This window comes from Gymnogyps californianus, chromosome 3 (assembly GCF_018139145.2).
Source record: "Gymnogyps californianus isolate 813 chromosome 3, ASM1813914v2, whole genome shotgun sequence".
Taxonomy (NCBI): domain Eukaryota; kingdom Metazoa; phylum Chordata; class Aves; order Accipitriformes; family Cathartidae; genus Gymnogyps; species Gymnogyps californianus.
Window position 1 is genome coordinate 1,391,315 of NC_059473.1, and position 69,461 is coordinate 1,460,775.

At 48.8% G+C, this 69,461-nt stretch overlaps 2 protein-coding genes across 4 annotated transcripts in view; one reads left to right on the forward strand and one right to left on the reverse strand.

Annotated features, from left to right (window-relative positions):
• The first annotated feature begins 2,301 nt into the window (after positions 1 to 2,301).
• ANAPC1 (anaphase promoting complex subunit 1) lies at positions 2,302 to 36,266 on the forward strand. 3 transcript variants are annotated; one of them, XM_050893573.1, is made up of 47 exons: positions 2,302 to 2,613; positions 2,776 to 2,937; positions 3,113 to 3,164; positions 3,361 to 3,470; positions 3,869 to 3,951; positions 5,101 to 5,174; positions 5,456 to 5,604; positions 6,103 to 6,323; positions 6,957 to 7,166; positions 7,794 to 7,889; positions 8,357 to 8,447; positions 8,566 to 8,631; positions 9,551 to 9,688; positions 10,018 to 10,158; positions 10,546 to 10,606; positions 11,143 to 11,330; positions 12,178 to 12,252; positions 13,246 to 13,511; positions 14,513 to 14,604; positions 15,546 to 15,694; positions 17,351 to 17,429; positions 17,537 to 17,573; positions 17,681 to 17,751; positions 17,883 to 18,061; positions 20,790 to 21,016; positions 22,260 to 22,378; positions 22,932 to 23,203; positions 23,523 to 23,757; positions 24,945 to 25,036; positions 25,210 to 25,344; positions 25,511 to 25,593; positions 25,746 to 25,824; positions 26,425 to 26,499; positions 27,267 to 27,343; positions 27,582 to 27,672; positions 27,764 to 27,817; positions 28,122 to 28,315; positions 28,703 to 28,789; positions 29,318 to 29,435; positions 30,301 to 30,378; positions 30,817 to 30,884; positions 32,537 to 32,675; positions 33,070 to 33,156; positions 33,742 to 33,837; positions 34,191 to 34,389; positions 34,894 to 35,028; positions 35,965 to 36,266. In XM_050893573.1, the coding sequence occupies exons 1-47, from the start codon at positions 2,401 to 2,403 to the stop codon at positions 36,078 to 36,080; spliced, it is 5,859 nt and encodes a 1,952-aa protein (XP_050749530.1). In that variant the 5' UTR covers positions 2,302 to 2,400; the 3' UTR covers positions 36,081 to 36,266. The 3 variants fall into 3 exon arrangements, with proteins under 3 accessions (XP_050749530.1, XP_050749531.1, XP_050749532.1); XM_050893574.1 differs by having other exon boundaries at positions 5,459 to 5,604; XM_050893575.1 differs by having other exon boundaries at positions 3,367 to 3,470; positions 5,459 to 5,604; positions 17,537 to 17,579; ... (1 more) ...; positions 17,883 to 18,065; positions 20,803 to 21,016.
• A 29,519-nt stretch (positions 36,267 to 65,785) lies between these two features.
• The window catches only part of BCL2L11 (BCL2 like 11), a 10,055-nt gene continuing 6,379 nt past the window's right edge, over positions 65,786 to 69,461 (reverse strand). Inside the window, exon 3 of the mRNA XM_050893779.1 lies at positions 65,786 to 66,463. Coding sequence (XP_050749736.1) covers positions 66,377 to 66,463 — 87 coding nt within the window. The 3' untranslated portion in view covers positions 65,786 to 66,376. The remainder of the gene's footprint in view (positions 66,464 to 69,461) is intronic.

Genomic DNA, 69,461 nt, shown 5'->3' on the forward strand with positions numbered 1-69,461 from the left:
ACCAGGCACATTCTGTCCCTTGGCTCAGCTGTTTCTTCCTAGGACAGTTTCTCCTGGTCTGCAATTTATTTCGCAAAAGCAGAAAGCCATCTCCAAAGGTTGGACACTCACTTGAACCTTCCTTGTTTTGAGCCCCGGGCGTTCTTACTTGCCCACAAAACTGCTGTTTGTATTTCACAGTCTTATTTGTGTAAATACCCCCATTTGTCTCCATATGGAAATTTGGTCCCTGGCTGGATCTGTAGATCCAGGCTACCATTTCTTCCGGTTGTCTTCCTGCCAGAAGCTGTGATATGATTTGAAAGCACTCTGCAGCCTGGTGAACTCTTGCTTCTCCTAAACCTGGCTTTCCGCAGCAGGCGGCTTCTCGTTTCTGGGAAAATGATAGTGCTTATTGTCATGACTTGAACCAAGGATTCCCCAAACAACACGCTGGAACCACGGTTTCAAATGTGTTTTCAATTCTTCCACAGCTTCTCCCTCCTCCTTTGATTTCTCATGAGAAACTAATCTCTTGAACATAAATCATCCTGGTCAGAATGCACTACCCTTTCAGTTCCCATCAGGGTACTTCATACAGGTTTTGTTCTGTTATTATTGCCTGTCAGACAAACACAGGCTCCTTTTGCGCTTCACACCACAGGTGCTAATTTAAAAAAAAAAAAAAAAAGGCATTTTCTGGTGTGCTACTTGGACACAAATGGAGAAAGGACGCTGTTGCAGAAACGGCGCTACGCTGAAAGCTAGTAACTGGCTGTGATCTGTAGCCAGCAACACCCTCTTGTTTAGGTGAGCAATTATAAAGGTGAGAGGTAAAGAGCTCATTTTCCAACGTACGAATGGTTGAAAAGACTGCAGGACAAGCTTGGTTACTGCCGACACGTCCGCGTGGAACAGATGCCTCTGTGTGCTACAGTGCCCGCAAGATGGGCAGATTAACAGCACGGTGCTGATCTCATCAGTGAAACCTGTTCTTAAAAGAATAATCTGATGGTCCCACCAGATTTTGGCAGCTGAGTACATCCCAGAGCACTATTTCTGCACGTTTTGCTGTGAGACCACAACCAAGGCAGAACAGCAGGTGCTGGAACCCAAACGGCCCAATTACTCACGGGTGACGTTTGATTATACAGAAACGCACATCAAGGCGGCATTCCTTTGGCAAAACCTGGCGGTTCTCATCAGAAGAGCCAGGCTAACTGCGTGACACCTAGCGCTGGTAGTCAGAGATGCAACTGCAGAGGTTTTGGCACCCTCAGCCTTAGCCTTTACAAGCATGGCAGGCCATCCCTGCACCCATTCAGGAGTGAAGGTGGATGATAGAACCTCTCTGCACTCAAGACAGGAGAACAGCCGCCTCGGGCACTGACCACCGGCGTGTCAGGAGCTGGGTTTTTAGCTGGTGTAAGTCAGTGGAGCCCAGACTTCCAACGAGTTATGCTAATCCGTATCACGCGAGCATCTGAAATTTTGTGAAGAGGGTTGTACAACACGCCTGTTGACGACTGCAGAGTGACAGGGGTCCGGGAGGCCCTGCCAGTCCTATGCAATGGTCTAACGTATATTGTATTTTCTGTTTCCTAAGCACCGTGCCTGCCTTTGGAAAGGAACTGCTCATACAAACTGCTCAAACTGTACAGGTAAATGAAATTCAATGCTGTGTGAACTTCTATGCCTTAAAGCAAAATTATGTTGAAGCATCAGTGTAGAAGCTGTTAACATATTTAACTGCAGAAATATAGGCCTGCCTGTAAGGAGGGATTTTGTCGCAAGCCTCAGAGATTGAGAGGACAGTCCTTCGGCCGTTTGCTGGCTCCAATCAGAAAAGAAGGTGCAGAGCGACAATTCAGTTCATGAGGGGTGAGACAGGTCCAAGTTTACAAGGAAAGGTGCCTTGGGAGGTGGGAAAAGGACAGGCGTACAGCAGGCTGAGGTGGCAGCGGTACGCAAAGTACTCTGCTGCCCGGGGGACGACGACGATGACGACGACACCGGGCTGCTGAGGGTCTGGACCACGCCAGCGATTCTGTTTTAAAGATCAATGTGACCGTACCGCCCCGATACGGCGCTTTGAGCGGGATTTCCCCTCAGGAGACACCGCCAAACACCCTCGGGCCCGGCGCCAGGCCCCTGCGGGGACGGAGCGGTTCCCGCCGCGCCGCCGCCTTCCGCCATTTCCCTCCCGGCGTCCCCCGCGCGGCGCCGCGGGGCAGGGCGGGAGCGACAAGATGGCCGCGCCCGTGTGAGGAGCTGCCGCTGCCGCCGCCGCTGCCGCCGGCGTCCGCGCTCGCCTCAGCCGCGCTGCCGCTTCCCGCCTGGCCCCCGGGCGGCGCGGGCAGCTGGAGCCCGGTCGCGGCGGGTGTGCGTCCGTCCCAGAAATAATGAGGATATCGGGCCCCCATGTCGGACCACTCTGACGAGAGGGCGACGATGATTGCGGCCGGCGACCTGCAGGAGTTCGCCCCCCGGGGCCGCGAGCATTGCCGGCGCCACCCCAGCGCCCTCACCCTTCAGCTCCGGCGGCTGCAGCCCGCCTCCGAGCTCTGCTCCTCCGACGGGGCGGCCGGCCTGGTGGGGTCCCTCCGCGAGGTGACGATCCACGAGCGGCAGCGGGTACGAGGGCGTGGGGGCCTGCCTGTGGCCTGGCTTTCTGGCTTCCTAAATAAGTTGGCCAAAGCATGACCGCTGAGCAGTGGCCGGCTGTTGTGATCACGCCGGTGGGTCTTGTGAATTTTCCTTAAAAAAAAATTAAAAAAAAAAATCTTGGGTTTTCAGGAAAGTTGGCAGTTGAGGAAAGGCGTCAGTGATGTCGGGGAGGAGGTGGACTACGATGAAGAGCTGTATGTGGCCAGCAATATGGTCATCTGGAGCAAAGGAAGTAAAAACCAAGCGTCTACCGTTTATAAGGCTTTCACCGTCGACAGCCCTGTTCTGCAGGTATGAAAACGTGGAGAGGTGGGGACTGAACGAATGCACGTGAGCTAAAAAATGCTCACTGGCTGTTTTCAAACAGTGTTGTGAGGTGGGGTTGTTTTGGGAAATATGGAAAGATGTGATTGTATAGTAGCATCAGCTCGTTCTTCAGAAATAATTATTCTGTATTTGGTTTTAGGCCTTATGGTGCGACTTCACTATACCCCAGGAAAAATCTGAAAAAGCTGATGGTAAGTTTCCTGCTTGTTGTAATGCTAGACAAATACGTTGAGTTCAGCTCTCTTGGCTTGAGAAGCTTATTCAGCAAGACTTGCTGTGTTAAAACTGCCATCCCCCCTCAAGTTTCCTTTTTGTGTATAGGGGATGTCTAAAGAAAGAGGGAAACTTCACTGTGTAATTTTTTTTTTCCTTTTCTTCCCCCCCCAGTTTCAGGCAGTGATGAAATAGTAGAGAAATGTATCTGCATATTGCAGAATTCCTGTATAAATGTGCATAGCATAGAGGGAAAGGATTACATTGCTGCTTTACCTTTTCAGGTAAGTGCTGTCCTGTTTTTTGTCCACAAATGGGCTTGTTATCTGTTTGCACCCTGTGTTGGGGTGGGGAGGTGTGCGTAAAGCACTGCTGGTGGTGGCTGCCTGCGTTCTTCACTCTGTGGGTGAAAGCAACAAAGCTGATGAAAGTGCGGCTGTGTGGTTCGGGCATTGAATGGGTCTGGAAGCAGTGGCAGCCGGTTGTATGATATGGGAAAATATGGGTATGACTGCTTCGTAGTCTGACAACCTGCTCCGATTTACATTACCCTTCTCTCAAGAAAAGGCCTAAACATCTTATTTTGCTATAACGAGATACTCAAACATGAAACATAATCATAGTAAGGACTTTTTTTGGGGTGGTTTTTTTGGTCATAAATCTGTTTGTATTTTTTTTATAGGTCGCAAACGTCTGGCCAACAAAATATGGTTTGTTATTTGAGCGCAGCAGTTCTTCACATGAAGTACCTCCAAGTCCACCCAGGTATGTAATGAGTGGCTTTGATTGTTTCGTTATAGACTGTTTGCTAATCTAATACAGGAGTGCAAGAGTTGAAGAGCAATAATGAAAGGATCTGTGTGTTCGTGACGGGGACAGGTGAAATCAGGTGAAATATCAGGAAATAGCAGGAAGGGGCTGAATACTGACAATTCATGATATTACTCTGATACTATCTTGTCTTAAGAACTAGTTGGGAGTGATGATCCTGGGAATAGGGTATGGGAGGCACGATATGGGTGTTACTAGCCTGATTTCATTAAGATTTGTCGTGGGAATTGGTTCCAGGCTGTGATGGACGACTGGGAGATTCACTGAGGGATTGTCATTGAGACATTTTCTCTCAGCTGCAGGCTGCTTTAAATGTATGGAGCATCCTGTTACCTATTTGGTGAGGATCATAGACCCTGTGCTCTGTGGCTGGGCGTACAGCTGAGAAGCAGAGTAAGGAGTTGGATGGTGTGCTGATGAGCAGCTTTAATACAGCCACTTGCTCTCTCTTGGGCTTTATGTGTCCATTGCAGGCACTTGTGATTCTCTAGTCCTCTGAAGAGCTGGGATTAGAAATAGAGGTCCTGAAAATGTTCAAGAGGGTACATTGCAAAAATCATGATTGACCCTACTGAAGCTGGCCTTCCATGAAAATTCTTCCTTTTCCTACTGCCACTACAGATGGGTGGCTTGATTGCTGCTCTGTAACAGATACAATTTACCTGAGGGCTGTCTGCTTGTCTGGGACCTGGGAGCTGTGGAACCTAAACTCTTAAACTGAGTCTGGGTTAAGGGCTTTCTCCTCTTCCTACTCCTCCTCCAAACTCAGCTGGTGTCAGCTCTGTTCACTCGGGCCAGCCAGAGTCTGTCGTGTGGCCACCAGATGGGGTCATTCTCAAGTGCTCCGAGATGTAAAACAAGACCTAATCATCCTGTTTGATACACCAGCCTTTGACTCTACTCAGTTAATCCCACAAACTTCTGTGAACGGAATATATGTCTCTGCAGTTGGATTTCAGGCTCTGATTTGTTAAGGTCTGAGGAGCTGTTTTGGGATCGCAGCACGTATACCAGCTACAAGAGAGAACAATTATGCTTGTTAGCATTTGGTTTTTGAACATGCTTTGTTTGGTTTCTTTCTAGAGAACCTTTGCCTACTATGTTCAGCATGCTACACCCATTAGATGAGATAACACCTCTTGTCTGTAAGTCTGGAGGTAAGTTTACATCTTTAGATCTATCACTTGGAGTCCATCAGTCTGGCATCGAACGCTTAATGTGTCGCTTGCGCATTTTCTGTATTACAAAATTTGCAAATAATCACTCTGTCAGGAATTCAGAAGTGGGGTGTATTAGCTGCTTCGTGAACAGGGAAACTGTTCAGGAAAGAAACCTAGATTGCAAAAGAAAGAGGGTATGAGAAATGCTGACCCTGTAACTGCTAACACTGCTGTAGAAATGATCCTTTCGCCTTAACTGAAGTTAACTGCTTCTTTAGCAGGTGTGTTTGGCTCTGCTAGAGTGCAGTACGTTGCTGATTATACCTTGAGGATTGTGTATCTCAATGCTGAACCTTCCATTGTGATGACCTATGATACTGTGCAGAGTTTACATACTGTTTGGGCTCTTCGGAGAGTAAAGCCAGAGGTACAAATTTATTGTTGACTAAATATCATTATAAAAAATTTTTGCGTGTGTTGACATGCCCTCATGCCTGTGTGTGTGTTAGAAATGCCTGGTATGTGTGATTTATTTTATTTATAAGAGAGTAAGATGGTTTTTTTTAAAATAAATAGTTTCTTTCATGTATTAGTCTGTACCACAGTCAGGGAGATCACATGATGGTTGTGTAGTATACTGTGCTTATTGTCATATTCCTTGCACTGTACCAGAAGGTTTGGACTCTGCTTAAACTGTGGGCTTCTGTGAGAAGTGACAAACAACTTACTGCCCTGAAAACCACAGGAGTAGTTTCTGTGACTGGGAGTGAGAGAGCACGGTTGGTAGGAATAACTTCTTAGGCTGGGCACCTACCTAGGCATAAATTTTTAACACCTAACTGATGAAACAAGCTATTTGAGCGTCTTCCTGGCTGTTATTGCCCCTGTGCTGTTTGTGCATAGACAGCTCTGTTTGCTTTCCCAGGAGCAGAACACGGTGCTGAAGTTCTCGGAGCAGATGGGCACACCGCAGCACATGGCCACTAGCAGCTCTTTGACCGCTCATCTCAGAAGCCTCTCAAAAGGAGACTCGCCTGTGGGCTCCCCTTTCCAGAACTACTCGTCTATCCACAGCCAGAGCAGATCAGTGTCATCACCCAGCATGCAGTCCCGCTCACCATCTATCTCCAACATGGCTGCTTTGAGGTGGGTACTGAACATAATGCGTAGGCAGACGATACCAAAGAACATGAGCTGTAGAATAGGGTGGACATCTGGTATTGCTGTCTGTCTTTCTCTACCGTTACGAGTCTGTCCATCTAAGGTGCAGGTGCCTCTTCTGTTTCTTCAGCATCTGAAAGCCCTCTTGGAATGCTCTGGTGACATTTGGTGTGCCGTTATCTCTATAGCACAGGAGGGTAATTGGGGTGCAAGAGCCAAAGAGGCTGTTGTGTCATCACACGGCCAGTCTGTAGTGGAGTCGAGAACTGTCTGCAGGTCTTTTGAGTCCCAGCAGTGTTTTCAGTTAGTTTTTCTAAAGAAAGCCATATTTAGAGGGAAGAGGTTGGGAGAGATTTTTGATAAAATGGACCACACAACTTAAAATGTTGGTTTTCTTACTTGTGAAATCTCATCTGACAGAGATGACTGGAAATTAATTAGAGAATGGCTTTCCTATGCTGGGGTGTATTGCTAAAGGAAACTAATACTGAACTAGCTACTGGTTTAGGGTGGTGTTGGTTTGTTTTTAAAGTCTCTACCAGTGTATGAGCTCCCTTGGATTCTGTACCTGATTTTGAAAATCCACTTTCCTGTCGTATCTTATGTCTTTGCTTGCAGCCGCTCGCATTCCCCTGCCCTGGGAGTGCATTCTTTCTCAGGAGTGCAGAGGTTCAACTTTTCCAGTAATGCTCAGTCACCGAAGAGGCACAGTATTACCCATTCTCCAAACAGCACTTCCAGTGATTCCTTCCTTATACCAGAAACTGAACCAATTGTTCCCGAGCTGTGCATAGATCATCTGTGGACAGAAACAGTCACAAACATGAGGTTAGGTGCTTGTGTTGGGATGTGAGAAGTTCTGGATTTCCATTGCTGGGGGGGGAAATAAAGTAAAATAACAGCTTGTTTTAGTGTGTGCTTTCTGCAAATGGTGCTGCCTTAAAATAGATGTGTGGACCTGCACTTCCTAATTTTTTGGAAAAATGATGCTCGCTAAGTGTGCAGCTCTGTTGAAAAGGGAATTGGGCACTTGGAACAGTTTTACCTGTTGGGTTATCCATGGCCCTCTGAGCTGGGGAATGGTTTAATGAGATCTCTAAAGCAAAGTAGGTTCTAACCTGGTCATTGCTTTGGGGTTTTTTTGATCTTCTAGGGGGAGTATCTCTTTCTGTGTTACGATTGAAAGGGGCAAAACACAGCATAAAACCTAAGATTGAAGAGGAGAACAAAGCCAAATGGCATGTGCTCTGCATGCTGAAGAGTGGGGAATGTGGAGATTGGAGTGCTAAAAAATCAATTTCAAGAGTAATAACTGAAACAGGCACATTCTGGCAACTTGATGCCCTGCTAATTGAAGTCCAGTGTGACCCTACAGCTTGTGGATGCTGTGTTTTCCTTCATTGAAATTTTTATAGCAGACCAAACAGTGTGCTGATCGTTGTGTCTCTTTTACAGAGAGAAGAATTCCCAAGCATCAAAAGTGTTTATTACCACTGACCTTTGTGGGCAGAAGTTCTTGTGCTTTTTAGTGGAATCCCAGCTCCAGCTGCGGTGAGCATCCCTATCTTGGGGACGGGTGAACAAAGAGGAGCACTCTAGAAATTACCAGCTAGATACGGGTTTAACATACTTATTCCTCTAGCTAGTGGAATCTGTTACGACAACATGTGGTACGTCACTGGCTCTCGTATGACATGTTTTTAACTGTGGTGGCATAGATGATTTGAGCTATTTAAATAAAACTGAAGTTGTGAGAGAACATTCGCTGTAATTTGCACAATACTCTTATTTACCCTCACCTTTACCCTTTAGAAGTACATTGAGGATTTTAATTAGACTAGCAGAGTAAAAATAAGTTGACTAGCAGGGCAAAACAAGCAAAGGAAGGAGGAAGGAACCAGGTATACCACAATAAAAGTAACTGCACCATGCAACCCAGTTTTATTTTTCTGTCTTCTTTCTGTAACAACAGATAGGACAGTCCTTTTATGTTTCCTGTTGTTTTCTCGAATCTCTAGGTGTGTAAAATTTCAAGAGAGCAATGATAAGTCACAGCTGATCTTTGGTTCTGTTACCAATATTCAAGCAAAGGATGCAGCTCCAGTGCAGGTACGTACCTCTGTATGGACTGTTAATCGTGGAGTATCCTGCCTTGTCACTTGTGTTGTCCAACTGTTGTCTTTTTAGTTAAATACAAGAAGCTGGATATTCTGCTTGATTCTTACAGGGCATTGATACGCTGCTGGTTCTGGAAGGCAGTGGAAATCTAGTGCTTTATTCTGGAGTGGTTCGGGTAAGTAACAGTTTTCCTATCCCAAAATAAATGTTTGAATCTTTGGTTACAAGCTGGGCTGTACAGAGGGATCCTGTGTGCATCGTATCTTACAAGGTACCGTTTTAAGGTATGGTAGACTGCCACTTGCTTGGGACTTGCTTGGGAAGGTGGCTGTGCTCACGTACCAAGTGTAGTTTATGTGCAGTGCTGGAAAGGTAATTCTGAAGGATCAGTGGCACCTTGTGGTACAATTAAATAATCTCTTGAGCTTATTTTCAGTGATAGTAAAATACTAAAGTAATAAAATGCTTTCAAAGAAAGAAAACTTCAAGAATATGGAAAATAAGAATTGTTCCTGAAGAAAAAACTTTCGAACTTCTCTGTAGCATGCCAGATAGTTTTAGATGTCAAATTATTTTGCTTTACAAAGAGCTGTTATTAGGATGGACATGATTAATCCAAAATGATTTAAAACTTTTTCTTAAATTCTATAGAGATGCACTATGCTCTCTCTGCGTATGCAGAAACCTGGGACACTGCAATTTGTACGTGTGTGCGCATACACGCTTTCATGTGCGTGTGTATGTATACACACGTATATATGTATGTATAAGAAAAAGAAGTATATTCTCTGAAAGTAGAGCTTTCTCAGTGAAGCCGTACTAGAACTTTTAGTGGGAGTAGACCTGTAGCAATGATGTACAATTCTGACCATATATGGTAGTTTTTTCAGTGTGTCGTCATCTGAAGAAAGTAATTACATGAATTAATCTTTAATCTTCTCTTCAGAGACTTTAGTTTAAGTACGTAGCCACTTTTCTTAAAACTTTTCATTTAAGACGTTAAAATCTGATGATGTCTGTATATGTAAGCAAGCTTGTGGAAGCACAGGCATGAAAACCAACTATTTGTTTTCCTGTATATTGTTCACAAAAAGGTGGGGAAGGTTTTTATTCCTGGGCTGCCGGCTCCATCCCTGACAATGTCCAACCAAATGCCTCGGCCAAGTACTCCCTTGGATAGTGTCAGCACTCCATCCAAGCCTTTGAATAAACATCTTGGGCCCCTAGAAGAGGTAAGAAGAAAGGAAGTCCTGCCTTGGAAAGGGTTTAGTTGTAACAGCTTCAAATGATTGGTTGATTTTTAACTTTCAAGATATCTTTTGGAGCTAAATCTTTTATTTTTCTTCTGTAAATCCCCTGAATAAACAGTGTTTAAAGAAGATCTATTTAGTGCAGCCCTATTTATTTATGATTTCTGTAAAACTTCTGAGGCAGAGATTGGAAAGATTTATAGTTGTTCTCGAAATACTTACTAGTACATTAAAAATGGCAATTTTAGCTGTCTTTTGCTCAGATCCTCTTACTTCAACAATTCTAAGCAATTGTTTTTACCACTTTTCAGGGTGTGCTTTTGTCACCAGTTCCAGAGCTAAGGGATTCTTCCAAACTTCATGACTCAACTTACGTTGAAGACTGTACTTTTCAGCAGCTTGGGACTTTCATTCATGCTCTGAGAGATCCTGTCCACAACAGAGTAACTTTAGTAGGTATTATCCTGTAATTTGAGTCAACCCTTCGTTAGCAAAGCAAAGTGAGGGTAACATTTACTTCTGCTGCATAGTGAGTCATTGCTAGCAGCTCCTGATCAAGAGGAAAATATCACACCTGCATTGGTGGCTCCACATTTTTCTCTCTGTAGAATACTCTAGAAGTCACAGAATTTAATTGATTCCCTCAAGTGATTCAGCTCAAGATCTATTTCAAGTGTTTCATGGAGCTAGCATCTGAGGTTGCAAATCTTTAGTGTAGCAAATAGCCAGGAATTAGGAATATGCTTAATACATAAATGAGTTCTGGGTTGATAGAGAAGTACTCTGGCTTTACTTTATGCGTTTCATAATTTGACTGTTACCTTTTTTATTTTTTTCAGGAGCTCAGCAATAATACAATGGTTCGGATTACAATTCCTGAAATTGCCACTTCAGAACTCGGTATGATTCAGAATCCATCACATGAAATACATTCCATAATTTTTGAGGGTTCATTTTTTAAGTAGTTCATGCATAGCTTAGACTGTAACGAGTCGGTACCACGTATTCCAAGCTCTATTAACTTACCGTCTAGAGCTGCTGCCATTTATTTAGGTGTGCTCTCTTGCTTTTAGTGCTTTACCCACTGCACTCTTAAAACTTCCTTTGTTCTTTACATTGCTTTGCTCTCTACTGTTGTGTAGGTTCTTGCTTGAGGAAGGGCTGAGATGCCAGTTCAGACACAAGCCAGTTTCAGTAATGAGCAGAAAGGAACTTTTTTTCCCCTTTGTGTGGTGAATTATAGGGGCTGTGCTTAACCTGAATTAAAGGAACAGCTGTTGGAGGTTGTGTGGTGTGGCTTTTATTGAAAGAGTTGCTGGAGAGTTAAACGGAGGTCCAAGAACTGTAGAGATTTATAGCACTGATTGGAAGAAGTACCGGGAGGTAAGATGGAAAACACACCAAAATTTTGGTGTTTTTTTTTTCTTTTCCGACAGTGAAAAGATGTCTGCAAGGCGTCAAAGCTATCCTGCCCAAGGAGATAGCGGTACAGATGCTTGTCAAGTGGTACAATGCTTATAATGCTCCAGGAGGACCAAGCTATCACTCAGAATGGAATTTATTTGTAACGTGTCTCATGAATATGATGGGTTACAACACAGAGAGACTATCCTGGACACGTAACGTAAGCAAGCTTATATGTTTGTTTTCCTAGCTTATGTTAACACTACTGAGAATTCTTCAAGGTTCAAAATGGTTAGAGAGACACTGAATTGTGTCAGAAATAGATTGTGTCTTGTCTTAAATAACAAGGTGCCATTGAATCAATTCTGTTTTGCTAAATTTTAGGTATACGTTTTAGTCTGTGTTTATCATGAAATATATTTATAAGGTACTTGCCACCAACTGTCTTGGTCAAATAAAAGTAAATTATGAAGATTTTACTCCATTTCCTGACTTACACTGGTGCATTAAAGATTTGATTCACCTAATGCGTATTAAGCCTATTTTTGCTAGAAACACAAATCACAACTCAGAATCTTGTTTCCTAAAGAGGATTTTCCATGTTGTTTTTTAATTACACATTTAAAGTTCTATTTTTTTTTTCAACTGTTTTGCTGGATGTATTTGGAGTTTTCTGAAAGTGAGTTTCCCGGTAGCAAGTACGTTTGCAGTACTCTCAGGAAAAAAAAAAGACCAGCAAGGATATCGTGGAGCTGAAGTGACAGCAATTACAGTATATTTACATCACTAGCATTAGCTCATCCACAGTATTGCCTCTGTCCTAGTAAATACCAGATGTTAGTCAGTCAAACTGTGAAATTCATGCACCATACGCTGCATTAACTAGCTGTCTATAGAAAAAAATCAAATTGCAGTATATGTTTTATATGAAAGCAAAGTAGATAGAAGTACCCAAAGCAATGTCATGTAATGCTTAGTTTGAATTCAGATGTTATGATAGGTGATTCACTTGTGCAACCTAGGGAATTTCAATACTGAGCTACTTTTGATGTTTTTATTTCTTGCAGCTTGATTTTGAAGGATCGCTTTCACCAGTTATTGCTCCAAAGAAGGCTAGACCGTCAGAAACAGGGTCAGATGAAGTAAGAAATGGTTCCCTTACAAATAAAAGCCTTGGGGGGGGCGTTGGTTGTTTTGCCTTTTTTTTTTAAAGGCAAACCAGAGGAAACACCCTCAGAGTATTGCATTTCATCTGAGCTCATCTGAGATTACAAGCCTTTGGGGGAAGAAAAGTTATTTTGCCCTGTGCAGTGGCTGCATCATGTGACCTTGTTTGTCAGGATTCTCCCTTCCAGAGAAGTATATTAGACTCAGGAATGAATTTAATATGGATCACAAAGTAATCCCAGATAGTCCCCTGACAATGTCAAATTTCTCCTAGGTGCTTCATCGCTTTAAAATAAAGTTCTCACTTCCCTGGCTACTCAGAGCACCTTTAGCCAGTTAGGAGCATCAAATTACATACTTCACTGAGTAAAACTGGAGTGTTTAAGATCAATTCACTGAGTTCTGCCTAGACAGGAGTAGGAAGTTTTTACATAATCAAACAGTAAAGTGGATGAGGCTTACTGTCATCCCATCGTAAGAGGCTTATAAGCTATGCTGGTCCAATTGTGCTGTTAGCTTTTTGTGGGTTGACAGCTCAGTGAGGCCATGGGGTTACGGACTACAGTCTACATGGAACACAGATCAGGATCTAATGCCTGGTGTGCTGTGGCAGGGGAGGTACAAAGAAGGCTGGGAGCACTAGGTGAATTGCATAAATACTCAGTGAGGTCTCATGCACAGAATACTGGTGCAGAGGTGGCACTCTCGGCTTTCTTTTGTCTTGTTCTCTTAAATACAAGGCTTTGATTCTTTTATGCACAATGGGGCAGGGGAGGGAAGGATGAAACTTAACAATTGAATCTCTGTGGCTTGCAGGGTTTGTGCAGCACACTTACCATACAACAATCACATTTGTATTGGTTTATGGGGAAAAAAACCTCTTCTGTAGCAGCGCTTTGGAGTTCTCTTGCTGGAAGGTTATGTTCACTGTGGAACCTTTGCCTCTCTCTCCTGTTTGTTTGGTCTAGGACTGGGAGTATCTGTTGAGCTCTGATTACCATAGGAATTTTGAGTCTCATCCTGTAGCCAAAGCTTTGCGACTGGACCCTCTGGAAGTTTTGGCTCCGAAGGATGACTTTTCACAGAGCCTTAGTTTGGATTCCTCAACCCTCCTTTTCACCCACATTCCTGCTATTTTCTTTGTTCTTCATCTGATCTATGAGGAGCTCAAGCTGAATAGTCTGATGGGAGAAGGAATTCGTTCGCTTGTTGTTCTGCTGGTTCAGCTGGCCAGGTATGCCCAACTGACAAATCACAGATACTGTATATCATGCCGTGTCTCTTGATAATGGGTGTGTATTATTTTTATGGGGAGTTTGGGGATTGTCCAACATGGAGCAGACTTTTCATGTATTCGAAGAAAATGAATGAATGTTTAAAACCTTATTGTGCTTAAAGATATTTGCTGTAGCAAATCTCTTATATGCTTCTGGCCACTTCCCGACATCAGTGCGATTCACAAATCTTAGATGCTGCAGCTCATGTTTTTTTGACTGTGTTGTCACAGCTCAGCTCATGAGATCAGTCAGATATTCTTGTTTGTTGTGGCATCTTCACTGCAGCCAGTGACGGCATCTTCATGTCTTCCACAACCACCTTCAAGTTGCCTTGCATGCATATAGATAGATAGATGCAGATACGTGTTTAAGTAAAAGGCCCAGTAATGTCCCCCTGAGTTGTATTTGCTGTTTCTACCAATTTTTTTCGATGGCTATAGATTCTTCCCCAGTAGCATCTGCTATAGGTGGCTGGCTAAATGGTTCCCAGAAGTGGCATCCAGTCCCTAGTGCTGAAAAGGTTGGCCTGTCCTCTATTCTATCGTGCCAACGAGAAGCGAGTCTGAAATGAAAGACTGTGTGTCTTTTGAGGCTGGCAGCTGTTAGATGCATTCGAGTCTTGCAGATAAGCCAGCAGGTTATCTAGCTTTAACAATTGGAATTTGGAGGAAACTGTAGTGACAGCGGTCACACCTTAGGCGGTGGTGGAGGTGTGGGACAAAGCAGAACGACAGCTGAAGAGAAGTGCACTGGGGGAAAATTAAACATACAGATTCACTGCTTAGGGAACGGGCAGTGCCCATGAGCGGTCTTAGTTAAGGAAGTCAGAACTTCCGTCCTGATATCTAGCACGTACACAAACATTAAAAAAAAAACTCAACAGAACATGTCACAGCACTGCAGGAAGGTGGACTTGTTTTTATCCCCTCTAATATGATTCACCCCTCTCTCATTCTAGGGACTTAAAACTTGAAGCTTATATAGATTATTACTACAGAGACTATCCAGCCCTTGTAAAAACCTCCAGACAGGCTTGCATAATTGATCAAGGTGAGTTTAAGGCTTTGCGAAGCTGGATATTCGGTGATAATGATGTGCAAATTATCTCTAACACTGAGCATGTTGGTAACTGTTCCCTTTAAAGCCGGTCAGGACTTAATCCCAATGTGCAAAACTGTGCTCGCAGTGCTGAGGTTGCCTTGTTCGTTTGTTTTTAATAGCCTCCGAAGAAGACTGGAGTGAAATTAGCATAGTATAGTCATGAGCTGGTGCCTCCAGTCCAGTGCCTCATGGGACACTCTGCAGAACAAGGACTTGGGAGGGAATGATGGTTTCATCTTGGCAAACTCCCAGCTCAGGCTGGCTGAGAAATCTTAGCAGACAACTGTGGAAAAGCCAGGTAGTGAGATGTGCTTCTGTTGTGGAAAGTAGCGCTAGGCTGGCAGGCTCTTGGTTTATAGTTCATAACAACTAAATCGAAGCTAAAAGCACAAACCTTAAAATAAGGTCGTATATGGTTTGTGCACCTGTTTAGTGTCCTACCAGCTGAAATTTGCTAGTCATGCAAGATAAACTACTGTTTCTCCTGACCAAAAAAAAATCTCATAGCATTACTCAGGCTTAGCTACTCATGTTTGTGGACAGGAAAGGCAAAGAGGTTATAGTTAGGTTGTCCTCTCACTTAAGCAATTTAATGTTGTTGAATTACAAGACTGTTCCAGTGAGGTTTTTGAGAATTACTCTATACTTATTCCTTTTCACTGTGGGCTGAGGTAATTTTTGTTCTTGAAAGACAGGTAGGTGTCTCAAGTTTTCATTGCTGTCTAGCTATAAACTCCCGTCTAACAGGAGGGAGATGTGATCTGTAAGGTTTTGAGGAAATACTGTAGCTTTGTTGTTAAAAGAAGTACTGTAGGGCTTGCTTTGGGAATAGTGGAGAATTATTGTGCATTTGCCATGAACTCAGTGTCATTGCTGTTCATATGATTAAGTCCAAACAGGTTTCATGCACCATCCCTCATTTTTTTCTGCTGAGCCTCCAAGTATCTTTCAGTGGCTGAGTTCCTGTCTGAAGGGAGAAGGAGTGCAGCCTTATCCTTACTTACCAGGAATCTGTGAAAGGAGCAAACTGGTAGTACTGGTACGTACTTTGGTAAAAAGGATATGTTTTATTCTGTCAGCATGGCAGCACTGTGGCCAGGGTTTGCCCTAGCTGCTTAATTTCCTGCGAGTCAAGCGTCCCCAGTGGGAAGTCAAACAACAGAGGGTTTAATCGTACTGTGTGGAGCAAAGGGAGCATACTGGAGGGGTATTGAGCCTGTGATAAATAACTCTGCTGTATCGGTACTGTTTGGAGACTTAAGCATCTCCAAGTGTTGCTGCTCTGTACTAAGTAGACCTCATCGACCTGCATGAAATTCTCTTGAGCATCCCTGCGATATAGTAAACTGTGCAGTGTCAGCCTCTCCACAGGGAGAATAATATGTAGTTAGCAGAGGGAAATCCCTGTGAGTCCCCTCTTCTCTTTTATTACTTTAATATTACTGAAGGGTGTGGATGGGTTTTAGCAGGTGGGAGGAGGTATTTGAGGTTGGGAAGGAGAGCTCGTGAGTGCAGAGTGAGTAGCCTATGCTTCACTGCTTATGTTTTTTTTTGTGGTTTGCAGTAGTGGCATGTGCAAAGTAATAATGTAACTCAAAGTTAACTGTATTTTGTGAGTGAGAATTTCCCGGCTTTCTTCTTGGGCATGTATCAACATAAATATTTAGTCGCATGAGTAGTTATGAGTGCTGATGTTATCTTCTGCTCAGCCTTGCTTGCTTATTCACAAAGCGTTTATGGAGAAAATCTGCCAATACAGGGTTTGAAGCAGAGGTGATGAGCTTGAGGTGGCTGAAGAGCAAAACAGGGAGGAGAGACTCTGCTCTGACCCAGGTGTCCAAGAGTAGTTGCAGAGTCTCTGATAAGAGCTGCCAGGAGTCAGCCTGTCCTCTGCTTCAGAGTGTGGAGGGTTGAAGCAGCAGCACTGAGACTGTTTAAAGTGCTGATGCTTTCCCTTAAAGTTTGCCTCTGTGTTCAAGCTCTGAAGAACTAGCCTTTCCCTTGGGCTATCGCCTGTGTCTGTCCATCCAGCTCTGTCTTTCCTCCTACCTCTGTGTGACTTGCCTATGCGGAGGTCAGAGCTGGCATGTCGGCAGTGTATCTTATTGCAAGATTTTAATGAAAAACACAAAAGATTTTTACCTGTGACTTTTGCCTTTGGCATGCCAGCTTGTCCAGCAGTATCAAAAAGTAATTAGGGTGACAGATGACTTCGATTTTGCTGGCTAGATAGCTGAAGTGGACCCTGCTTTGAATAGGGAACAACTTTTCACTTGGGGCCTTCACAAAGTAGCCAGTATTCAAGATGTGGAGGAAACTGAGTGAAAAATGACGTCTGTAGATGATGTGTCTGTTTTGCAAGAGAAATTAAATGTGAGAAACATGGGAAAGATGAGTAGGAGCATGTTTTTCTGTTCAGAAGATCTTTTTCTTTTTACCTTTGAAACAATTATTAGGGAAAATTCAGTTAATTGGTTCAGGATGTATTTTTTCCAAACTTCAAGATAGAAATCTAAAGCATAGAAGTTTGTTACTTGCTTCAGTTGTTTCAGTCTCCTTTTACTAACAGTGTTTTCACAATGAACCAGTCCCACCGTTTAAGTTGTTATAGTTATCTTCTGCCTGTTTTGATAGGCAATATAGCAATAGCTGCAGGCTAAGTGACTTTGTGTTATGGTGTCTCTTTCCTATCCAGAGTGTGGCTCTGTACATACTTGGTGATGAGAGCGCTGTATCTAATGAAGCCTCCCATTACTTGTACAAGATTACATCAGGTAATGACGCTTTGATGCCGTCGTAGCTTCTCCTAGTGTCTTGTGCTTGTTATGTGCTGTCCTTTTGCGTGGAGAATGTGGAAGTAATGTGGCCTTGTCTTTCCTAGGACAACGAAAACAGCAAATAGAACAGGATGACAATCGGTATGGGTTTTTTTTTAGTATTATTTTAAACTCTTGAGGTTTTGACTTTCTGCTGACTTTTGGACTAGCTTTTATTGGCTTCTACTTTATTCCCCTTTATTTTACAGATGCAGTTTCAGACACAGCACATCTGTTTCTAGCCTGGCTGAAAAGTTAGTTATTTGGATGACTAATGTTGGTAAGAGCAGCTTTTTATCATTGTGCAAAAGGGTAACAATCATAAGTAATAGTCTTGTGCTTGCATGATATGAAATACACTTTACCTAGTTTTGATAAAACGGTTTATTTTTTCCCCTCATCAATTTTAAGGTTTCACCTTAAGAGATCTGGAGTCTCTCCCCTTTGGTGTAGCTCTTCCTATCAGAGATGCAATATATTATTGCCGAGAGCAGCCTGCCTCAGACTGGCCAGAAGCAGTTTGTCTCTTGATTGGGCGCCAGGATCTGTCCAAACAGGCGTGTGAAGGGAACCTGCAGAAGGGTAAATCTGTGAGTATGGGCATAAATGGATTTCATGGTACTGGATATTGGGCAGAGCACTCTGTTCAGAAACTTCCCCACCATCTGCTGATGCTCAGGGCACCAGAAGGTGCAGCATTCAAGATTGAGGGCAGCGCAGGGTTTACATGCATATGAGGGTTTCAGTATAAAAACCAGCATCCGGCACAGGAAGAGTACATGCATAGCTGTGGGAACTGTCAATATAAAACAGATTTTAAACTTAATTTAGGCATGGTGCTCAAAAGTTTTGCCTACAGAGCTATTTGATTGCCTCTGTGAGTCCTGCTCCTCTCCAAAATGGCTGCACCTTTGAGAGGTGTTAAGAGAGGTTTTGGTACTCCATCCAGAGACTCTGCCATCAAAACAGCAATGGCACAGGGAGAAGGAAGTGGGTATTTGTCAGTCTGGCTCCTTCTCGGGTTGGCATGGCTGGCATCTCCCTCTCCTCTGGAAGAACTGGATTGCTTTCTGAAACACACTTTTCATATTTCTCTTTTTTTTTTTTTTTTTTTTTTTTTCCCCTCAAAAAGGGTTTAGTTATTTGTATCCCGAAGCAAAAAGAAAAAAAGCGCGTGGTGTTGCTCTCTTAAACAATTTCTTCTGATGGTGGGAATCACTAGCATCTCATAGAGTGGTAGCTCACTTAAGTGTCTTTTTGTTGAGGACACTCCGGAAGCCAAAACTCTTCTTGAAAGCTGGCTAGCGGCATGCATAAAAACACTTAATAGTAGCAGATTGTCTGTAACCTTTTCAGAAGTCAGGAAGAGGGATTTGTAGTCTCAAGTACATCTTGGTCAAGATCCTTTTTGCTGTCTTAGCTTTGGAAGTGATAGTAAAATTATTCCAATTTTTGTAACAGAGGCTTCATGACTAACTACATATCAAAAAAGTTAATTCATTTAGCAGAAGAGTAAACGAACTACTTGTTCAAATCCCATGTCCCACCACTCGTTAAAAATCCATTCTATTTTCTGCTGGTGAAGTTTTGCCCAACTGTAACAGTACTGAATCTTAAAATGATGATAAATTTGATTTTATCACTTACTTTATAACAATGCCTCGAATATATGTTACCTTAAAAGGATAAAGTGATCTTCAAACACCAAATTGTTTGTCATTTCTCAGGAGGGCAGGGTGGAGTTTCCTGTTTCAAAACGGACGCTGGCTATATGGGTGGTGCAGTTATGTATTGAGATTTAGCGCGTATTTATCAGAAGAAATTGGTTTTCATTCATCAGCTGTTAAATTACTTGCACTCCTGGTGTCATGTGTTACCAGTGAGCCTTAGGAAGACCCTGTGTTCGATCTAGCCTGTGTGATTCTGTATCTTTCAGCTTGCTGAAATTCTGAGGTATAGAACAGGAAAAATGACCAGTTTAGAGAGAGGTGTGGGGGTTTTTTGTTCCTAGATTTGTCGTATCAATATTTGTCATCACTTGCCGTGTTATTTTTTAAATTAATCTCTCATCCATGAAAGGTGGAAAAGAAAGAGGAATAATATGCTGGCCCACCTTAGGGTCAACGTCCAAATTATTTTGTCAGACCAGAAGGAAACTGTATATTCTGCAGGAAAACTTATTTCTGCAGAACTCTTTAAAAATAAAATGAGCCATGCTTCATGCAGAGTGACAGCCTTGTCTGAAGCAAGTGTAGAGCAAGCAGATTGTGGGCACACTCTGTTGCATCCTGACCTATGCTATCCTTGCCATTCTTGTCGGTGATCCTGTGCATCGCTTGTGTGACATGAATAAACAGCGGAGGACAGGGTCTTAAACAAGGATTTCATAAATCTTGCATAGAAAGAGGGCTTTTCTACAGTGCTTCTAAGCAGTGAAATGCTTCAGTATTTTTCTGGTCACGTAGCTCTGGTGCGGAAGTTCAAAAAACGTTCTGGTACTGTGGTGAAACCCAGGTTGGCTGACAGCAACAAACATCTGGAATTTACTGCCATGCAGGCTGTTTATTTTAATAGGTAGCTTGTTTTTTCCGAGGTTGTTGCGGGGGGTAATCCAAGTTAAAGCTCTGATTCATGAAAACATCAATGATTAGAAAAATAACGCAGGGTTCTGAACAGAATATGCAGAATAGCAGCCCTGATTGGGTTGAGGGTCAGTAGGTACCGACACTTCTAAAAGCAGGTTGCACACACACAGTCCCCTGGTGACCTTCCAAAGTTTAACCTCTGTTTTAGTATACATCGAAATGCTCGTCTAGGTTTCTGTTTTTCACTGCTGAACTTGAAGAGAAAAACACATATGTTTTCATAGCCGTCATAGGTAATTGTGTAGGCAGGGAGGGGAAAGCCCTTTCCTACTACTGCTCTGAAACAAGAAATCGTTTTGAAAGAAAGATAACTATTTCATTTGTCACCTCCTCAAGCTCCCACTTGTCAGTCCTTGCTCAACAGCCTTTGCTATATCTTTGAAGTATTTGAGGTGTCATCTCCTCCTGTCTTGATAGTTATTTATCCCATTTAGATGCGCAAAAATAGCTGACTACAATGTTCAGATATCCTCATGGCTTTCTAAACGAACGTAAGGGGTGCGTGAACAGTGTCGTTCACGATTGTACGAATGTCAGTCCGTTCTATTTACAGACCCATCTCGGTGCTGAGTGCATGCAGGTTGTGGTGCTGCTGTTTGCTGGCTTTCTGAGAGTTAGCAATATCCATGTGCGCTCCTGGAAATGACTTCTCTCCTTCCTCTTTCCCTTGCAGTCTGTGGGCCCAGTGCTGTCCTCCGATATTCCCTCCGGAACCGAATCGGAAGAGGATGAGGATGGCATGAATGACATGAACGAGGAAGTGATGTCGCTAATATGGAGCGAGGATTTGAGGGTGCAGGAAGTACGCAGGCTCCTTCAGAGTGCCCGTCCTGTTCGTGTCAATGTCGTGCAGATGCCAGAAGCTAGTGACCATGAATACATAGAAGAGAAAGAAAACCGGTAAAGAGCTCTCTCCATTTCTAGCTGTTTCTCATTAGTATTTCACTCGGGTGAAAAATTGTGTGAGTATTTTTGGTGGCTTAAAGTTTAAGCATGTCTCATCAAACAGTGCAATATATTTTAGTCTGAACTGAACATTAGAGTAGGCAGGCCTGAGTGAATTACATATAGAAGAGGGTTGGATTTCATAATCCAAGTCTTTGAAGCTCAGTGTACATCAAAACTCTGCTATATTTGAGTTGGAGGGCTCTTGGGATTCGAGCAGCATATGGGAAAGACTGTTAGTTTGAACTCCAAACAGCATGTTGAGATCAGTTAGGGTTTGAAAGCAGATTGTAGCATTTTTTTTCCACCTAAAAAGTATGAAATATAAGGAGGACCTACTCTGTAGAGAAAATGCCTCTGTAGAGAACAAAGCGTCATCCATTGCCTGCCTGAAACTGGAGAGCCCTTTGTTCAGGGCTGATCTTAGATCTAAGCAAGGCTTGGGTCAGGGGACCTAATTAATTCTACAGAAAGCAAATTCACTGTCCCATCCCTCTCTCTTTTGAAACCTCCTGTTGGAGCCATTTTATGCGTAGTGGCCTCACAATTGTCCCCATCCTGCTTCTTTGTTCACTTATTTTGGGGGTGTTAAAAGTATCTTCTTTAAAAAACAAAAGAAAAAAGCAAACTTCAGAACATCATTAACGTGCAAAACACTCTACAGAAGTAGGAAGCTAAAGGAATGCATCAAATTGTTGTCTGACCTAACAAGCTGAGTAATCTAACAAGTCTAGAAAGTGTTTCCAGAGTAAATCATAGAGAATTGTGGTCAGCATTCTTGGAAGCACATTATTAATTCTGTACACAGGTTATTACTAGATGTGATCACTAGTCATAGCAAGATCCCATGCGGCAGTCAGCTTTGTTTTGCTTTCTCCTCTCACCTTGTTCCTGATATGGCTGCTAAATTGTCTGTAGTACAGATTTATTTAACTAGCACCTAGCTTTAAGGGAAAAATAGTGGCAAGTTTCAACATGATGTCAGCTACAGTATATCTGTGAGATTAATCTTGTAAGGACCGAAGATTTGGTTCAAAAGTTTGGCCTACTAAAAAAGGAAAGACAACATGCTATCTCAGTTGGGGAAAAAAATGGTCTGCCCAGTGCCTGGTGACTGTAGGTTCATTTTATATCATGTATTTGGAAAACTTTTCTGTATTAAGCAATTGGCTTGGTTTTGTCTTCATCTCCCCAACAGGTTGTTACAGCTATGCCAGCGAACCATGGCACTACCCGTTGGAAGAGGAATGTTCACTTTGTTCTCATATCATCCTGTTCCAACGGAGCAGTTGCCCATCCCTAAGCTGAATCTAACTGGTACGTTGGTCAGTGTTTTCTTCCAAAGAAATTCAGTATTTAACAGAACATGATGGAGTTTCTTTCAGTTGTGAGCCCATTCCTTTCTGAACCTCTTGTAATTGTTGTAGTATGTTCTGTGTCTTTCTGCAAAGAGTTTCGTAGATTAAGTGTGCTTTTTGTGAAGTAGCAGCTCTTTTTGGTTTCGAATCTGCCACCTACTAGTTTCTTCTGGAATGGTTCAAGGCCAGTGTTGTTATCAAACACTGAGACCTTATATCAGGTACACTCTGAGAAGCAGAGAGATGTGAAATAAATAGCCTAAGGGCACGCAGCTGGTCAGTGGTGGGGTCATACAGGGGACAGGTACTGCAAAGTCTGCGTTGCTGGTTTATCTACTGTGCTATGCTTCTGCCTTCTGACATGCCTGAAGATACCCGAGGCTGTCTCACATCAGCAGAATGCCAAGTGAATAAACACTGACAGCACCCTAGGTAACACTTCTGAAGTTGAGAGCTGTTTCTGAAGCGGTTTGGATTTACCTAATTGTTCTTAATGATTCTGTCATTGGCAGGCCGTGCTCCTCCTAGGAACACTACTGTTGATCTGAACAGTGGGAACATCGATGTGCCTCCTAACATGGCTTGCTGGGCCAGCTTTCACAACGGGGTAGCTGCTGGCCTGAAGATAGCACCAGCTTCACAGATAGACTCTGCTTGGATTGTCTATAACAAGCCCAAAATTGCTGAACTAGCAAATGAATACGCAGGCTTCCTTATGGCTCTGGGTCTCAACGGGCATCTCACAAAACTTGCCACACTCAATATACATGACTACTTAACGAAGGTGAGGTCTTCTTTCAGAAGCAACAGAGAGAAATATCTATAGGACTCGAATTCTTTAAACAAGAAAGAAAAGTCAACAGATTTTTTTGAAACATTGGAATGGAAGTTTCCTGGTGTGGGAGAATATCAGAGTTGCTTCATTAATGTTAGTAGTGCAGGACTTTATTTCTGTTTAAAAGATTTTCAGCAGTTTTACCGCTAAATCTTTCCATATTGTGCACAGTTCACTGGGATAGGTGGATGGAACACTGGGACAAGTGTTTTTCCTTTCCTGAACACGTCTGCTTTCTTTGGTCGCTGATATTTGTTTCCTTTCTCAGGGCCATGAGATGACAAGTATTGGACTGTTGCTTGGCGTTTCTGCTGCCAAGCTGGGCACAATGGATATGGCCATTACGCGCCTCCTGAGCATCCACATACCTGCCCTCCTGCCACCAACTTCAACAGAGCTGGATGTCCCCCACAATGTGCAGGTGGCTGCCGTGATAGGAATAGGCCTTGTCTATCAGGGCACTGCTCACAGGCACACAGCTGAGGTTCTGCTGGCTGAAATAGGTAGGTGCTAACACTGAAAAAATGGGATGTGGACTGGGAGAGTCACCACGTGTGAATGATTTGCACAATGCGTCAGGGAGCTGAGAATTTTAGCATTTCTTTTAACTGTACGTCTCCCACCGCAATATTCACCTTTCATTTTCCAAACCTCATCCTCTGTTTTCAGAGGAACAGAAGTCACTGTGGACTGTGTGTTTGTGTAGCACAAAACAAGCGTTGAATTTAGCAGAAGAAATGTAGCAGCATCATTGCTGGACCTAGATACTTTTTCCATCTGGAAACTTTGTCTGATGAGAGCTGGTCTGGGGTTTCTGGGGTTGCCAGCTACTTGGTGAAAGGACTGCTGTAACTAGGCGTTCCTCCTGATGCAGATGCCATATCTGCAGAGATCCTGACCCTCTACAGCTTTTGAGCAGATCTGTTGCACACTGTATACCCAACGCATCTGATGCTTCCCAGACATTTGTTGTTTCTTATGTCTGTCCATGAGGTAGCTGCCACTGTAGAAACCAGAGACGGAGGCACTGGGTGGGGAAAAAATGCTTTCCTCTTGCAAGGACAGTCTTTTTGGCTCATTACGTTGGTGGAAGTACAGCCATCATGTCCTAAATTCTCCTGTTCCAAATTTGGTTTAAGGCTTTAAGAGCTGATTCTGAACAGTAAATTTCTGATCTGAATTGTGTCCTCATTCTGTGCATAGTTCTTCTGATTTTATTTGTAACAGTTAGGTTCTTATTCGTGTTTATATGTAACTTCAGTTAAAAGAGACTGCATGGTTTATTAAATAGAGAATGGGGTAAATTTTAAGGGTGAAATTATATCTGTTATGTTTCTGCTAATTTGATATGTGCAATCTTTTCTAGCAACAGCTTTTGAACTCTGCTGAAAACATTTGGATAGGTTCAGGGGTCTCAAAGCATATGCAGCGGTAACATGGCATTTTCACTGTGTCTCTGAACTCCAAATGTATCATTTAACAATATATACTGCTTCTGGAGGGTTTGCTATTTGGTGATGAATGGGTTAAGTGACAATTGTTTGTAGTTCCACTGAGAACTTTCCTGACTTTCTTGAGAAGGGACGGATTCCGCCCCGCCCCCCTTTCATTAGGAATGTAGTGCTTGATTAAACGATGTTTACTTAGCTGGAATTTTAAAAGATGAATTTCACTGTTTTGTTTTCTCCAGGCCGTCCCCCTGGCCCAGAAATGGAGTACTGCACAGACAGAGAGTCCTATTCACTTGCATCTGGGCTAGCCTTAGGCATGGTTTGCCTAGGGGTAAGTGCCTCTCTTCGTTTCAACTGCAATTAGTAGAAGAATCATTATATATTGGGGTGGGGTAATAAGAGCTGTTTCATCCTTGACTCCCAACTGCCTTTGGCCGAAAGCATTTTTTTTCCTCATACAGGAAGGCACTTCCATATTTATTTCTTCTCTTCTTCATTCCTTAGCACGGCAGTAATTTGATAGGCATGTCAGACCTCAATGTTCCCGAGCAGCTTTACCAGTACATGGTTGGGGGTCACAGGCGATTCCAAGCAGGAATGCACAGAGAGAAGCACAAGTCTCCCAGTTATCAAATCAAGGTACGTGTTGATGATTTTTGCTCACTTAAGCTGAAAATAGCAATAGTTAGAAGTCTGAGAGGTGTGTGTCTCGATGCACCAAGTGACTTTGAACGCGTATACACGTCACTACAGGCTGTTGCCTTCCTAGTCAACTGGTCTGAAAGTATGCGTTGTGTTTTCACAGGAGGGAGACACCATAAACGTGGACGTTACTTGTCCGGGTGCCACACTTGCACTTGCTATGATCTACCTAAAGACTAATAACAGGTATTAACCTTGGAATTGCTCAGACATTTTGCAGTAACTTGTGCTAGCAGTTTAAACTGCCCTAATGTTGGCTCTGCTTTGTGTGGCTTACTCAGTTTTGTGCATTGTTGAAATAAGATCTGGAAACCCTGTTGCTTTACTGTGCTCTGCAGATCCATTGCTGACTGGCTTCAAGCACCAGATACCATGTATTTGCTGGACTTTGTAAAACCAGAGTTCCTTTTATTGAGGGTAAGATTTTCTTATGTTTCATTTCTCAGTCTATTTAATGCTACAAAAATTTTTTTTTTTTAATTTTTCATCCAACCCACATGCCTATCATGCAGAATCCTTTAGACAGCTGGTGACCCCGTTGCTTGCCAGCCAAACTCATGCCTTCAAACAATTTCTGCTTGTAGTAAGGCAGCTTGCTTGTCATGCAGCATTTATTGAGAAATATTTGAATGATACATTTTATGTGGAATGTTAAATTAAATGTTTAGGTAAATTTTTATAGCTTTTCCCAAATTAGTTTCACAGATAAAAAATAAGTTACGCCTCAGCATCTGTTATAAGTACATAGTGAGTTTTCATCTCAGTTTGCCACCTAAAGATACAGACCTTGCAAGGATTTATTCTGTGGTTCTTTTTTCTGCAAGCAGAATTTGCATCTCTTAAAATAAAAGCTATTTTGTCATTTCTGATATGAAAGCTGAGAAACAGTGAAGAAGCTGCTTGTGGGTAGCTGGTTTGTCTGTGTTTATGGATGCAGTTAGTACATTAAAAAATACCATTGATGTTTGTGTAGGGTTTTTTTTCTTGCTTATGTTTTGGCTTTCTCACTTTTTTTAGACCTTGGCTCGATGCCTGATTTTGTGGGATGACATCTTGCCCAATTCCAAGTGGGTTAATAGCAACGTGCCTCAAGTAGGTATTTACATTTAATGTGTTTACTTCCCAATTTTGCATCTCACTGGATTGTTCTGCATGTGAACATTTCCGTAGTCACATGAGCTGCACAAGAAAAACGTACGTTAATCGTGTTCACGTGACAGAGATGACTGTTACATTGGATTCCTGGACTGGTATGGGAGCACTGGGGACTCCCATACCATCGTGCTAGAAAGGAGAGGATTGAGGAGGGATGCAACTGTTCAAGACAGAAAATGGTGCCAGAGGGAGAAAGGGATTAAACTTTTCTCCGCATTGACCAAGCAAGAAGCCAGGTGCAAAATTGCTGCAAGGAGGTTTTCAGTTGAGCATTAGGAATAATTTTTCAACAGTGTGATCAGTGATATTCCAAATATGTTGTATGGAATTTTTAAGACCAAATTAGAGAAATATCTGTCAGAAATACCGGATGGTGATAGTCTATATGGCCTCTTGAGGTCTCATCCTGTTCTGTTTTCGCTCATATTTGAGTACATACAGTAACATTGTGCTTCTGACACCATCTTGCCATTGTTTTAGAAATCTTTAAGGGACCAGATCCAGGAGCATTGAAAGCTGTCCCTTTTGGATCGGAAGTACAATGGAGCAATAGCATGTGGGAAAAAAAAAAAAAACCACCCAGCTTTTGTATGCCTCTGAAACAGACCTGTTTTGTATCACTTATGAACCCTTGATGCCCAGAGTTTCAGTTAATTAATCAGTTTCCCCTGGATTAATTTTTCTATCTCTTATGCTTTTTATAGATCATAAGAGAGAACAGTATATCTCTTCATGCAACAGAGCTGCCTTCGTCTGAAGACCTGAGTTTAGAAACACTGGCGTAAGTAACATGTGAAAAATTCTTCTTCTGAAGAATGCAGCTGAACTCTTTACAGAGATATCAGTATGGGAAAAAATCTCTTCCTTGATATTCAGGGAATTTTATTTTCCATTTTCTGTGAAGGATAAGTCTTTCTTTTCAATTTTCCCTTTTTTCTAATTATAAAGGAGTTTGTGATGCGTATTCAGATGAGGAAAAGAGAAACGTTTAGTAATTTCCTGTTTATGTTGCTTATTAGGCAAGCTCATGTCTACATCATTGCTGGAGCGTGTTTGTCACTGGGATTTCGATTTGCTGGTTCGGAAAATCTGGCAGCATTTAAATGCTTGGTAAGAGGTTTTTATTTTTTCCCTTCAATTTCCAGAGAGCTGTAACTTATCTTTTGTATCTGTATTTAGTATGCATTTCTTTTCTTTCCAGTACAAATATGCAACAGATTTCCTGAAGTGTTTGTCAGCACCAACAGCTTCAATAGTAAGTTCTGTCTAGTTTTTTCTCAATGAAAAGGAGGCTTCGTTGTGTAACGTACTTTGACTACCCTCACCAAAACCTTAATGGAAACAAAAACATCCTTTTTACTTTTCTATATTACAGACTGTTTATAGAATGTGGCAGGGCTGTGAATCATTTTTGTTACGGACTTTGCTGGTTCTCCGCTCTCCCTCTTTCTGTGGAATGTGGTTTTCAAACTCGGGGGTAGAAAGCAGCGCATTAGACCGACCAGAAGCGTGCGTTTGACCACAGAAGTGTAATAATGCCTTCCCTATTCTACTTGAAGACAGGTCACTATAATCTTGAAACATGCTTGAGCGTCTTGCTGCTGTCTCTCGCAATGGTGATGGCTGGCTCTGGAAACCTGAAAGTCCTTCAGCTTTGCCGTTTCATGCACAAGAAGACGGGCGGAGAGATGAACTACGGGTTCCACCTGGCTCACCACATGGCTTTGGGGCTCCTCTTTCTGGGAGGAGGAAGGTAGCTTGTCATTTCCAAAGACAGGTTTTTTCTTCTTTCACCCTCCTGCAAAAGCTGGAGCAGTGTGCAATTTACTTGATTTTTTTTAATTATTATTATTTTTTAATAACATACGGATGCATAAAGGTGTTTTCTGTTGCAAATGAAAGTCCTGTTGTTTTCTAGATACTGCATTACTTGAATGCCATAGGAATGTTTCTGGCTTGTGTTTATTTCCTGCTGCTACGTGTTTATTTTGACTGTTGTAGGAGAATATTTGTAAATTCCTTACTTGTATGCACTTTGCCACTGTCCTTCCCTTCCCTGGGACACCAAAATATTTTGAGCAGCTTTGCTAGTGGCCAGCCTTTGCTAGCACTGAAACTGATAGATAATGTTTTTCTACAGATACTCACTGAGCACTTCAAATTCTTCAATTGCTGCTCTCCTCTGTGCTCTGTACCCTCACTTCCCTGTTCACAGCACGGACAATCGGTAAGGGTTTGCTAGGGTTCAAATTTCCTTAAGCTAAATTGTCTTCTTACAGAAGAGGTTATCTAGAGGCAAATGATCTAGAATTTTTACCTGGGCACTCTGTAAATAAATTTTTTTGAGGTTTTTAAAAAAAAAAAAAAAAAAAAAAGGTGAAAAATCGAAGAAATAAGTGAAGATACAAGATGATGGTAGTGATCTTTGATCAGTGAGGAAATGCAAGCGGGTTTCCTGAGGCTCTACGCTGTGCTCCTGTGACTTAACTGTTCCAGTTTGCTCAGCTGAAAAGATTTTCACGCAAGATCTGTCCATTTATGACTCTAAATCGGTTTTGGTTACGATTCATTAAGTCCTGTTCTGTTAGCTAACCCATACATGTTAAAAAAAATGTAAAACCTACTACGTTACTACAAATTTCTCTTCAGTTTAATCAACAGCTGTATTTGGTTATTGAGCTGTGTGTAGTTTGGTATTTGGGGATTGTTCCCTGCCTGTACTGCACGGTGCTGAATTCCTTATTCCCCCACACAGGTACCACCTTCAGGCTTTGCGTCACTTGTACGTGCTGGCAGCAGAACCAAGGCTCTTGACACCCGTTGATGTGGATTCAAACACTCCTTGTTATGCGCTGATAGAGGTTACGTACAAGGTAATGTGTCTGGGAGGCAAGAAGGAGCAAAGGCCTTTGAGAAGGTGTGGGAGACAACTGAAGACTCTGATATACCAAAGGCACGCTGTTTTCATTGTTGTGGCCAGCAGCCTTGGGTTTGTTTTCAAGTTGTGGTGGAGACGAGCCAAATTCTACGCAAATAATTGAAGGGTTGTGCTCAGCCCACTCACACCTTACGTGTGCTTTGGTGTCACCTTGAGAGCAGAATACAGGACAAGTAAAAGGCACCACAAAGTCTTCAGTCAAGTGGGTAATAACTGACCCAGGGTCATAGTTCTCCTCTTTCTAAAGAGGAAGGACTTTCAAAGGCACTGAGGTGGTTGGTAGCATCTGTGGTTTTAAAAGCTTTCTCCTCATTCTGCTGAAACGGGTGACTTAACGCAAGCACCAAGGAGAAACACTATGTGTCTTTTAGGGAAGAGTCCTTTCTGCGGGATTTATTTTGTACAGGCTTACGTGAGACAGGCGATGCTCGTGAAAGGACTGAAGAAAGGGTTCTTGGGATTTCAGGGGAGAAGAGGTGCAGCGTGGATCCCTTGTGGTTCTGGCAAAGAGTTCTGCATGTTCATAATATAGCTTACTTCTCAAACCTTCAGATTTCAGTTGTAGTGTGTCTGACTTGCACACTCTTCTGTGTTGATCCATCCGTGGAAAATATACCTTTAATTTAGGCTTATGTTTCCTGACATTAAAGGCAATGCTAGGTCATGTATTTACTCAGAACTCAGGAACAGAAACTGACTGACTTCTGCCAATGGAGTTGTTCTAAATGAGATGCACGTTTTCTTTCTTTTCACATGAAAATGAACTTTACTAATATGTGAATACTGGTGGCATTTTGAAGGGCACGCAGTGGTATGCAGAAGCCACCGAGGAACTGATGGCACCCACGCTTCTTCCAGAGCTTCACTTACTGAAGCAGGTAAAGGAAGTTTCCATTTTAATGAGGAATTTAATCACCCAGTTTGTGTCACAAACAGTGCAAGAACAGAGACTCAGTGACTTTTCTTTCGTTCCCTGTCCAACCTTAGCCAGACTCTGGACAACGCTGTCCCGTAGTAATGGCTCCGAAGACCATTCTGTCACTATGGAGCACGTGTTAAATTACGCCACGCGCTTCTCTTCGGTCTTGATCATAACGCTTTCAAGATCTGATGTAGCAGGGAGTTCCCTGTGCCAGAAAGCTTCACTGTAGGAGAGACAAAGCTAGGTGCTCTTCCTTCTGAGTTTTCTGGGTGGGTAGCACTATAAAAGGGTACGTGCTCTTGTAAGGGCCCAGAAAGAACTGTAGGCTTGTGTAGAAAACTCTTAATTTTATGATTCTGGTTGTATCTAGTAACAAAAATGCTTACATTGACAGATCAGAGTGAAGGGACCACGGTACTGGGAATTATTAATAGATTTAAGCAAGGGAACGAATCATCTAAAGTAAGTATTCTTTATAATGCTTAACTGAATGATGACCTCGTAATAATATTTTTTTTTTTTTATTTTTTTTTTTAAAACCTCCTGTACTTGTAACACCTACGGTTTGGAAAGAAGTCTGGTTTTGATCGGTTCACTGTTGTGCATTTGACAGCACTTTAGGGTGAAGAAAGAAACTGCGTAGTTGGTTTCACCTATTGATGTGAATAATTCATGCAAAAACAGGGCAGGGGAAAACCTGATAGTAAAAACCGCAGATATTGGCAGTGGGATTGAGCAGTACCAGAAACCATCTTAAACTCATGGTTTTAGTTTAGTTTTGAGTTGATATGATGTCATGTTTCCCAGACTGTTGATACGGTAGTTAGCTAACTGTTACTGCTTTGTGAAATACTATTTTTCTCATGTTACGTGAAGTATACAAAGGACTGCTTACTGCATTTTAACTCTCCGTCGGGCAACTGTGAAAAACAGAGGTCTTACCGGAATACAGTATCTGTGGGTAAAATCGTTCTCATCTTTGCGCTTAACAGCCTACAGTGTAACTTGTCGCTGTGAGTAGCGTAGAAGCAGCCAGCTGCATCTTTCATCAGTAACATGGTGTTTCTAGTTAATTCAAATGCCGCCGTCGAGATTAAATTAGGCACTACAACGCAGCACCTATCGGTCCATGTCTTTTGAAGATAACAGACCGGACTGAGGCGGAGTGCAGGTTCCTCCAGATCAGGAGGCACATACTGATTCATCTGCTGCACCAGCGCTGGCAGAAGCCAGCTTTGTCCTTCTGGGTTGAGCCTTTACCACATTTGAGCACTTGTTTGTCCAAAAAGGCCTTCCTGTGCTGCCGCAGCAGAAACCAGCGTGGCTGACTGAGGAACTTGCTGCCTTTGGGACTTACCTGTTCTCTGGGTCTCCAGATGCTTTGAATCTGTCAGCTCTCGTGTCACAACATCTTGCCCTCAGCCCTTTAAAATGGTAGGGACCTGCCTGGCAGCGTTCTGGAGATAAATGCACGCGCGAGAAATAATTTTCCCTATCTTACTACATGTAAATTGCCGCTATATTGTTATGCTAAGCAGTTAGTTTCAATACAGATAACTTAGTTATTTTAAGGATGCCCAGTGCCTACAGTTAATGGCGCAACTGATACTCTAAATCGGGTGAACATGCAGCTGCTTTGCAATAGTGTAACTTTGAACTGCTGCACACTTCTATTTGTAGGCTTGGTCAGGAATAGCGGGGTTTTGTTGTTTTGTTTGGTTTTGGTTTTTCTACGTGGAGAAAGGACCATCACAGCTTGCCTTTTAAAGCTGTGGATACCAACTTGCATGGTTTTCCTTGGTGCTGGGAGCTCATCCTAGAAGAGTCTAACATGAACCTGCAATGGCTTCAGGAAGTTATATTCCTTATATCACTAGGGCTCGACCCTTTTTTGTCACCGTTGCTTGCCATCACGTCACCATTTGATAGCAGCCTGCCCTGAAGATACCAAGATTTCTGTGTATACGCAAGTGGGGCAGGGTTTAAATAATTGTGACGAAGCCTAAATGGGGATATTATCGCATATGAGCTGTTGGAGTTCACATTTCCTTTACAGGTCTGCCTCATTGTGTACACGTATCAATTTAAAGTCAGCACCGTTGTTGTTATTTCAGATCAATTCTTTCAAAGGGTGGCATCTTGTACGTGAAGCTGAGAGCTGGGCAGCTCTCCTACAAGGAGGACCCGATGGGCTGGCGCAGTCTCTTAGCACAGACTGTTACTCACCGAAACTCTGAAGCTCGGGCATTCAAGGTATCGCTCCCAAACTGGTTTCTTGCCAGGAATGCTGCCTCTAGAAAGGCTGAGGGAAGCACCAGCAGGTCGTGCTGTGTTATTTATTTCCAGCACCTAGCTCTGCCGCATGGTTGTGAGCACTGAAGTTACTTTCTTTGCTTGAGGGAAAGGAAGTCTGGTGGCTTTCACAGGGCATGCGATGAGCTTAAGCTAAGAGCAGCCATGTGAATGTACGTTTGTCGTGGGCAGACAGAGAAGCGTTGGACACGTTTTGCCCGTGATGTGCTTTATGTAGGTTACAAACTTCTCGCTTGTGTGCTGGGGAAGGAAGGGTGGGTATGAATTGCTATTACATTTGTGCAGTAAAACCAAAAAGTTCATTTTAAGAGTGTGTTTTAATCTGTTTTTTTAGCCAGAAGCAATTTCAGCTTTCACTTCTGATCCTGCTCTGTTTTCATTCGCTGATTATTTTTGCAAACCAACTGTGAACATGGGCCAGGTATGATGCCTAGATGTGCACTAGCATGGTTTCTTGCTTGCGTGAATAAAAGGTGGGAAAAACCTCCGTTAAACTGAGGAACAGAATTCAGTCCTTCAAGTAGTGGCGACAGGGAATATTCTAAGGGATGTTTGGTAATACAAAGGTGTAAACCAGGGCCGACCCTATAGTTTTTGTTGGGTTTTTTGGTTTGTTGTTTTTTTTTTTTCCCTGTGGGTTACATCACAGTTGCTGCTAGTTGTATACACTGGTTGTGTTCGTTGCAGAATGCGTTTAACAAATACCGAGAGCCCTGTTCAATGGCCTGAAGCATTTAGGTGAAGTCACTGCAGAAGGGTTAGGGTGTTCTGCACTGGTTTTCTTTGCCCGAAATGACTTAAGAGAGGGAGTAAAATATAGCTGCATTACGCCTAGTTTTAATAAGCCCAAGAATGAAAGCAAACTGTGTAGCATTGTTAGCTATCGCTAATTTATGCAATGTCAGTGCATGGGTTAACTTTAATGGAAGGAAATGTGAGCAATGCAAGAACCTGAAATAAATTGTATCTAGCATGTGTGCCTTGTTAAACATGTGTCTTTTATCAGAAACAGGAAATCCTGGATCTTTTCTCCTCAATTCTTTATGAGTGTGTTACCCAAGAAAATCCAGAGATGCTGCCCACGTACATAGCAATAGATCAGGTGGAGTAAACACTTCTTTCTTTTTTTTTTTTTTAAAGCTATGCTTTGGCATAAGAGTATTGTTCATTGCGTGTGATTTTTGGAGGAGACAGAAAGGAAGAAGGGGAGACATATTAGCGAGCCTACAGGGAGATAGCAGAGATTTTAAAAGCAAATTGGAAAATCATCTAAGTTAATGAAGACTGAAATTACACCAGCAACGTTAGCCGGCAGTTTTTCTGAGGAGGTGCTCAGAAGGGCAGCCCTTGGCAAGGAGGGGTTTAGGATTCATTTACTTAAGGTTTATGACAGCAACATTTCTTTCCTCCTCCAGTTCACGTTCTCACAGTCACTTTGTATTTCCCCTCTGCTAGGCTGTGAGGAGATTAGAAAGAAGAGAAATGTCGGAGACATTTGAGCTGTGGCAGATAAAGCTGGTGTTAGAATTTTTCAGTTCCAGAAGTCACCAGGAGAGGATGAGCAGGAATCCAAACCGAGGGCTCTTCATGAACTCTGAATTTCTGCCTGTGATGAAGTGCACTATCGATAACACTTTGGATCAGTGGCTTCAAGGTATAGAGAAGATAACTTCAGTCCTGCAGCCGTGATCGCAATTCAGCGTTCTCGTCTTCTTGCTGATCCGGGTTGACTTTTGCCTCAAAAGCAGTGAAAAATGATAACTGAAGGGAAGGCACTTGCATGTTAGCACAAAACAACTTGCTTTCCGTTTAGGGCGTTTGGTGTGAAACGTTCACTGAAGAATTAATGTTTGACTATATTGGTGGGAGGTTTAGTTAACGTGGAAGGTTATGTTTCCCAGGGAAAATGCTTTCCTAATATCACACTGGGAGAATTTTCCAGGAGGAAAAGCGAGGAGTGACCACAGCAGAGAACAGGGTGCAGGGTGGCGGTGGCAGAAGGAAGGAGGTTTGGAAACAAACCCCTAGCCCACCTTCTGTGGGGAGGTGGAGACTCTTTTCAGCGGGCTCTTTCTGTGGAAATACCGTTGCCTTGCCTTTCTGTCTTGCCTCCCACAAATTCTCCCTAAATTTCCTTGGTGTGTCTTGTCTGTTACAGCCGGAGGGGATGTCTCTCTGCATTCCTACCTAAGTGGACAGCCCACGGAGGAATCTCAACTGAGCATGCTGGCTTGCTTCCTTATTTACCACTCTGTCCCGACGCCAGGTCAGCTAGCAGCTGGAGGCTTGGAAGGTAAGGCTGGAGCGCAGGGCAGCACTCTGGACTTGCATGGACACACGCTCCTGGGTTTGGCCTTGCATACTAAAAGGAGTATAGCCTGTAAATGATGTGTCTCCTCTGAAAGCAGTTCTGTTGATTTTTGTTCTTTGTTAATTGTCTCGAGTCTGGACATAGAAGGTCGATACTTTATGCAGGACTAAAGAAGCCAGAATTACCCTATATAAAAAAAAAAAAACCACGCAGAATTAGCCTCTATAAAAAAAGTCTTGGCTTTGTCCTGACCTGCAGGTAACATGTTCTGGTGGGTAGCAGGACCAGATAAGACGAGCTGTGACAGCGTTCTTTTTGTTGGGCTAGCCATATCCCGAATGTCCTTAAATCTCTTTCCTATAAGCACCTAGTCAAAGTGATCACCTGCTCTTCTAGGTTTCCAGCCGTAATCTGATTTGGGATCCAAGGAAATTCTGGAGAAATGCAGCTAGACTTTGATTTGGGGAACTCTGTGGCTTGCTTAGGGGTGTGACATGAGTGTTACCACCTCAGTGGTGAGAGGAATCTGTTGCTGAAGGCTTCCCGGAGCCCGCAGCCCCCGGCCCGGGAGTCCTGTGCAGGCGATGGCACCCTGAGCGTACAGGCTCATGTGTCTCGTCTTGGATGTTTTCCGATCAGGTGCCTGGGTGTCTGTTCAGGTCAAAAGACCTTTATGGAAATCCTGGTTTTCTGTGTCTTCTCTACCTGTTACATGCCTCTATTCTGGGAGTCTCTTAAAATTCTAATGTAAAAACGTACTTTTTAACCTGCGTTGCAACAAAATGAATATCAGTGAGCACATCTCCAGAGGTACACCCCGAACGCTGGCTGGCTCTCCTTCCGCTGTTGACGGTTCTTTTATTGGGCAAGCCTTACACCAATACGTGCTCATTTTCTTTCTTCCTTTAATCTCTTTAGGAAGCACGAACTTCTCTGAGCTGCTTTTGAAGTTCAAGCAGTTGAATATGCCAGTTCGTGCGTTACTAAGGCTCGCTCCCCTGTTGCTTAGAAATCCACAGTCCATGGTGCTGTAGGTCCGCGGCGTTCGTTCTGCGTGCGGCTGCTGAACGACAGAGCCAGCTGTGTGTTGTTTCATGCTTTTCAAAAACACGCAGGTAAAATGTACTTGATTTTGTAACTTCTCAAACAACATAAACTTCAAACTTGTCCCCAGATGTGGTGACTATGACCAGGAGTTATTTATAAATTCTTACAATGAATTAAAAAAAAAAAAAAAAAAAATTGTAGAAGTGAACTAACAATAAATTTACTTTTGTAACTAAGGATTGTTTACAAACACGTCTTTTTGTGGTGAATTCTGAAAAGACCGTGGCTGGGAACCGTACAATTTCCTTGTTTTTATAACTTCTTTGCTTGTGATGTATCATAATCCGCTTCCACGAGGTACTGTAGATTGTAGGAGACGGGCAGCCCAGAAGACGCCAGGCTTGCTTTTGCTCTTGGGTCTCGGGCTGGAAGGGAAGGCGAGCCACCTGCCATGCTGCTCGCATCGTGCCAAGTATGCTTTTCAAGAGCTGGCATGATCTTTCAGTCTCGTTCGTGCAATATTTATTTTTGTTTGTCTCATAAAGGCTACTGTAGATCTCCTCCGTAAGGGTACGTACTCTGTAAGTATAAATTGCTCTGCTCCGACTCATCTGCGACATACTCACTACTGCACTGTTTACATCTTTTTTTTTTTTCTTTTCTTTTCTAATCTTTGTTCTGCAATTAGTCAGTGGCTGCTGAGAAAACACCTGCCTCCACTATGTTACGTTACGTCTGGGCAAGAACTGAAACTACTTACAGATAATTTAAATAATTGGGCATTCGTTTGTGTTTCCTTCATCTCTGCTATGCTGCCTTATGTATTTCCCCAGAGCGCTGAACTTGGAGCGTGGCTGGTTCCATATTTGTTCTGGGCAGGCCAGGCACTCAATTTTTCATAAAACAGGTGGAGTTACTCCAATAAAAGCAGCCAGAGGTTGAATGATTACTACTGGAAAAGCAGCCAGAGCCAAGCTGTTGGACTCCGCTTATTCTGAGGTTTCAAATTTGATCTTATTCTGTGGGACTTGCGCTGATCTTGGTCCCCTTTTTTTCCGAACCCTCAAGTAGGGGAGCCAAAGGATTTTAGGGAGGGAGCAAACAGACAGAGGAAGAGAAGAGTGATTATGAAGAAAGCAGAAGTAGAAAGATTTTACAGACCTTCTAAATGTTACTAAAAAGAGCATGTTTGACGTGTATTAACCAAGGTTTTCGGTGGCTTAAGATGTACTGAAGGAAGGACCTGAGCTCCAACTGTGTGGGGCCGATGACAAACCCCAGCCCCCTCCCCTTTTATTGAAGCTGTTCAGAAGCTGATCTGATTTCCTTGGGCACCCCCCTAGGAAAGTCAGTGGGTTTTTTTTTTCAGGGGAGGTTAAGTCTTTAAGCAATGTGATGGACAAAGACCTCGAAGGCACTTGCTTTGGAGCCGTAGCCCCCCGAGCTATCCTGTTTGTGGGAGCGGATGGGTTTTCTCCGCAGGCGAGAGCTCCGTCGAGTGACCTGGGGGTGACGGTCTCCCACATCCTCCTGCTGGCTCCGGGTTGGGGCAGGGGTTGCAAAAAAGGATGAGCCTGACACACAACAGCAGTGGAGCAGCGAGGGCAAGAGGAAAGCCGATGTGTCCCGAGGGAAGTTCCTGCGCAGGAGATGTCTCTGTCCTGGGGGCAAGTGTTTTGCCTTTGAGATTTTGGAAAGGAGAGGGAGCACCTTGCAGTCCCTCTCTGACACTTGGAGCCCGGAGACGTTGGGGTTTAGATTTTTTTGGTTTTTTTTTTTAAAACAAAACAAACAACACCTACTCCAAAGGTACCTTCTTTGTTGTGTGAATTAAATAAAGCCATTAACAAGGATGGAAAACCCCAGTTCTGCCCGTGGGAGCCGTGAGGTCTAGCCGTGTGGTCCTGGCCCTTCCTTCCCCTGGGCCAGGGGTTCGTGCTGGGCTCGGGGGTGTGCATACCTCCTCCCTTGGTGCCGCTTGGGGAAGGTGTTTCCTTCCTTCTAAATTGGGGAAATGTGAAGTGTTAGCGTGGAACTGTGCTAATGGCCTGCTGCTGAATAAACGGGGTTTTGTCCCCTGTTCAGAGGAGTTTTGGACATGGGGTCCATGCTGCTGCTGCCGTGAGCCTGCTGCTGCCTGGGGGCTCGGCAGGCTGGAAGATGAAGATGCATTTGACCGCAAACAAAAAGAAAAAGCAAAGCAGGCTTTAGGCGAGCCCCTGCAAGGAGGTGCAAAGCGCAGCTTCCCTGGGGCTGGAGGAAGCATCTCCCCCTGCAGCCGGGGTTCGGATGCCCGCAGGTCCAGCCTGGTGCCAGGAGCACAACGTGCCCAGGGCATGGCTCTGCCACCTCGGCAGCACCCTGCCTGCCATTGCTTCAGCCTCGGGGGTAGGAAGGCGAGCGTGTGGGTGTTGCATGCGCGCGTATGTGTGTGTGTGTGCGAGCCTCTTGAGCTGCATGAAGTCAAGAGCCGAGAGGCTTCCTGTTTCCTTTTTAAGGTTTAACAGAATTTGAAAGCAGCCGCCGCCACGACCTGGACCAATGATCTGGGCAGAGCGGCGGGGGAGTTTCAGCTCGGGGTGCCTGGCGCCCGTTACGAATGCCAGCTTCGCTCTCCCGGCCCCACGTAGAGCCCCCCACGCTCCCTCCGGCCCCGGGGGGGGCTGCCTCGGCCCCGGGCTCCCCCGGCCTGCCAGGGTAAGGTGCTATTTGTTGCTGCGGGCGAGGCTTTGCAAGCAGTTTAAAACGCTGGTCACTCGAGCTGCTGGCCGTGAATTGCAAAAAAAAAAATATACGTGCAATAGATTTCGCAATGCCTTGCGCTCCTCGTGCTGCTGTGTGTTGGTCGGGCCAGGCTCTCACAGGGTGAATATTTGGAATTTTGCGCGTTTTAAACTGCGAGCGCTGGCTGCTGGTTGGGTTTCGGGCTTTGCCTCGTCCCGCTGCGGGTCCCTGAGCACCCGTAGAGCATGTGCTGGCCCCGGGCAGGATGGGGCTCTGCTTGGGGAGCCCTGGCTGCGGTGGGGTGGTGGGAGGACTTTGCGGAGGGGGGTGCCCTGGGAGGTGTGGGGTGCAAGGCAGGGGCAGTCTCAGCACATGGGGTCCCCCCTCTGCCTCCCCCCTCTGCCTCTCCTGGCAGCATCCCAGCGCCTCAAAGCCTCCCCCCAGCTCCCTTGCAGGTTCTTGCTTGCCCCCGCCACGGGTGGGCGAGCACCCTGCTGGCAAGGGGACCCATCCAGCCCCCCTGCCCTGGGCAAGCCCCAGGCTGGGGGGGTCCTTGGGGCAGCCTTGGGACCTGCTCCGGTCTCTGCCTGTGGGCAGTCGTGAGTGGGAGCTGGGCTGCTCGGCCCCTTGGCGGGGCTTTGCAGAGGGTGGCAGCTCTGCTCGGGCACGGCACGGAGTCGGGGGGAGACGGGACGTGGAGAGTCTCTGCCACCCATCAGCAGCACCCCCCGGGGCTCTTCCTCCCACGCCGGGGTCCGGCGCCTGGATAACTGTGGGCGGTAGCTCCCGGCGGGAGCCTGGCGCAGCCGGGGACGGAGGCCGGGCTCCTCTGGCGTCATGCCTCGGTACCCAGAGTGCTTAGTCACCTTTCTGGGGTTTTATTTTTATGCTGCGCTCGCAAGCTGTTTGCATTGCTCTCCCTTGGGCTTTGGGCGAGGAAAGGCAGCAGCGAGGTGTCCTCCTGCTGCTCCCGGGGTCCCCCCCACGCAGGACCTGCCATTTTTTGCCATGGGAAGCAAACCCATCCAACGAATGCATCCCAAACCACGCTTGCTTGGGGTCTGCTCGTGTTTCCCTATGGCTGTCCTGGAACCGAGTGGCTCTGCGAAGGGTTTAGCAGCCCAAGGGATGCCTGCGGGAGCCTGGGGTCCCCCATCTTGCCCCTTCCCTCGCTCAGCTTTCGACCCCGGGGCCTCCCGTGGCAGCGCATTCCCCCTCCAGCCCCACGCAGAGACCGTTTCCTTTCCTCAGCATTTGTTTTTTGGGTTGGTTTTTTTTTTTTTTTGCTTTTAATCTCAGTTGGCCGGCGCCCTCGGAGGTCCCCGCCGTGGCCGTGGGGGGAGAGCGGGGCTTCTCCACCCCATCCCACGGACCACGATGCCGGCTCGCCTGCCCCGTCCATCGCCCCAGGGCTTTACCACCGGCACCGGGAACGGAGGTCCCCGGTGCGGTGGCCTCATGGTTGCTGGAGCGCGGCCGCCTGTTCAAAACCGGGCCTGCCCCATCACCGTCTTCCCCGCCAAGTTCCCTTTTTCGGCTGGGGCGCGCAGTTTTTCGGCAACAGTGACCTCTGTCGGCACCGCCGCCGGGGCCCGGTGCCACCGGCTTGGCCCCCGCTATCACCCAGCTGCATCCCACGCATCCCCCCGGCCCTGGCGCCTGCCGCCTCTCTCCCTCTTCCCATCTTCGGCACAAACGGGGGAATTATTTGGTTAGCGGAGGGCAAATCCTGCCTTCCAAGCATTGCCTCCAGCCCCGGCTGCCGCGTAATCGCACAGCAAAGCCCTTGCAGCTACGGCCGGTGTTTCGGTAAGCACGCGTGCTGCGAGGCAGCTGCCAGCTCTGCTCAGAACCGGAGAAAAATTACCGAAAGGTCTCCCGAGGACAGCTCAAAAACTGAAAACCCGGCAGGGCTTTAATTTAAGAGCCGCGCGGCCAACCTCCGTGACTCATGTAAATAGAGATGTTACAACCGGTGACTAATCCCGGTAGCACTTTCTGTGAATGTTTCATCTCCATTCACGTTTCAAACGAGTATTTTTCACAATTTAAAATAATAACAATAAAAAATACGGGCGATTTTACAGGAAAGAGGGGAAGGAAGTGTTTTGGCTGCGAAGCGGTGCCGGCGAGCGAGGGCTGCCGGGTCGGTTCTGGCTCGGCGGAGGACGCTGAGCTGCTGTCACCGGTCACCGCTGCTCTGCCCTCTGCTCCTCCGTCCGTGAGACGGCGATTGCTGCCTGTGCCCCTGCCCGCTCGGGCAGAGGGGCTTTGCCTCCTGGAAGATGCTGCCAGCACCCGTATGGCAGCCTGATGCGTGCCGCGCCGCACCGTGCCATGCCGCACCGTGTCGGGCCGAGCGCGGCTCAGCCGTTCGGGGCCGGCTGCAGGTGGCGGCGAGTTTTGGAGGGCTGTGGGGCCGCGGCGGCGGCCGGGGGAGTGACTCAGAGGCGCTTTGGGGCTCTGTGGTTTTGCTTTCATGGTTTTGCTGTGACTTAGCAACTTGTTTTTTTGCTCCGTGGGAAGGCAGGTGCCAGCATGCCCAGCAAATCGGCCGTCCCGCGGGATCCCGGTCATCCCACGGGATCCCGGCCGGCTGCTGGGAGGTTTTGGGGTCGTTGCTTTTGCCCGTGCTGATTTCTGCAGCTGAACCTCATGGGCCACGCAGGCGGTGGCATCTCGCGGCGCGTGGTCCCTTGGGACCCGCGTCTCCCCGGGGCCATTGCCGCGTGCTGGGTCCCACCGGGAAAATCCGACTCGAAAGGATTGCTCTGCCGGGCTTTGTGCTCCAAAAACACACACCACCAGCGCCCAAAATAAAAGATAAACCCGAACCTCTTGCTGCACCTTCCTCAAAGGCACCTTGTGTCCCGTGCTCCCCTGGCATCCTGCTCCCTGGCAACGGGCTTTGGCAGAAAAATGAAGCCAGGGCGGCGTTTCCAGGTTTGTTTTCTTTGGGTTTTTTTTGCAAATTTTCTTCTCTAGCTATTTTTTTTGTTTTCCCCTGCCCTGACCCACGGCGCTGCGAGGGCTGAAGCTCTGTGAATCCAGTGGTTTCCCTGAGCGGCTGGCGCCGGCTGACGTTCCCCCCCTTCCCCACGCTGCCCGGGGCCCAGCTGGAACGGTTTCCACCCCTTTGGTGTTTCTTATTTTCTTTTTAGAAGGAAAATTGGATTTTTGACCATGACAAAAATTGACCAAAAAAAACCCCACAACCCCCTTTCTGCAGAAAACTCTGGCTTTCCATAAAGCTCGCAGCCGCACGCTGGAGAGGGCCGGGGCTTTCTGGCGAGCTGGATTTTGAAGCTGGGCCAGCAAACCGGCTTTTTCCAAGGAGATGCTAATGACTGCCAGCACATTTTCCGTTTTCGTTGCAATATTGGGGGGGGGAAGGAGGTGGGAGGGGAGCGGGACGAGTGTTTTGTGACCACACGCGCATGTGCCAGCCCTCCTCCTCCACCTCCTCCTCCTCCTCTCCCTCCTCCTCCTCCTCCTCCTGCCCGTGGGATGCTCGTGGGGTGATTTCTTCCACCATCCCTCCAGGTAGGACGTTTCCCACCGGCTCGTGCTCTGCCGGGGCGAGCTCCAGGGATGTCCCCAGGGAGCGCTGGATAAAGAGGACCACCCGTCCCCTTGCTTTTTGGGGCAATATCCAAGCGTTGGGGGCCACGGCTCAGCGAGCGGCTGACGCTGCTGCCAGGTAGCTGGCGTCGGGCTCCGATGCCTTCAGACCTCCGCAGCTCCTGGGTTCATGTGGGGGCTTGCGATCCCTCGAATCCCAGCCAAGCTGGCCACGAAACAACGGCACCGCTTCCAGCGCCGGGCTCCCGTGGCCGCATGCTGAAATAATTAGGGAGGAGGGATCGTGCGCCGGTCCCTCGCCCCGCTTCCCTCTCTGCTTGCGCAGCGCCTGCCGGCTGCCCCAGCCCTTCGGGGCAGGGGAAAGCCAAAAGTCCCCGGTGAGAGCAGGAGCCGGCAGCATCGGTGCTTTGGCGCGGATAAATTCGCCTATGAACAGTGCGAGGCTGGGTGACGGGATGTGATACAGCCCAAGGGGTCTGCAGGGATGGAGCGGTTCGAAACACCGTGGGGCAACGCGTAGAAATATATAATTAACCCTCGAGTCCCCTCTACGTATTGCAATGAGCATCATCACCGCAGCCAGCCTCTTTTACGGGCTGTTGCTGCAAGGCAGCGGCTGCCAGCATCTCTGTGCGGGTGACTTTTGCTTCTTGTATGAGAAACTGGTGAAAGCCACAGAGGAGACCACACAGGGGCTGGTGTTTTGGTGTTTTTCCCTGGCCCGCGGCCACTCGCACTCATCAGATAAGCCGGAGCGTTGGCCGGCGGCCATCCCCGCAGCGGCTCCCTCGGGCACGGCCGGCGGCGAGCGAGCGGTGGGTTCGCCCCGGCGCTGCGGCTGCATGGGTTGCCGCCGAAGCGCCTGTGGCAAAGCTGAGGTTAGGAGCTGGTGGCAACCACGCTGGAAGGGTTAAAGCCACCACCGAGCGGTGGGGATGCACTGGCTGGAGGCGTCGAGGGACCCGACGTCGGCGTGGATGCTCCCTGGGATGCTCGGCCAGAGCCCCGGCTAGGCTGCCGCGCCAACGGGAGGCACGGCCACGGGGCGCCCGGCGTTGCCAAACCCCGCCGGATCCGAGCCGCTGCTGCAGCCGCTCCGGCGTCGTAAACCCGTTTTTTAAATAGCGTGAATTTGCGAAAGGCTGATTAAAGCAGCCCCCGCGTTACCCCCTCCTGGGGCGGTTCGCTGCTGCCTGACTCATCTCTGAACTCCAGCTGAATCAGGGAGCACAAACCTGCCGGTAAGCCATTTTCGGGTCAGTTCATTTTCTCGAAACACATAAGAACCGTACTCCTGACCACGCTGAAGTCATGCAAACCAGAAATTGAGTGTGAAAAACCAGGGGGTGGGACGCAAGCAGGGCGACAGCCACCGCCCCGCCGCGGGAGAGAGGGAAAGGGTCCCTTAGCCAGGGAAGGAAAGGGCTTGGAGCGGGTGAGCATCTGGGATGGGTGCTTGCCGGAGCTGTTCCCTGGGGAACGGGGACGGTTTCCATCACCCACGTGGCAGCCAGCAGCCTTTCCCACGAGGTTTGCAGGGAGGTCAGGGCTTTTTTTAGCCCATCGGATGGGGTTGGGGGGGGAAAAACCAGAGCGCTTCCCAGCAGACAAGCTGGAAAAGCATCCAGGTGCCCAGGACCTTGGGGATCCATCGCCCGGCTGAAAGACCGGAGGGTCGGGGGCCACTCGGCAGAGCCTCCCACCACCCCCCCGGGACAGTGGATTTTGGTGCCTGTATCTCATCCCCTCCCCAGCCCCCTGTTCCCGCCGCGGTCCCCGTGGGTTTGGCTGCAAGCCCTGGGAAACGAGACCTTTCCCAGCAAAGGCCCTTTCCGATGAGAAAAAAAAACCCCGAGCCTTTCCCGATGGGTGTAGCCGGCAGCTTCGGGGGAATCAGGAGCGCCCGTCAGCCGTGGGAAAATCTCCCTTCCCCGCGTCTCGGCAGGGGGCCGACGGGGGCCGTATAAACCCGCCGGCACATCCCCGGCCAGGAGCTGCAGCGAGGAGAGGCCAGGTAGGATGTCGGATGGATTTGTTACGGTCCGAGAGGTGCAGGGGGATCGGCGCGCGGCTTTCGATGGAAACTGGTGCGCGCGGGGTTTGGTACGGGAGGGTACGCCTGCGCCCGGGAAGCGGGGGGGCTCTGCGCCGAGAGGGGATGCCGGTATCCCCGGCTGGCAGGGTAAACTGGAGGCTCTGCGCTTGAAGGGGCTACCATTTGCCCCTGGCTGATGGACTTTTTATCTGCCCTAAGGACACGTGCTGTCCTTTACCCAGTACGGACCGCTCTGGCAGCCCAGGGAAGGATGCTAAAGCCTAGCTTTCCTCCGTTTCCCCAACGCTCCCCCCATTATTTCCATTAATGCTTAATATTTAAGCATTTAATGGCATTCAAGCAGAAACTGTGCAGGTTTGGGCTGTGGCCTTTCCCCAGAGAAGTTCGTCTTAAACCCTTGTCATTAAATGCCCGTAAAAGGGGAAGCGCGGGAAGCACAGGGATGAATCCCCGGGGCAAAGCCCCCCGTGGTTGAGCATCCTGCTCCGGGCACATCCCGCCGGCATCCGAGGCGGCACGAAGCCCCGGCCGATTTCCACCCTGCGGCACAAAACCGCGCCGGCGTAAACCTGGAGGCAAGGGAGCGAAACACCCACACGCAGGGCCCTGCGTCCGGCATTCCCGTTACCGCTAACGAAGATCTCGTTCCTCCGTAGGTGATTCCCTGGCCCTTCGCTGAAACGCAAGAAGGGGAAGAGGTTTTTCAAGCAGCATAAATGAAAAAAAAAAAAAAAGCCTGTTTTCCCCCAGGGCAGCGGACGGGCTGGCCGGTGGCACCGGAGGAAGCAGCGGCGGGTGAGTCAGCAGGAGCACGGCTGTCCCGCTGGGAGCAGGGACTGAGGCGGGGTTTGGGTTCTTTTTTCCCCTCCTAATTATTTTGGTCACGCTTAATGGTGGGAAATAAGTGACATTTCTGCCCGTGCAGCCAGCACTTTCGTCGTTTGTTTGTTTGGGTTTTTTTTAACCCGTTCCCATGAAAACATACCCGGCTCTGATGTTTTCTCTCCCCACATCGCAGGCGCTGGCTCCGGAGGGTGCGGGGAAGGAGCCGCCACGGTTCGGGTGAGTGTCTCCATGGGATGGGCGGCACGGCTTCGGGACGGGTGGTTTGGGGTGCCCGGCGCACCCCGCAAGGCACCGAGCCAGGGTGGGGGGGGACACCGCCCGATGGGGAACCCACCTGCGCAGGATCTCCTTACCTTTGAAGCCCCGGGTGCTTAGTTTGAGCCCCGATGCCGGGGAGGGGGCTGCGGGTGCTGCCGGGATCCCGTAGCCCCGGGGCCCTCTGAGAGCATCGGCGGCTCGGCTCGTCTGCTGGAAACTTATGTTTTTTCGAGGCTGTGCAGTTCCAGTAAATGAAAGCGGGGCTGCCGTATCGCGGGCCACGTGACGAGAGGGTTTTTGGTAACTTGGCGCCCGTTCGACGAAGAAGAAGAAAGGAAAAACCCCACGGAGCGGCAGGGCGGCGGGAGGTGCTGCGCCTCGCGTGGGCTCGCCGGCCAAAAATGAGTCAGCAGCAAGCGCGGCTGCTGCAAGAGAGGGGAGAGCGGCGCCCGGGGATGCTCTTCCCCTTCTGCCGCCGTCCCTCCTCCTGCTGCTGCTGCTGGTGCTGCTGGTGCTGCTGGTGCTGGTGTGCGGGGCCGTGCAGGGATGCGGCATCTCGCCCGGGCATCAGCTTTCGCCTCTGGCCTGCTCTCCTCGTCCTCCTACGGAGGAGCAGCCCGCTGCGGGTGCTGCCAAGCTCGGGGCGGCCACATGGGTGCCAGTGGGGTGCCCATCCCCGTGGCCTTTGGGTAGCCCCAGTTTTCTCTCGCCGGGAAGCGCCCGGGTGTCCCCGTGCCTGCGTGGCAGAGGAAGAAAAATGATTTTTGAACCGAGGCGCGTGTTAATCACGGCATCCTTAAACCAACCACAAAACCCACTTTTAAGCCTGAGCGCGCGGTTGCGTTGTGCTGACAAAAGGGGTTAATGGCATCTGTGGGACAGAAGCGACGCCGGACGGCTTTTGGCTTCCCCATCCCTCGGCTCCGGGGTGCCAGGGGGTGGCAGTGGGGGTACGGTTCCGGCCGGGGTCCCCATCGCCCGCGTCACGCCACGGCCCAGAGGCTGGGCGCGGGTTGGTGACGCCAGGTTTCCAAACCTAACGTTTCCCGGGAACGTCAGCTCACAGGGAATTAAAAAAACCCCAAAACGTAAAAAAAGAGCTCTGAATTAGAGCAAAGCTGAGCATTTTTTAAATCCCGGGGTTTCCCGTGGGGCTGTAGCGGAGGCAACCCGGGGGAGCTGCGGGAACGAGGGCTGCGCCCGGGGCTGGGCAGAAAAAAGCGTGGTCATGGCTGAGGCAGAGAAACAGGAACTGTTCCTTCGTGAGAACTTACAGGGGAATTGGTTTAAAGAACTGAGACGAGCCGAAGGATTAAACCCAGGCAGGGCATCGAGTCTTGAGATGAAGACATGGGCAGCCCCGGCCGGGGCTGCCTCCCTGCCCGCTCCAAGCAGAGCCGGGGGCTCAGGGCCGTATCCAGCCCCGGTTTGGATACCTCCAAGGATGCCGAGTCCATATTTTGTATGGCTGGGTTTACATTGCCATTCCCGGCGCCAGGCGACGGCTCGCCCTGCTCCCCTCTCGTCTGGGGTTGTAACCGCCAGTAAAGGCATCGGCGTGGTTTTGGCTCGCCGTGCCGGAGAGCGTCGCCGAGAGCCGTGCGGGGATGCAGGGAGCCGACTCCGGCTGGAAACCGCCTGCCCGCGCTGCCGTGCATCCCCGGCATGTGCCACCGTGCATCCCTGGCCCGGTGGGCTCGGCGCCGTCCCCCTCCCCTGCCGCCCCGTGGCACGGCGCCGGAGGAAAGAGCTCGTACCGCGCCGTTTGTCACGCCTCGAAACCGAAACTAATGCTCGCCGTAGGTGGGGATTTCTCTCCGAGCGTCAAAGCGGCGCTCCAGCCTGGCCCCCGCCAACGTGCTGCCTGCGCCCCTGCCCGCAAACCAGCCGGCAGGCAGGAGGTGGCCCGGCGGGAAGGAGGGTGGCTGCGGCCCCACCGCCCACCCAGCCGCTCTCCCTTCCACTGCCGGGCTGGGCTTCCTGGGGGGGGCTCCGGCCGGGAAGGGGTGCGGTGCGTGGCTTTCCAGCAGTTTGGGGCCTTCCGGATTTTATGGATTTATTTTTTTAAAAACGTATTTGCCACTTGGGACCAAATCCCGGCATGAAGGCGCCCTTCCCTGTACTCGCCGGGCTCTTCCACTGCATGCATGGCATTAAAATAAGGCAGCTCTATTCCCTGGCTGTTGCACTGCTTTGAGAAATTGCTAAATATATTTTTTTCTACCCATGTAGAAAATTTTCCCTATTTTCATAATATTATTTCATGCCATGTTTTTGAAACTCACATTTATCAACCACATATGCAGCCGATTTGATGGTCTGGTATCTAGGGACATCAAGAATTTCATCCCTACTCAAAGTATTTGTTTTTAAACGTAATAAAATCCACATTTGTAGCGATGACAGTCGCGGCGGCCGGCGGCGGGCAGCTGGCCTCTCCTCTTGCGTGCATCTGAAATTTGGTCGCTAGAACGGCACCGGCTTGTTTGAAAAGCGTGGGTCCCAGCAAAACTAAACTACTTTTTAAGCACGTCGTCTTTAGCGACGGGAGAAATTGCTGCTTGCAAGCGGGGCTGGGGATTTTCGGAGATTCCTGGTAAAGCCTAGCACAAAATACGCTGGTTTTGGGGGTTTTTTTTTGCGCCAGGTGCTGCTCGCAGGTTTAGGCAGGGGGAACGAGCGCGCTTTCCCACGCCGGCTGTGCCGCCCCGCTCCCCCTTCGCTCGCCCCACATGGAAAGGAATTCCCAAAGCATCGAAGCAAGTCGTTCCCCAAGCAAGCCAGGGGCAGAGCTTTGCGAAAACCCCCAAAGCCCTTCGCTTACTTTCATTATCACTCGTAAAACAAAAGCAGGCACACGATGCGCGTGATTCAGCAAAGCCCGTCCAGCTCCGGCTGCTCGTCCTCCTGCCAGCCAGGGACGGGTCCTGCGCCTTCCGCCCTCCATAATCCCGAAATGGGGAAAGACGGAGGGACTCAGAGCACCGAGCCTGGCTTTTCCTGCAGGAGATTTATTGCTCTCTCACGAATTTACGCAGGCTGTGAAACCTGTTTGAAATGGTGCATTGTACTGGGTGATTCCCTTCATTTTCTGATCGATATCTGGATTATTGCCTTCATTTTCTGAGAGAGAGAGAGGTATGTTCTGATAGAGGTATTTTCTGATGCACTTATTTTCTGAGAGAGATATATATTTTTTTAAATGGTGGGGGAAATGCAGTGAATCTTCTTTCGATGCATTTTCCTGGTTCACCTCACTTGTACCAGACCATCAGATTTTAATCCCCCCCCCTTTTTTTTTTGTTTCCCCCACCCCCCCATTAAGTTTCGATTACGTACAGCTACTCTTAACGATTTTCTCCTGACGAAAGTCTTGAAATAAGGGGCTTTGGGCAGCGCGTCGGTGCGCTTGGCACAAAATGTGCAGCAGCAGCTTAGACGTGGGGAAGCTTCGATTAATCCTGTTTAAACGCAACGCAAAAAGGTTGCAACCTCTGCTCCAAATACTGTCATTAATTAAAACAATTTGGCATTTTTTGTGTGCGAAGGTAGCGTATGTGCTTATAAATAGATGTATAAATGAAGCCAGTTGGGGGGTTAATTTAAAAAAAAAAAAAAAAAGGATTATTTTGACAACGGGGGGAAAAAAAGGGGGGGGGGAGGAACTGCTTTGGGTTTATTTGGTGGGGTTTGGGGTCTGGTTTTTTTTTGACAAACTGCCGTTTTCCAGCACTTTCTGCGCGGGGCAGTTCCCGCCGAGGGCTGCAGGGGGGTTGGTAAGAAGGAAATGGCCCGGCCCGCAGCCGCCCTGCGCCGCCGCCGCCGAGATCCTGCGCGGTCCTGCGCGCTCCTGCGCCCTGCTGCGCGCTGCTGCGCGCTGCCCCGGGAGCGCGGGGCGGGGGGCACCCCCCGGGGGCTGAGCCCCACATCAGCGTCCCCTCCAGCCCCCCCCCCCCCAATATCTTCAGTGTCTTCAACATTGTCACCCTTTTCACCATTTAAAATATTTTTAAATATTGTCAACACTTTCAATAGCGTCGACATTTTAAGTATTTTTTGATACTTTCAACGTTTTCACCATTTCCACCATCTTCAGCGTTTAAAATATTTTTTAGTCTTTTCAACGTCTTCCATATCTTCAACATTTTAAATATTTCATATTTTCAACGTTTTCACCATTTTGATAATTTAAAATATTTTTTAGTATTTTCAACATCTTCAATAGCGTCACATTTTAAGTTTTTAAAATATTTACAATATCTTCAGCATCTCCAACATTTTAAATGTTTTTTGATATTTTCAACGTCTTCACCATTTTAATAGTTCAAAATATTTTTTAGTATTCTCAACATCTTCAATATCGTCAGCATTTTAAATTTTTAAAATATTTTTATTTCTTTTTTTTTTTTTTTTTTTTTTTTTTTTTTTTTTTTTTTTTTTTTCCATTTTAATTTTTAAATATTTTCAATATCTTCAGTATCTTCAACATTTAAAATATTTTTTAATGTTTTCAATATCTTCAACATCTTCAACATTTTACACGCTTTTTAATATTTTCATCATTTTCAACATGTAGCAGGGTTTTTTTTTAATGCTTTCGATATTGTCAACTTTGTCAACATATCTTTAATATTTTCAGTATCTATTTTCCCCATTTTCCCACCGCAGCAGCAGGAAGGAGCCGCCCGCTCCCCGGCGCTGCTGCTGAAATGCGGCCGCATCCCCGGCCGGGCCGGAAAGCACCGAGCCCACCCGGCAGCCGGGATGGGGTGGCAGGGCAGAGTCCGTCCGTGTGTCCTCCCAAAACCTCGCCTGGGCCTGTCCCGGCATCCCGGCTCGCGCCGGGCTGGGTTGAACCTCAACTTCACCATTGTGGCTCTTAAAATAGGAGTAAAATTGGGAAACGGGAGGGCCAGCCGTGCCCGGATGAGCAGCCGGCAGCGCCGCGTGTGTCTCCCACCCTGATGCGGTTCCATTTCGTGCGCGCCGACGGAGAGGGCTCCGCTCGTGAGGAGCTTTTGACTGATTTGCTCGTTAGCAAAGACGCCGCGCGCCCGCCGTGCCAAGGCTTTGCCAGCGACGTTGCTTTAGGGTTCGGCGGTCGTCGGACGCGGGCAGCGCGGCGGGGCGAGGTTTGGTGCTCGCCGGCGCCGGCGCTCTCGCCGGCAGCCTCCTGCGCATCCCCTGCGCCCGACGGAGACACGTTGGTTTCTAGTTCTCGGTCTTTCTCGAGCCCTGGCGCCTTTTCAAAGCCCTGCGAGAGAGGGAGGGGGACGGGGTGTCACCAGCTTGCTTGACACCCTGGTGAGATGAAGTGGATGCTTTCGAGGTAGTTGCCATCCACCCTCCTTACTACGTGTAAATGTTTCCTACGCTTGAGCTTTTTTGCTAGCAGAGTCGAGATGACAGCTCAAGACTCCCCCGGGGTCCAAATTCCCGGCTGGTATCCTGAAATATTGGCTCCTTTCTTGTCCAAGTCTCTTGCCCCCGCGTCCTTCTGGGGCTGCCTGGGAGGTTGGTGCCTCTCTCTCGGTGCCCTGAACAGAATTCCTTTATTAAAAGCGGATGCCCAGAGGGTCACCCGGCGCTGCTGGGTTTTGCGGGGACGGGAGCCGTGGAAATGGAAACGTGGGACGTTTGCTCGGCCCGCCTGAGCTGCGCCGTGGTTGCGCTGGCACGCCGGAGCGATGCTCCGTTGGGAAAGGTGGCGGAGGAGGCTGAGGGCTCGGCACCTGCTTGAGGCGGAGGGTTTGGGTGGCTTGCGGCAGGGGTTCTCTGCTGGCAGCGACGTTATCCTGCGACCATAACGAATAAGGGAGGAAAGAGGCCAGTGAGCCCCATTCCCCAGCTGACAGAAGTGATTTGTGGCTTCCAGCAGCTAAGCGCCGGCGCAGCAGAAGTGCTGAGCAAGCGCTCTTTCGCAGGAGCTGAAGCAAAGGAGGGCTCCAGACCAGCGCTGGCACCGGGGGCTTTGGGGAGGGCGACCTTTCCGGGTGCTTCCCCCCCCCACCCCAACTTCCCCGCCGGCTCTCCTCTGGGCTAAAGGCGGCCCCCCTGCGCTGGGTATCGCCCCGCTCCCCCTTTGGCCGCGAGACGGGGAAGGCGCCAGGGTTTGGGGAGCGGGGCCCAGCGCGGCACACGCCTCCCGGCGATGCTCTATAACGGGCTGTGGTTTGACCCCAAGTGGGAGGGTTTAGCCCGATACGCCGTTTATTTGCATAGCCTTGTCTGAAATGAGTGTTTCAGGCCAGTTTCCCCGGGCTTGGCATCCCAAACGCCCACCAGAGCCGCGTCGCCGCCGGGGCGTTTCAGACAGAGCAGCGGGGAGGCGGCTGCCTGCGCCCCTTATCGCCGCACGCATCGCGGCCGGCGCAGCCGCCGGGCCCGCCAAGGCAGAGGCGTCGGCGGGGCTGGCAGCACCAGGGGTCCCCCACCCTCTGCCCCAAAGTTCCCCCAAAAGGGCCCCGTCCCAGCCGCTCCTGGGAGCGTCGTCGCCTGCTTCCCGAAAGCTCCCGCTGGGATGGGCTGTGAGCCCTTTGGGATGGGGAGCACGTCCCCGTGCTGGGACGGGGCCCGGGAGGGATGTTGGGGGTGCGGGAGGGATGCTGGGGGCACGGGAGGGATGCTGAGGGTGCGGGAGGGATGCTGGGGGGTGCAGGAGGGGTGCCGGGGGTGCAGGAGGGATGCCGAGGGAGTGGGAGGGATGCTGAGAGTGCGGGAGGGATGCTGGGGGTGCAGGAGGGATGCTGGGGGGTGCAGGAGGGATGCTGAGGGCGCGGGAGGGTTGCTGGGGGCGCGGGAGGGTTGCTGGGGGCGCAGGAGGGTTGCTGAGGGAGTGGGAGGGATGCTGGGGGTGCGGGAGGGATGCTGGGAGGTATGGGAGGGATGCTGGGGGCACGGGAGGGATGCTGAGGAGCGGAAGGGATGCTGAGGGTGCGGGAGGGATGCTGGGGGCTGCGGGAGGGATGCTGAGGGGCGGGAGGGATGCTGAGGGAGCGGAAGGGATGCTGAGGGTGCGGGAGGGATGCTGGGGCTGCGGGAGGGATGCTGAGGGTGCGGGAGGGATGCTGAGGGAGCGGAAGGGATGCTGAGGGTGCGGGAGGGATGCTGGGGGTGCGGGAGGGATGCTGGGGGCGCGGGAGGGATGCTGGGAGGTATGGGAGGGATGCTGGGGGCGCAGGAGGGATGCTGAGGGTGCGGAAGGGATGCTGGGGGTGCGGGAGGGATGCTCGGGGGTGCAGAAGGGTTGCTGAGGGTGCGGGAGGGATGCTGGGGGTGCGGGAGGGATGCTGGGGGCGCAGAAGGGATGCTGAGGGTGTGGGAGGGATGCTGAGGGTGCAGAAGGGATGCTGGGGGGTGCGGGAGGGTTGCTGAGGGTGCGGGAGGGATGCTGGGGTGTGGGAGGGTTGCTGGGGGTGCGGGAGGGATGCTGGGGGTACGGGAGGGATGCTGGGAGGGATGCTGAGGGCACGGGAGGGTTGCTGGGGGCGCGGGAGGGATGCTGAGGGTGTGGGAGGGATGCTGAGGGAGCGGAATGGATGCTGAGGGTGCGGGAGGGATGCTGAGGGCACAGGAGGGATGCTGAGGGCGCGGGAGGGATGCTGAGGGCACAGGAGGGATGCTGAGGGCGCGGGAGGGATGCCAGGTGTACAGGAGGGATGCTGGGAATGCGGGAAGGGTTGCCGGGGGTGTGGGAGGGATGCCGCCGAGCACAAAGCCGCGGCTGGATGTCTCGAGGTTTTTGGCACTTCAGGACCTCAGAGGTGCCGCTCGACGGGAGGGTTTCAAAGGTGATTTTGTATTTCCTTGAGCTCGGTGCTGTTCGTGAGGGCTCGCCGGCGCTGCCGCCGTACGGCAGGCGTTTGCTGGGACACAGGGAGACCCGAGCGCCCGCTTGGCAGGGAGCCCGTGCCGGCAGACGGCAAGGCGCGCCTGGTGCGTGCCGCTACGCGGACCGACTCTGCCGATTTGTGCTCTGAAAGCGTATTTTCACTGCCTGCGTGCTAGAGATGTTTGAGCGATCTCAGAATGACTCAGAAAAGAGGGAATAGGCTTGCTAAAAGAAACCACCGGGCTGTACAGCCAGGGCAGGGCGCTCGCCGGCGGCACCCCACGGGTCGAGGGCCAGCCGGCAGCGGGCACGGCACGGGCTGCGGCCCTGGCCGGCGGGTCCCTCCGGTTGCCTCGCCGGGATCGGGCAACGCCTTCTCACCCTCTTTTTTTTTTCAGAAAGCAAAGAATTCAGTGCTTACAAACAAATACAAGCATTGCAAACAAAGACACGCATTGCCAACAAATACAAGCACTGCAAATAAATACAATATTGCAAACAAATGCAAGCCTTGCAAACAAATACATGCATTGCAAATAGATATAAGCATTGCAAATAAATACAATATTGCAAGCAAGTGCAAGCCTTGCAAACAAATACATGCATTGCAAATAAATATAAGCATTGCAAACAAATGCAGGGATTGGAAACAAATACAAGCACACTTGTATTTGACGTGTACCATCACGGTGTCGAGCGAACGAGCAAAGCATCACGGCTGGCAGCAGCCAAAAACCCAGCTTTGGGTTGGTTTTTTGGGCTTGGTTGTTGTGGTTTTTTAAGCTCTGCCTGGCTTTTGGGGCTGGAATGTAAGGAAATGGATGCGGCTGCCTTATCTTACGCATGCCCGGGAGTTAATTCCTTGCTCCTCCTGATGGCCCCTATTTGTTCTGTCTGGGGAGGGATGCGATGGGGAGATAGTAAAAAGCCTTTCTAAATTTAAGCCGGGCCTGAGGAGGAGCTTTGGCGGCGGCTCCCATGTGGGGCTCGGCGTGGGTAACATGTGAGGCTGCCACGCTCGGCGAGCCTCGCTTAAATGTCAGGGACCTCACAAACACCGCGAGCGCCTTCTCTCACCATCCCCAAAGGTTTTTTAAAATATATATTTTTATGTAAATACATTCTTGTCAAACCACAAGCTGTTTCTCAGTTTTGTTTTCAGCGAGCTTTGATGAAAAGATTGGCATCTCCTGGCTCAGGCGGCGGCGAGAGGCTGAGCCGGGCGATGTGCCGGGGATGCCGGGAGCGCCCAGGCGGGATGCAGCCCAAAAGGGAATCAATGCTCCCGGTCATCCTGCCGGAGCAGGGATGGGATTTCCCACGGGAAATGCTGGGGGATGGGATTTCCCCCTCCTTGCTGGGGGCCAGGGCACAGAAAACTCCCATTTTCTGCTCTCCAGGCTTAGGTTTCACCCAGCACACGGCAGTGGCCAGCCCCAAAAATTCCTCCTGGGGCTCGTTTATTAATTTATTTTTTTGTTTCAGATTAATTCTCAGGGAGGCTGTAATTGCCAAACCCGCCTGAAAGTCCCCGTATGATTTTCCAGGTGGGTTTCATTTTCAAGCCAGCCGTTACCATTTTCCCGGCGTCGGGTAAAACCCATCTCTTGCCCAGGTAGGAGACGATCCCCGCCTCGAACAGACCGAGCATCATTTTAAAAATTGCGATGGAGCAAAACCAGACCAACCACAAATTCATTTTTTCCCCCATCTTCTTTCGTCTGGCTGCCCAAAGGATGCTCGAACGGCAGCAAAACCGGGTGCGTTTGCAGAGGGGGAAGCCTGCAGCCCACGGCTGCCTAGAAATGCTCTTAAATTCGCGGCTGAAATTGTCCAATATTCTGGTTTCTTCACGTGCGGTGAAATGGTGTAGTAAAAGCCTGGTGCGTAGCCCAATTTCAGGGCACTCTCTGTGTTTCACTCTTTCCACATGAGTCAAACTAAAATGATTTTTTTCTCAATCTTACAAGTGGGGTTAATGCTCCCCTTCGCCGAGCGGCAAATATTACTGCGACCGACGGAGTGTTTAATCACGCCGCAGAGAAATGGATGAGTCAAAATCTGAAGTTATCGAACCCTACCTATTTTAGCTGCTTTTTGACTCCGGTTTTAAAATGATGACGGAGGGGGGGGGGGGGGGCGTTTGACTTGAAGAGCAGCGGGACGAAAATAGTGAAGTGGAAATTCACCTTCAGCTTGACATCCCAGCCCTCCGCGGGCGAGATTTTAAATCAAATATCTTGATAAGTGATTCTTTGCCTGGCTGATGCTATTTCAGCTCGGCAGCCCGGCTCCATCCTCTGCCCGGGGAGGGGTGGGGAAGGTGAAGGCGTGGGGAGGGGGCAGCGGGCGCGGGGGATGACTGGGGTGCAGGGTGGGTTTTTTGGGGTGCTTTTGGTCATTATTTCTCGGCGCTAAATAGAGGAAGAATGAGTTTCAAACGAAGCGTGTTTTGTTTTGTCACAGGAAGTGGAGAGAGCATTGGGAGAGCCCTGAGAGATTGACTTTTTAAAATATATATATATATATATATTCTGGCCAAAAAAATACGATGTATTTGTGGCCGGCGTAAATAGGGGGTAAATTTGGATGGGGGGGGGGGGGGAGCGGGGCGGCGGGACCCCCCCTCCCCAAGCATCTCGGGGGGCAGAGGCTCGGGGCTGCGGTGGTCCGGCGGAGGAAGGCAGCCCTTCCTGGGGGGGGTAGCCGGCCGCCGTGCCCCGCGCCGGGGAGGCCGAAATTGTGGCCAGCTCGCGGCGAGGGGCGAGCGCCCCTTCGGCGCCTCCGCTTTGGGAAACCGTTTGAGCTTTTTTTCGGGCAGGGCTTGGGCTCCGGGCGCTGACGGCAGCGGCAGCCTCAGGAAAAGGAGCTGGGTTTCACAATGTCTCATTCCTCCCCCAGCCGGGCTGCCCCGCCGGGCGTGCTAATTCTTTGAAAAACCCCAAAATTGGTTATTTCAAAGCCGGGGGTTCGCCGGGGATGCAAGCGCATCGCTTCCCTCGCCGGCAGCCCGGGAGAGCATCGCGCTGCCCCGGCCAGAAACGCTGCCGAACCGGGAGGGGGACGGCTGCGAGCCTTTCCTTTCAGTTTAACCACCCCCCCAAAAAATGCCAAATTTAAGGCCCCCTGGTCCACGAGGGCTGGCAGCGGCCAAAATCGGCTCCCACGCTCCAGCTTTGCTCTCTGAGTCCGTCGGGCACTTGGATGACTTTCATTTTATTTTTTAAAAATGCCATCATCCTGCGGTATTAATTTGCTTTTTTGGTTTCGCTATTAATATCAAATAGGTGCTAGATTGGTGGCGTTTGTTTTCGGTGGTAAATAACAGCTCAACTGATTTAATCCACGGCGCGCTTAGAAAAGGAGGGCTCGGCCGGGATGGCTGGGATGGCTTCGTGCCGATGGCTGGGAAAATACGGCGGAAAACGCTGGTTGGGATCGGGAAAAATCCAACGGGTTGCGTAGGGATGGGTTTGGCTTCTCCCGGGATGGGGAAATGCAAATAATTCAAATTAAAGTGAGGATGCTAAGGCAGGGCAGGGAGGTGGGCTGGGGCTGGCTCGGCGCTGCCCATTGCTGCCCTGGGGCTCGTCCCTGCCTTTGGGACAAAAATTCGGCCAAACGAACATTTTGGGGTTAAATCTGCCCTTTTTCTCGTTGTGCTGTGGCTTTTCTCTGCTTGTATTCGAGGCTGTACCGTCGCTGAAAGGTTGCAAACAGTTTTGGGAACAAGATGTCTGCCTAAAGCATGACAGAATTGGCCACAAATTGCAGATGAGACTGATAACAAAAGCCAACAACATAAAATATGTAGAAAAACAACACGTTAAAGGCTACAAGACCACTGAAGGGCTTTTTTGTGTGTTTTTTTAACCAGTTCTCTCGCAATGGAAGTGAAAACACATGAAAAGAGAAATGCTTTTTTTTTTTCTTCTTCTTCTTCCCCCCCCCCCCCCCCCCCCCCCCCCCCCCCTCTCTTAAATCAGATGCTCCCTCACCAAACCGTGGCTGAACCCAGCGGCCAGGCTGCTGCCGGGCAGGGCAGCGCTGCCCGCATCTCCCAGGGCAGGCAGGCAGGCAGCCCCTGCCTGCACCTGCCCCCTGGGCAGCTGCACCGGCCCCCACGCCAGCCCGCTGCCTTTTAAATCTTCCTTTTTGCAGCCAACGAGGGCAGTTGAATGGTTGTTGGGTTTTGGTTTTTTGGGTTGTTTTCTTTCTTTTTTTTTTTTAACCTTAAACATATTTCACATGAAGCACGCCGGTAACTCAGGTGTTTTTTTTCTCAAAGCAAAGGGGAAAACAGCCTGCAGCTACCTGCTGAGGGAGGGGGGGAAATTCTTTGTTTGAATAAATCAGGCTTAGCTCAGAAATTAGGATGAGGTTTTTGTTTTTGTTCTACTTATTTAATCTTTGTTTTTATAAATAAATACAAATAACTCAAACTGAAACTCGATGGCTTTGGTGATAATAAAAGAGCAGCCCTGGGGAAATTTTCTTCATTAACATGTTCTTTCACAGCCCACACTCGGGGTTTCGGTAGGAAAACTGCTTAACCTTTTCAGCAGCAGAAGCAAACGCTTTTTGAAGTCCAGGCACGCTAAAACACAGGGTTCACATCGCGAAGCTGGTTGCGCATCGCCGGGCTTTGCCTTTATTTCAGGGGCCACGAGCAGAGAAGAAATCATCTCATCCCCCCGCAGCACGGGGTCCCCCTGCCCTTTCTCCCCTCGGTTCCCCCCTTTTCCCCGTGCCAGGAGGGAAAACGTAAAAAAAGCCAAGCAAATATTAAAAAAAAACCCCAACTGCTTCTTTTTTTGTTGTTGTTTTTTTGGTTTTGCGGGGCAGCTCTGTGCTCTACCAGCTCTCTTACAACATACTAGTTTTTAGTATTTGCAGCTCACTTCCTGTATGAGGTTAGTTTGTTTATCATAAAAAACCTATTTTTAAACCCATTTCTGCCAATAAGTAATTTGAATGTTAATGTCAGGCGCTCGTGGCTGTTCCCCCCCCTCCCCGGCTAACGGGAGGGCTCTGCCACCGCTGCCAGCCCCGGGAGGGATGGCTGCTGGGATGCTGTGCCACCAGCCCACGGTGAGGTCTGGGGGCCCCGGCACCCCCATGTCCCCTGCCCCATTTCTCCTCCTCCGATGCTCAGGGAGTTTATTTGTGTGTTTCAGAAAAAAGAAAAGGATTTCAGAAAATCCTCTGTTTCTTTAACATAGGGGCCGCGCACAGCCGTCCCGTGGTGTCAGCGGTGGCGTGGGGACGCGCCGGGATGCGGTGAGGCAGAGCTGCGGCTCTCATTGCCCTTTCCCTTTGCTCTTGCTCCTATGCTCTTCGCATCCTTCCTTGCATGCCATCCTCCAGCCTGCGCCATTAGAGATGCCAATTAGAGCCAATTAGCGCCGGAGCAGCGTGCCGGCGCGGGCAGCGGAAGGGATGCTCGGGGAAGCCGTGGTTTGCTGCCGCGTGCGTTCCCCTCCCTTAGGGAACGGCTATCGTGCCATCTTCCAACTTTATTTCCCCTAATTAATATCCAAGATAATTATGTCTTTGTCAAAAAACTTTTCCCTTGGCGCATGATGTCCATAATCACGCTGAGATGAAGCATGTTTTAATTAACAGCCCATGAGGCTGGGAAGCGAAGGCTCCCTGCGTGCCCTCATGGGAAATTTAACAGACGAGCCTGTCAAAAGGCCAGTGAGGAGAAATTCATCAAATCGGGGAAGAAAAGGCCCCGTATCCCCACGAGGGTCCCTGCCAGCCCTGGCCCCAACGAGCCACGCGGTGCCGAGCAAGCCGTTGCTGCAACATCCAAGGTCTTCTTGGCTCCATAGGACCAGCCTTTGTGGGTACGGTGGTGTCGCAAACAGGAATAACCCCGTAGTCTAACTTTATAGGGTAGCTTAAGCATTGCAGGTCTTAATTTTTAAAACTCCCCAGAAAAGACCCAGAATAGGTTTGGGATGCTCAGGAAGGGCAGCGGAGGGTGGGTAGTAGCTTGCAGGCACCTTGCAGAGCCCTTGCTGGTGGGCAGCGGGAAGGTCCCCTTGGTCTTACCATCCTTGGGCTTGTCTTACACCATATAAATATATACCCAGCCCCATTATAGCATCTATAATGCCCCCTTATTGCTTCTAGGGACCTCCCTGGCCACACGCCGGGGCAGCCTGAGCAACCCTGCCTGCAGCCAGCCGTCTCCCATCCCGTCTATGCTGGGTTTGACCAGAGGAGAGGTCGACCATCCTAGAACCTGCCAGAAACACAAGAAAACCCGCTGGAAACAGTGAGCTTTGTTGCAATATGAAAATCAAATGCAAAGCTCGGTGGGTATTTTTAGCTGTTTAGGGCTGAACAGGTGTTTGAAAGGTCAGATGCGAGTCACTGGAAAAAAAAAAATGAGAGCGAGAGAGAGAGAGAGCCTGGCAGCATGGCGTTGTTGCTCCCGTGGCACTGGATGGCCGTGGCGAGGCAACCGTTGGCCATTCGGCTCTGCCGAAGTCGCGACGTTCAGCCCACGTCCGATGGGTGCCGTGGCTTGTGTGCGCCCCTCAAGCCCCCCCGGCGAGTGCAACACGCAACGTTAGCACCCAACCGGGGATCTCACCGTTGGCTTTGGTTGCTCGTCGTTCCGGAGGCAGGCAGGGGTTAAGGGATGTGGGAACGTCCTGGGTTGGTTTGGAGCTGGTCTGGCCGGGCTGAGGTCTTGTGTGTCCTCAACAGCGGGTGCACAAGGCAGTCATGAGTGTTTGGGGAGGGGGCAAGTGTAGAAAGGCTTCCTTCCGATGGACACGGGGCTCTGTGGCGGTGAGGCTTTCAGATGGCTTTTTCCATGAGCAAATTTTTTTTTTTTTTCCCCTTTTCAAGGAATAAAGGAAGTTTGTCATCCTTAAAAAAAAATTGCATCTGGTTTTAATTAGTTACTAAAGCAAAAATTTAAGACCACAGAAAGAAAGGGCCTGGCTCTTGGGGAGGACCCAGATGTGTCTTCGGTGGACCTGGGCCGTGACCACCTTCGACTTGGCCATGGCCAACCTGGACCCTGGCCAACCTGAACCTGGCCATGACCAACCTAGGCCCTGGCCACCTTCGACTTGGCCATGACCACCTTTGATCTTGGCCATGGCTGCCAACCTGGGCCAAGACCACCTTCAATCTTGGCCACCGCCAACCTGGGCCATGACCACCTTTGACTTGGCCATGGCCAACCTAGACCTGGCGATGGCGAAGCACGTGTCCAGAGGCGAGATCCCACTAGCGCTTTGCACCGCTGCACGTTGCTGGCGGGGCAGCGTTTCTCTTCCCTGTTGTCTCACCAAGGTCACCGGGTTCAGGCAGGCGATGAGCTCCTTCCAACGTGAGTCACGGCAAAGATAAACGGAGAGCACGAGGCATGACAACTCGCCTGCACAGGCCAGTGGGCTCCCAAATGCCAACGGGACCAAAAAGCCATGGGCAGAGCAGGGCCGGCAGCTGCCAGAGCCTCGGCTGGGCAATAAAGCCTTTTTTCTGAGTTACAGAAGCCCCCAAAATAGCACCTGAAACCAATAAACTTCCCTTTCAGGAACTTCTGTAATTTGAAACACACACAAGAACAAAAAAAAAAAAAAAAAAAATCCAGAATTTTTTTCAAGTTGTTTGTCAAGTGGGACTTTTGGGTTTGTTTTTAAATACATTTTCAGCTGGTGGGTGCTGGGGCGCGGGAGCACTTGGCGCGGCGGCACCCGGTGCGGGCTGCGGCTTCCTGGAGACTTCTCCATCTGCTTTTCCCCCAGTTTCTTCCTGCCTTTCAGCCTTTCCAGCTGACGCACGGTCCCACCGTGTTGCGTCACACAACCCAAACCCCGGCCACCCAGCTGATATTTCGGAAGAAAGCGGCTAAAAATATCCACACACCCCCCTCGCCACTCCCCGCATGGGCCAGCAGCTCGTCGCCTTTGAGGATAAGAAAAAAAAAAAAAAAAAATCAAGCGCTGAGCCCGCAACCACGCTTAACAGCTTGGTTAGTGACCGCGGCATCGCCGCAGGCCTTCAAAATGGGAATTAAATGGGATGCCAGGCAGGAAGGGGGAAAAGCAGCATCAGCCCAGGGATGCGGGCACGCAGGTGTGATCACCTCCGAAAACACTGGATGCTTCTGCAGGTCCCACCTTCCCCCTGCCGCCCCGTTTTGGCATGCGATGCTCTCCCTCCCTCTTGTATCGATCCTCGTATTTTACTATTAGCCTTTAAAAGAATTTATTGGGCTCTTTCAAAAGCAGCACGCACGCTCTGGGCCAAGGGGAGCACCCCAAGCGCCTCGCCTGGCCCGTCCCACACTCATTCCTACCACCCACCCCCCCGGCTTAATTTGGGGACCTCTGCCATCACCTCCGATCTGCTCCTTTTATGCCAAAAGCTGTATTGGAGCAATCTCACCCGAATATTGTTCCAAACCGCGGCTGATGCTATCACTTACCTGCTATTACCTGCAGTGAAATGAGAGCAAGAGGAGTCAGTGGAAGGGGTAGGCAGGGCTGGAAGCATCCCCTGCTCCCCAGGGTACCTGGCCATCAGACAAGGGGTGCAGAAATGGGATGGATTCTTTACGAGCAGCTTTTGATTCAACTTTAAAATAATAAAGTAAAAACCAATGAGATAAAGTAAAAAATGAGATAAAGTAAAAAATAATGAGATAAAATACCGTAAAAAGTAATGAGATAAAATACAGTAAAAAGTAATGAGATAAAATACAGTAAAAAATAAAGTAAAAATAATACAACAAAAATAATAAAGTAACAAAATAATACACAAATAATAAAATAAATCCCCATGCTTCCCCAAACTTCTTCAATACCTATGAAAAGCAACTGGGGAGAGGGAATGCCCCAAGGGTGCAGGAAGGTGCCCCAGCAGTTGGGTTTGAGCTCATTGATGCAGCCCATGTCTGCAGAACCCCATAAATGTGGGGAAAAGAAAAAAAAAAAAAAAACCAAAAACAAAAAACCCCAACCAAACCCCAAAGCACTCCCAGCTGGGGCAGCAGAGGTGCTGCTTTGGGTTTGGGAACACTTGAGGCAACATCGTACAAACCAGCTTCGTTTAACAGACGCATTTTAGTGTCCCGGGAACTGCAGAGCACCTCGGAGCAGAGGGAAATGCCGGGTACGCGCCTGCATCCTGGATCTGGGGGAGAACGGGTGATAAAACAGGGAGAACTGGTGATAAAGCAGCGAAGGTCCCCTCCCCAGCCCTTCCTCAGGTGACCCTCAAGCCCCCAAAGAAAACAGCACTCGAGACAAATAGTTGAAAGTTTTTATTCATATAAAACTCATATTAAGAACATAAAAGATTGCATCTTAAAAAAAAAAAAAAAAAGATCTGCAATTATTTACAGCAGTATTGCACAAGTAAAGTGGCAATTACCCTGTCCAAAATTCATCAGTGCAAAACACAAGTAAGCCAGGGAAATTGCAGTAAAAATGCTACATACGCTGGGTCCTGTGAAACGAGTTAGTGATTCATCAGCACACCCGTGTGCGCCGGGGCAGTACCTGTGTTAAAGCTGGTCCAGGGAAAAGTGGCCGAGATGGAGGAAAAAGTGGCTTTAAAAGGAAGGTGGCAAAAAACACAGGGATGTAGAAGCCAAATTCCCACTGAATTTCACTAATGCTGAAGTCTTTGATGTGCCTAAATCACTACTGGAAAGTGGGACTTAGGCACTTTGAGAAAAAAAAAAAAAAAAAAAAGAATAAATCTCGTGATCCAAACCATGTTGGCTACACTGCCAGGAGAAGACAGTGCTTTGGAAGGTGATCCATGGCAGGGGCAGGGAGGAGAGAAGGGGGAAACAAAATCTTTACAGGAACTTAAATAAGCAGAAAATAAATATACATTTCTACAAGTTACAGCATTATGGAACAGTAGAGTGCATTAATTACACAAGGGAAAAAAAAAAAGAATCTACAGTATTTACCAAGTTCAACTCTAAAGAAGTTTAGGAAAAAAAAGTGATTTTTTTTTCTTTTTTTTTTTTTTACTTATTTATAAGCTGTACAAAACTTACATGAGAGAAAGGAAAGGAAATACATTGCACACAGATATTTGGCTCAGATGATGAAAATAATATACTGCCCTACTCTAATAAATATTCAGGTATTTACAGTTACGGAAAAGAGGAGAAGCATTAACGCATCGTGTGAGATCGCCCGGGAATAAATCTGGTTTCCCCACAACCAAGGAAAACTCTTTATCACATGCTTTTGGTAGAAGAGAGACCACAGGTTACGCTTAAAATGACCCAGAGCAGTCAGCCAACGCGGCTAAAACGAGCATAATCGCTATTTAAAAACATCGATCTTCTCTTTAGAGACTTTTGGGGTTCTTTTCCCTAAACCTCACAACTCTACGGGGGTGAAACCTGTTTTTTGGGGGGCTAATCTTCCTATGCCTACCTTTTGGCCGGGAACACCTCCTGTGGAGAAGTCCCGGGCAGACAGTTCCAATACCTTGATTTTTTTTTTTTCCCCCCCTTAAAAGGAATATAATTTTTGTCTCCGTCGTTGGCTGGGGCAGCCCGGCGGGGAGGACGGGATAAAGTGCTCGGCGTTTCTTTGGTGTACTCCAAGGGACACATTCTGGGCGGCGCGGTGCCGGGATGCTCTCAGGCTGCGAGACCCGAAAGCGCCATTTCATCCACCAACAACGGATGAAACTCAACTGGGGAAAAGAAAAAGCTCATTTGGTTTTCCCCCTCTGCTGCCAAATTTTAGTGGGTTTGTTTTTTTTTTTTCTCCTTTTATCAACAGCCACGCAATTCCACGTAGGTTCCCATGGGAAACCCGCGGCGGCAGCCTCCCTGCTGGGGTTTTCCATATAAACCCCTACAGAAAAAAAAAAAGCGATGGCTCGAGCGCGGCTGGGGCAGCACAGCTACGGTGAGCCAAAACCAAGGGGACGAGGAGCAGGAACCTGCCCCGGCCAAGCTCACCAGATATTTTAACCGCTCGTTCTCCACCAGTGCAAAGGTTTCCTCCGCACCCTCTCCAAAACACCCTTTCCAAAACATCCCCTGCTCCTGCAGCTGAGGCCAACTCCTGCAACCGATGCTCGTCTTGCAGGTCCAAAAAGAGATAATAAAAAAATTTAAAATAAAAAAATAATAATTTAAAACAAAAAAATCGCTCGGTAATCCTCCAGAGGAGTGCAATCGGAGGCACGCAGCCCCGCACCCGCCACCACGGCTCTTCGCCTACCCGACAGGCACAGGCAGCCAGTGCACAGAGGTCAGATTGTACAGTTTGTCCATCATTAAAAACACTAATAATCATACATGGCACTCAACAGCTTCTCCCTGCAGGCGTATCGCAGGAAAAACCGCTATCGTGGGCTTGGGTTTGGGGTTTTTTTTTTTTTCTTTCTTTTTTTTTTTTTTTCCTATGGTGCTGGTGAAACCAGAAATAAAACCGTGGCGTTTGGAAGTGGGTTTGAGGACCACCTGCACCAGCCAGAGGCAAAGGGCAGCTCCGGCGGCAGAGAGGGGGTACGTTTGTGCATAGATACGGGGGTGGCCGGAGCTGCCGCCCTCCCGAAAGCGCCCACCGTGCAACAGCCGCTCGCCCGCCAGATGAACCGGAGACAACGGGGCCGGGACCCCCCGAGGCGATAGACCTGCTTCTTCCGACAAGCCTTCGGGGCTCCTCCGGCAAGGCCGCTGGGGCTCCAGGTGGAAGGGAAGATGCCCTGGGATGGCATCGAGCGCCCGGTCAGGTCTTCCCAGGGGGGGAAGGACGGCAGTTTGGGAGGAGACGTGGCAGTCGGTGGGGAACGGACCCCACACGGCAAGCCCCCGGGTGGATCCGTACCAGGTCGGCATCCTTCGGCGCCTCTTCCAGCTGCATCCCTGCGCACCAGCATCTGGGGTCTTCACGTCGCCGGTCCTGTCCCGCTCATCCCCCTGGCTCCAGGCTGTCCTGTCCGAACACACAGAGGATCCCAGGGGGAAAAAAAAAAAAAAAAAAAAAAAAAAAATCCAGCGCCTTAAAAACCCTCCGGGCTTCAACAGCAAGGTACAAGCCACGACTTAAAACAGTTCCTGAAATTACGAAGCAGGAGCTGTCGTCTCCGGGTGCAAAGCTCCGGTGTGCTGGGAACTCTTTCTACCTGCCTCCGAGAACGTTTTATTGCTGAATTACTCAGTCACCAACATTATATATTATATTATACAATACATAAGCGTTTTCACACATTTTATAGAAAGGATTTCTAAAAAAAGGCAACCTGGTGGATTGGTTTTTTTGGTTGGTTGGTTGGTTGTGATATTTTGGACCCTGGGAGTCTGACAGCTAAGTCTTGAAATTCAGAGCGTAAAAAAAAAAATATATATTTTTAAAAAAAAAAAAAAAATCAGTCAGCAGGAAATAGGCTATTTGCATGATGCAAACAAAGGTGGATTTGGGCTAGCATTAGGTATTTACAGGTAAAAGAAGTGCTGATTTAAATCCCTCTGCCCTTCTTCCATCATCGCCATCCTTTTTCATGGGCAAATGCCCGCCCAGGAGGCAAAGGGAGAGGGGAGGGCTCGGCGAGTCTCTGCGATAAGGTCTGCAAGGCAAACTAAGGCGGCTCAGGTTTTCCTTTTCCCCGCTGCAGGGTTTATCCCAGACGAGCCGACAGGTTTCCAGAAACGATGGCAAAGAAATTATTCCATCGCCGTTGAATATTTTCTCTGAGACTCTTTTGGAAAAATAAAAAATAATAATTAAAAAAAAAAAACAATAAAAGAATTGAGAGCTAATGCAGTAAACACCACTCTCGGACAAAATCCTGCATCGGAGAGTCCCAGCAGGTCGGCGTGGGATGTCCACCCTCATCTGATGGCCCCTGCCGTGCGTCCTGGGGGAGAAGCAGGGTGGGAGCCCCACGTCCATCTGTCCGTCCGTCCGTCCTCCCCAGGCTTTCCCAATGAGTAAACAAGTCCCTGCGCCTCGGGATGTGCCCGGCGCTCACTACATCCTCCAGATGAGGTGGATGATGTGACGCAGGAGGTGCAAAATGACAATCTGGGGATTTCCCGCCTGGTTATCCAAGAAACCCTAAAACGAAAGAGGAGGGGGGAAAAAAAAAAAAAGGAAAAGGAAAAAACAAACAAGACTGTGAGTTTGATTTCCAGTGCGAAGCCCCTGTGCTACGAACACCTTGCGCGGTGCCACGCAGATATTTCGGAGGTGCAAAATCAAGCATTTTACGAAGAATGAAAATAAACCCCGTGACCTTTCACGTTTTCCTTCAATAAAAAGCTTTATAATACTCAAAGGGTGGAAGCTGCCCGCTCCCAGCCACGTTTGCCTTGAAGGCGGCCGCCACGGCGCCGCTCAACAGGGATGTCACATGCGAGCCCCTGCACGTGGGCACAGGAAGCGCGTGATGCTGCCGGGAGGTTTGAAAGATGGCAAAGGAGCAGCAAGCCCTGCTAGCACAGTCAGGGGGTTTTAAAAACCACAGTGTGGGAAGGCTGAGAGGAAAAAATTAGAATTAAAAAAAAAATAAATAAAATAAAAATAATAAATAAATCAATAAAAAAAAATCCCTCAGCAGGGAGAGCAGCATCAGTCTCTGCACAGGCAGGTCCCTGCCTGCGGCGACGACGACGCACGGATTTTAGTTCAGACCGCTCCAGGCGTAACCACCGCCTCATTCACAAAACACGGCAAGCCGGACACGGCACCGAAACGCTCCTCCCTGGAGCAAGGGATCACAACAGCGTACAACGAAAAGAAAAAGGAACAATCACCAAAGGAGTATTTCTTTTTAAGCCTTTTTTCTATGGCGAAAGAGCAGCCCAGAGGTGCCCCCTCTCCCTCTCTATACCGTCCCAAAGCAATCCGATTCAGGCTATATTTAGTGCAGTAAAATCATGCCTGTGCATGCCCCAGAGAGAGAAATTACGCTGTTGACACCGATATGCAAACTGCCCTTCCCGCTACGGGGGCGTAACGCGGGCGGTCCTGCAGCCGGGAGCTGTTGCCATGGAGAAACGATGCTCGAGCATCCTCCAGCCGGGTACCCGGGCCGAGCGCACCTCCCGCCCTGGGGCATCCCTGCACCCCAGGGCATCGGGTCCCCTGCACGAGTGGGATTTACCCACCCGGGGGCTGTCCCCCCACCAGCGTGACACTAAGCCCAGTGCGCTGCCTGACCGCCAACACAGCAGAGAGCAAGGAACAAACAAACAAGAAAAACCCAACGGGCTTAGAGAAGGATGCAAGAGAAATGCCAAAATTAGGTTTTCTTTAATAAAGAGGTATTAAAAAAAACCAGTAGGGAGTTGAAACATTTTCCACCTCTGCAGGCAGCTCGGGTGCGGGCAGCAAAGCTTGGGGCACGCGACGGCAGCCAAGCGATGCACCCTCTGCCGGCAAAAGCCTCGGCGTGGAGCTGGTCTCCGCGGCCGGAGGGTCCCGTGGCCATCTCCGCTCACTGGACCCGTGAGCTTTGTCGGGACAAAGAGGGGCTGGATGGCGAGTTGCCCGATTCCCCGTTGTCTTGCCCAAGAGACGGTCCCCGGGGGCGGCGGCAGGAGGGGGTGACGCACAGGGCGCACCAGATGGGGAACGTGATGGGGAACGCGTGGCCCCGACCCGTCCGACAGCTCCGACCTGCCCAGCAAGTGCCGTTTTGGCAGGGCTCTTAGTTCCCCATTTCTAACCTCGCGCTTAAAGGGCAAACCCCAGCGAGCGGCAGAGCCAGGCGTGTCGGCAAGGCGTCCTGCCTACCCCCTCCTGCCGAAGGGCTCCCGCTCGGCAGAGACCACCCGCTCTCCGGAGCTGTCGGATCGCTTGCAGAAGGAAAAGACGCATTTCCACGAAGCAACAACCAAGCGCATCAGGGACGCTAATTCTACAAGCAACTGCTTCAATGCTCTGAAACCTCCTCGTTTCTGGGTGCAAGAAGCGAGAATTCGTCAGATGCTAATTAAGCCAGGTACAAAGTGTTTTTAGGGTCACGCACGACAGCCTCTGCTCATGTCATCTAGCAAGCAGGACGTGGTCCTCTGCGTTTCGGTTCTCTCTCCCTGGGGCAGCAGGTTGGAAGCTCGGCCGCAGCGCCGGGAACCGCCTCGTGCAAACCTGCGTGATGCTCTGCGACCGGGCACCCGCGCCCCATCCTGCCGCCGGCTTCACACCCACCCTCTCGGACCTGTGGGGAAAACCCTTTCCCACACCTCCTCGGCCCCCCCGTTAAATTCACGCCCTCTTATACACCACGCAGCACAGACTGCGGTTTCATACGGGGCGGCGTGACGTGCACAGCGCGCATTTCCAGCGTGCAAGGTCCCACGCCGGGCAGCGCCGAGGGAGCCAGTCCTCACGAGGTAATGCGGGGAGGACATTCACTGCTCATCACAAACCTGATCACTGAAGGCGCTCAAAGGGCTCGCCTGCGCTCCGAATTTAAGGCACCGCTCCAGGAGCCAGCGAGGAGATGGGAGAAGGACGGCATGGCACTCTGCGTGTCTGCCAGCCCTTCTGGATCAGCTCGCTGCTACCAGGTGCCTTCAGCCTTCTGAAGGCCTGTAGCACCAGCTTGGTCCCTGCCTTTCATTGAAAAGATGTCCTTTAAACAAACAAACAAAAAAAAGCGGGTATTTCGCATCACGAGGGATCAGCCTGGATGGAGGAGGTCACAAGATGAGCGTTCCAGCTTCGTGACAAAACACAGCTTATCGCCAGTTTGTTGCAAGTCAGGAAAGCCAGAGCATTCAGGAAGAAAACGGAGCCGATGGAGAAGTCTCCAGCAAGGCGATGCAGAGAGGCCGTGCAGAAGGAGCTGGACCGCAGCAGACTGGCCCCCTTCTTGGGAGAGAGCCCCCGCCTACAGGCATCCACCGTACGGACCCTGGGAGCGGCGAGGAAACACGCTGCAGGAGTGACTCACGAGCCGGGGAGGATGGATGAAGATCCGGGCAGTCAGCATTTCATCACCAACGCTGCTACCTAACATGCTTCTGACTCCTCTTCCCACAGACGAGCGCAAGGGCGAGCTGATGGACCAGAAGCCACATGCACGAACATGCAGCCGTCAATAACGTTT

Coding starts and splice junctions, on each gene's coding strand:
- ANAPC1 (XM_050893573.1), top strand. CDS start 2,401: ATGTCGGACCACTCTGACGAGAGGGCGACGATGATTGCGGCCGGCGAC. Junction 5,175..5,455: donor TCTTGTCTGTAAGTCTGGAG/GTAAGTTTACAT, acceptor CTGCTTCTTTAG/CAGGTGTGTTTGGCTCTGCT. Junction 29,436..30,300: donor TGATAGAGGTTACGTACAAG/GTAATGTGTCTG, acceptor GGCATTTTGAAG/GGCACGCAGTGGTATGCAGA.